Source organism: Lacerta agilis, chromosome 4, assembly GCF_009819535.1.
Source record: "Lacerta agilis isolate rLacAgi1 chromosome 4, rLacAgi1.pri, whole genome shotgun sequence".
Lineage (NCBI taxonomy): Eukaryota > Metazoa > Chordata > Lepidosauria > Squamata > Lacertidae > Lacerta > Lacerta agilis.
In genome coordinates this window covers 28,054,322-28,126,410 of record NC_046315.1, presented here as the reverse complement: position 1 = coordinate 28,126,410, position 72,089 = coordinate 28,054,322, and the positions used below count along the sequence as shown (strand labels likewise).

General features: G+C 43.0%; 1 long non-coding RNA gene across 1 annotated transcript; it reads right to left on the bottom strand.

Annotated features, from left to right (window-relative positions):
• Positions 1-46,677: 46,677 nt before the first annotated feature.
• LOC117044988 lies at positions 46,678-57,637 on the bottom strand. Its single transcript, XR_004426384.1, has 4 exons — positions 57,572-57,637; positions 52,181-52,246; positions 48,541-48,624; positions 46,678-46,828 (listed from the first exon to the last, which is right to left on the bottom strand). It is a non-coding gene; the product is annotated as an uncharacterized LOC117044988 (long non-coding RNA).
• Positions 57,638-72,089: the final 14,452 nt, after the last annotated feature.

Sequence of the window (72,089 nt, the reverse complement as noted above, 5' to 3'; positions counted from 1 at the left end):
GTTTTAGCAAATGTTTTATTCAGTGTATTCCCAATTTGTTCATTCAACCTAAAAAAATATGGATCACCGGAGTCTTTTTTGGGGACCAGTATGGACAAGTCCTCTTCCATAACTCATATTTTTGATCTTATCCATCAAAGCTCCTTTGATGGTATGTTAGAACTTGTAGCTTGTTTCTGTTGGGTTCCCTCCCTGTCCTGATTGTTTGCCTGGAACTCACAAAATTTGTTCTCTTACAGAAACATCCTACATGTATTTGGTCTTAGCCATACTTGTTTGTAAAACTACCAAACTGCTGGAATGAAAGAGAACTATTCGGTGACATTGTCTAGGCCCCCTATTTATATCTATGACAAGCCCAAAACAGGAAGGACACACAAGGCTTTTTTTTTTTTTTTTTTTTTTTTTGCTTGGAAGGAATCCACATCTATGAGCAACCACAGGGTTCTCTTTGTCTCCTTTCTCCTTCTGCTCTCTGATTCATCCTTCCTGGCCACATACAGCTCTCATCTGCGCTACCCCAATCACATGATTTGCCATCTGGGCTTTTTTCCCAGCATGGAGAGGCAATTTTGCAAGAGTCTCATTTCCCTGATTTTTTGGAGAAGCGTCTTAACAGGGAAAAGGCTACAGAAATGACTGTCCTTACAGTCATACCACACTGCCCTGTGGCGAAGGGATTAATGTTAACATCCGAAGGATTGTTTTTGACTTTTCTCTCTGTACTTCCCATCTGGAATGAAAAGATGTTAGCGACTTTTGTGACTGACAGGCTGAACAACAGTTTGCTGAATATATACACCCTGATTCAGCTGCTTTTTATTCTTCATCTGTCTCAGATTATTTAAAAAAATGGATTTTGGATTGGATTAAAATTGACTTTGGAAGTTGGCTATTTAAAAGATCTGGTTTTAGAAGACCTTGAACTTGATTAGAAATCTATTAATCTCCACTAGACAAACCATTGCTGTTCACTGGAAGTCAGTAAGAAGAACTCCTATTTCAGATTGCTATGGGTGTTTTTGGATGCTGGCCTGTTAAGGTGAACTCATGAATCATAGTAGAACTAAGGAAACACAATATGCAAATATTTTGTGGAGAAATGGAATCTGTTATTCAGTCATTGGAATAACAAATGCCACAATCATGTCTATCCATATACATTGTTTTCTCTTATTTTAAGCGTTTTTTTCTTGGCTTTTCAACAGAAAAAAGCTTGCACAGCAGCTTAGCATAATCAATAGTAAGATAGTGCCTGGCCCTAGGCTTACAGTCTAAAAATACACAACACAAAAGGAAAAGGGATTGGGAGGGAGAAAGAAAACAAAATCAGGCACAAGCTCTTATTCACAAAATTTCTATAAGTTTTCTGTTTGGCGGGGGAGGAACCTAACAATGGTCATTTGACCCCTAACCAATGACAGAAGGCAGAGTATGCTATTCTACAACTCTATAGTCCCTGGGCATCTGCTGGAGCCAAGTTCTTTCTGGTGGGAAGGTAAAAGCAAACTCTTCACAGCCCGCCCATCCCCCAAGCTGGCAGATGGGGCCTGGTTGGTCTCCCCGTGCCATTATGTTCTTAAATTAATTACATTAATCCTTTAAAAAATAATCTAATCTTTCTGAACAAATTTCCTTGTTCAGTACTTCTGCACTTGAATATTGTCACTGGTACTCATCAATGGCATTTTTACATTTGCAGTCCTCCAGGACTCATAGCCAAACTTTTCTAAGCTTGGCTAAATCTCCATGCATCTTACTAGAGTTTCAGCCAGCAGTGCTATGTCTCGCTTCATATCCTTTTTGTGGGTTAAGTAAGGTTGTGTATGTGGCGGAATAATGCCTGCTGATGATTCAGGTTCATCATGGGTTAACCTATCACTCCCATGTTAGGTAGGTGTTCCCTGGGAGGCGGAGCTAGTTGGCATTCTAAAAGGAGGGGGAAAAACCTGGAAAGGCAGTTAGGGGTTTGGCAGATGGGTGTGGAGGTTAGAAAGAGAAACTGCGAGGTTAGGCTTTGGGGAATGGGAGAAAAGGTCATTACATTGCTAAAGGGATGCAGGAAATATTATAACTGAGCTGAATTATATAAGAAGATTTGTACCAGTAATAACTCAAGACATCCATGTTTTCAAGTTACCTCAATAAACTTATTTTGTGTTTAAACGTTCGTGGACTCTGGCAGTGCATCAGTGCCTCAAGAGGTGTGACTAAGAGGAGAGAACAAAGCTTTCCTGTGGAAGAGGAAACTGTTTGCTTATTCTCCTGTCATACAGAGGGCTGGACAGTGAAGCCCAGTGAGCCACTTATTTGCCTAAAGGGAAGGCAAACTGCAGTAGTTGGGAACCCTGGTAGGGAGATCCCATAGGTGGCAAGAGGTTTTCAAACGTAGAGCCCTGAGGTACCCCAGAGACAGCTCCCATATGAACACTGAAGGATTCATCCTAGTTGTCAGTGAAACTTAGGGAGAGTCACGGTTGGGGAAGTATTGAAGGGGAGGGAATAGGATCCCTCACAGTGTACACAGAACATTCTATTCTACAATCAATGGAGATGGAGTGCTTGTTTTTTTCTTCTTCTTCAATGTTCACACACAATCTAGATCTATTGTATATCTATACCCCTAAAAAGTCCTTCCTGAGAAACTGCCCACTTGAAAACAGAGGCAGGGGGTCCTGGCAATTTGTGTCTGTGTGGAAGGGTGTATTTTCACCTGTCCAATGACATTGTGGGTGGGTGTATACAAAGGTCACAATCATCACTTACATCTTCCCTCATCTAGGCTATGTGCAGGGAGGGAAAAGTATGGACGACCTAACCAATCGGATGGTTTTCAAATGCAGATCAAATAACTACACCCATTGATGTAGACACCAGGACCTAACATTAGTCAAGATTGAGGGCAAGCATGAACAAATCCAGATTAAGGAAAACTTCATGTTTGTGCTACGAATGTGGTTAGTGTGTACACAACCTATCTTTAGCATCTAATATATCCTTGCAAAGGAAGGTACTCTTTAAGTGGGGAATTATCCTGGCTTAGATTCTTCTTTCTCATTGTCAAAGCATTGCGTATTTTTGTATCACTTCCATTTCTCTTTGACAATGTTCAGCAGTTGGAAAGAGTTTTCATTTGGCCTCCCTGGGGGATATTCATGCACAGCTGGAAGTGCCCAGAAGGGCGAAACAGAGAGACAGCCAAGATAGTTATGATGTCCAAAATAGAAAGCAATTTACATGGACAATTAAGATGGAATCACCAGGGACCTGGGAGGAGGAGAACTTGGATTAGAAAGCCAGGAAATTCTAAGTTTTAGTTTTTTAAAGTTTTTTTTTTTTTTTTTTTTTTTTTAAGGATGGTTTCACCTGAGACCAGGAAAAAAAAGAATGGAAAAATGGTAAAATGAAATTGTTTCTCTGTTTCATTCATCAGAGTATTAGCCTACTACATAGTCAAGGTGGTTACCTTAAAAACGACTCCACTTAGATCTCATAAGAGAGATAAAACTAGGTCATAACACACACCAGGTTCCCCAAAAGCACCATGGGACCCTATCCCATAGTTTACATTGTTAAAATAAGACATAATGGCTGGCTTTAAAGTGACACAATGCCCTGCCCATCACACGGCATCTTCATTTTTAAACTAAACGAACGCATTTCTTTTTCTCCACTCCTTATCCCCCCTTGTTGCTTGCCTATCAAGCTTTCCAAAGGTCTAGGAAAAAAAAAAACCTGGACCCCAAACTGAATTAATTGATTCCCCTGCATCTTCTGAGGACTATTCAGTTATATTTGATTATTTTTATTATTATTTTATTAATTTTTATTTTATTATATAAAGAGCTGAATTGTTTTAAACCGAAGTAACTGCGCCTCTGTTGGGAATCCATGTTGTAAATTACTTTTCATATCAATTTTGTAAAAGACAAAGATTAAAAATAATAAATAAGAAACAGATGGCAAAAATCACGGGAAAGGGTAAGTAAAAGTAAATAAAATATATAACATGAGCCAGTGTTTAGCCTGATAGTCCTGTCTGTGTTCAACAGTTCCTTAGTGTTCAGCATAAAGTTCCCAAGATACTGGCCATTCATATAAAGGGTTTTAGCAATTAAGAGTTCCATAAACTTAAACATAAGTTGCATAGTTATCTTGAGCATCAGTTACTACATTTATATATTTCATAAAGTCAGTTCGGACTGAATAAAAGGTGTGTTTACTTGATAACCTTCTGTGTAAGCTAACTTTTTACAGTAGTTTTTCTGACATGGGCAGAAACCAGAGTGGTATTCAACTTACTTAGTGCAGACCCATTGTCTCAGGCTAAGAACTTAAGAACCTCCTGGTCCAGCATCTCATCCTCATATTGGCCAATCAGATGCCCCATTGGAAACCCACAAGAAGGACCCAAGCACAGAGCACCGTCCCCCCTGGTTTCCAGCAACTGGTATTCAGAAACATTCTGTCTCTGAGCATGGAGGCAGAGAATAGCCATCATGGCTAGCAGCCAATGATAACCTTATCCTCTGTTAGTTTGTCTAATCATCTCCTTCCAAACTGATGGCTGTCACTGCTTCCTGTGGGAGTGAGTTCCACTGTCTAACTCTGCACTGTGTTAAAAAGTACCATTCAACTTCCTTGGATGCCCACAGGTTCTAGTGTTATGCAAGAGGGAGAGAATTTTTCTCTCTGTCCACTTCCTCCATATGATAACCTTCCATCATGTCACTTCTTACTCACCTTTTCAGTAATTTCATTGTGTCTACTCTGAGTAAAACTTAGTTGAATATCGCCCTTTGCCATCTTAAAATAGCCACACAAGCAGCACGAGCAGGAGTTCCCTCATGCAACATGGCTTCTAGTTTCTCTCCTTCCCCTTGTGCCCCCAAAATCTGCTCTTCAAAGTAGGGTACCCTGCAGAGTAGATTTTTTTTTGGGGGGGTACAAAAGTCTGGAAAACTGATATGGAGAAACCAGAGGCCCTCAAGCAGGTGGACATAATTGGATGTCGCCCAGTGTAATTAAAAATTAATTGCATTAATAAAACCTAATAACATTGTTATGATATTGCCAGTAATCCCTACTGGAAACCCTTTTGGTATATACAGTGGTTACTATTTTTATGTCTACAATAGGGCTGCATTATTTCTCCTAGCTTGATATATTTTATAATCTTAGTTTCCACAATGTTCACATTTTGAGTTTTTATAGTATAGTCACTTTTGCAAATAGGAATACAGGAAGCTGCCTTCTACCATTCTTCCATGTAGCTCAGAATTCTTTACACTGGCTGGCATGGGCTCTCCAGAATTTCAAACCAGGATAACTCACAGCCCTTCCTGAAAAAATCAGGATTTGAACCTGGAACCTGCTGCGGGCAAAACTGATGCTCTATCACCGAGCTATGGCCTTTTCCTATGTACGTTGTTGGTGAATTTTAAGCCAGTAATGGTAAGTATCCTGTTGTTAAAGTTAGTATTTTAACAGCTTTTTAATTCTAAAATAAACCCTGGGTTTATTCAGGGTGTGGGAGAGTCAAATGTGAGCAAATGCAGTTGAATTTTTCCAAGCAAATCTGAGCTGGGAAAATTGGTTGATTATGTTACCCCGTCCAAATTTCTGTGCCTTGGTTAACTGGCAGTTTATGACACGATGCATCTCCCAACCCTTCCTTAACTTCTAATGCAGATTGTAGCCCTAACCATTCTTTTATAGTGAATGTGTGCAGATTTAAAGTGGGAGGGGCACATCTCCAATGCGCTAGCTCCACTTACAACCATTGCATCTTAAGCAAAGATGCAAAGGTCTGAAGGAAGGCTGAAACTGCAACCTTCTAAACTCACTTAGAAACCTTACTTGGACGAAGGAGTTCCATTGGGCAGCAAAAACTTTCTGCATTAGCAGAACTGCTTAGCAGGATACAGCCCAATGTACATACGCTTTGGTTTATTCCTCCTCTAATTTTCAACTAAATCAATTTTGTTGCATTCCTGAGGCTCCATACAGTTCCAGACATGTACCTTTACTGTTTTTTGGCCCTCTCCACTTCCAGCCGAATCAATAGCATCACTGCTGCATGTACAGTTCACTTTTTTATGACTCCCATTTGTTTCTGTAAAGCTTGTACAGGAGACATTCTCAATGGATGCATCAGCCCTAAGTAATGTCACATTTTGTACAATAAATGCTCAAGTGTCTACCTCTCACTGCCTTCCCTGTGACACAGATGCCCAGGAGGGAACAGCCAGTTATTCATGTAAACATAAAGTTGTTCAGTTCCCTTTGTTTTAATTGTCAGCATTTGACAAAAAGCTTTTAGGTCACCTGTTTCCTGGTTATAGAAGGTGGTCTGATATGTTGTTTATAAGTTGAAGTGAGGAAAGTGAGTTAAACTGCATTAACCTTTAAAGCTTCCATTAAGGAATAGCCACTTTAAGAAGGCACAATACTGTACATTTTTTTTTATCATGACTTGTTTTTATCCTTGCTTCACAACCATAGCTCAGTGGTAGAGCTCTGGGGGTGAACAAATTGGTCCGTTTTGAATGTATTCACTTTTAAGTCAGTTCCCTTCCTGTTTCCACATTCATCTGTGTTTTTATTATTTTAAAAAATCTGAAGAAAAAGTGCGTGTAAATATGTTCTCAAGCATGATTTGTTAGTGGATTCCTCTTATAATATGAATTCCTAAACATATTTCCTCTCAAAATACTCATTTGATAAGCATGTTAATATGGTTTTGAGCAAAGCACACACACACACACACATACACACACACACCAAGTTGTGCATCGCAGCATTCAGGAAAAAAATTTTATACTGTAAATTGACCTGTGATCTTCAGGTGAAGAGCACTATATAAATTAATTAAATAAACAAATAAAAATAAAATGTGAAATCTAATGGAGACCGTATTCCCCTCATAGAGCTGTAATTCCAAGAGTTCCCTATGAAGAGGACTTGGTTGTTAAACTCTGAGATGGGAATAGCATACCTTACAACATTTCTCTGATGAAAATAGGGACGTCACATTCCATAATGCTAATTTTACTATTTATATGCTACAAGTCTTACTAGGCTGCCCCAGCCACTCTGGGATCTTCCAAAATATATAAAAACATAAGAAAACATTAAACATTTTTTAAAAAAAACAAAAAAAAAAACCTTCCCTATACAGGATTGCCTTCAGATGGCTCAGGGGTCAGATAACTTCATACCTTCCAACATTCCTACAATGAAAATAGGGACACCCTAAGGAAAAGTGGTACAGAAATTGGGACGGCTTCTCTAAATTAGTGATGTCCCTGGAAAATAGGGATACTTGCAATGTGACGTGCCTATTTTCATCACAGAAATGTTGGAAGGTATGAACTACGTATTGTTGCTAAGCTATGAGACTAAAACAGGAAGAGACTCTTGCAGACATTTCTCCATTTGTAGATATAAGCATAATTTGCTCATATATCCTCGACAGCAGTGCTGTCTGGTATGTGCTGAATAGAAACAAGCTGAGCTAATTTGGAGGCATGGCCAGTAGAAATAGGCTTCAGAATTATTCCCTTCCTTGCATGGCCCTCTGCCAACTGATTCCATTCCATATCCAGGTGCAAGCTTCTAAACAAGTTACTCTAGATTTGTCTGGGTTTCAGAGCTTTTGTGTGGGGGTGTAAGGCTTACGTTTCCAGACTCTGCTCAGGTTAAATGCCTGTAGAATGTGAACATCAGCTCCTAGAAGTACAGATTCTTGGTTGCCACATCATCATGAGATATGTCCCATAATTCAATCAACAATTTGTCCATGCATCCTCTGCATGCAAGAAAACAATGGATATTCAGAATAGAAGAAAATCTCCACAGTAGAGCCATGAATTAGGCCACATATATTAGGCACAAGATGTCTCCAACTGAACGTCAACTTCGTGTTCTTAAAGGCAATGTCTGTAGTGAATTATTGGCCAATAAAGGGGTATTTTAAAAAGATGACCTTATTGGCGTTTGCAACAAGGGTACATAATACCAAGTTGGACAAAGTGACTGGAGTGTATTTAGATAAAATCTTCCTTTGCAAAGAAATATTCAGAAGTAGGAAGGTAGCTTGGAATGCACTGCAACCCTTCCATCTGTTGAGGTGTTTCAAAACGGAAGAGATGGAAGACTGAGATCTCACAGTGGTATTTCTTTGAGGAAATGTTCAAATAATGCTGTATGTTAAGCACAGATTCAGTGCAGGTTTCAACCCGAGCTATAAAAGTGCAAACTGAAATCAAAACCCCTAGAATTTTCAAAAGGGCTGATAATTTCACCGCCTTAAGAACATTTTTAGAACATGGATACAATCATTTCACGGACAACTGCTGCTACCCTTTGCAATGATTGTACAGATACTCTTTTTTTCCTGTCATTCCATAAGTTGTATGGAAGGTTCATAACCAAAATAAAATGAATACAAAGGAGGAGGGGGCCCCACCTACAATCCCAGTTGCACCTTGGCTATGCGCATAGAGTCATTTTCCAGGGAGCCAAGCAGAGGTCAGAAACAAAAACAAAACACTTTTTTTCCTCACCATACAGCCATAGGGATAAGTTGCAGGGTCTGTGATCTCCTGAGCACAGGCACCGTGTATTTTTATAATCCAGAAATATATTTTGCCTGACTTATTTCACAGGTTTTTTTTTTCTTTGCTTGGGCCAAGTCTGCAGCTTTAGGTAAGTAAACGATTTTTAAATATATATATATTCTTACATTACAAAATTTACAGCCCATTCTCACCAAGGCATCCTGGATAATTGTAGGAAGTTTCACAGCTTTGTCCCAAGTTTCTGTGTTAATGCTGCAAAGGATGGTATGCTTTTAACTCTGCTAAACTAGTCACTGATCTTACTCGACTCAAAGGATAATAAATAAATAATACATCCCATCCCACCTTCCAAATCCACCCCAACTAATATTGCATTAGAGGCTTCTATCTGGCCATGAATGAGACCATTTCTGCTGCCATTTTTATTTTCTTCGGAATTCTCCAACATCTCTCTACCTGCCACTGAGCTGCAATCTTTCACTGGGAGCCCCCTGACCCTATAAAAGATCAATCTTCCTACCCAGGTCTACCCAATTTGGCGATCCTTCTTGGCAGCAGACTGCCCTGCCATGAACTGGCTAGCTCAGCCACAACATGGATGGGCTTCAGATGAATTATATAGGGGAAAGATAGTTTCAATTCATGTATTATCTTGTGATCTGGTAATGGAATGTGCCTGTTTTGAGGCTGGAAAGAAGTTGGTGCTTGGTTACCTTGGTGATGAGTGATAAAAGACTAGCAAGCTTTAGTTTATTTTTTTTAATGAAGTGCTGTGGAGTAAAGGTGAATGTTAATGCTGCATTTTGTGCCAAAAGCAATTATGAATTGTATAAATTGACACTGTTCTTTGGCATGAAATGTAAAATATTAGTCTAAAGGATCACACGGTATTTTTTTACAGGCTAAGTCCTAACTGTGTTACCATTTTCTTGCTCATTGAAAGCAAAAATTCCCCTGTACCTTGGAGTGTAAATATGTAGATAGTGCCGCACTTGGCTTTCCAAGAGCCTTTTTTTCCAGAGAGTCTTTCTTCCAGCTTTTTTCAGCTCTAAATGACGAAGATTCATATTTGATTTTAGGGGCGGGGAGAGGCAGGAACTCCTATCCGGAAATGTAAGATATTTTTGTTACAGTGATCAGCCTTGCAGAGACCAGTAACTGCTTCCTTAATGCCAAAAAGCTGTCAAGTCCTTGCATATCTTACACCACATGTAGGGTGTGAAAGGGAGCTCTCATTCATGCACAAGGGTATTCTGGTCCCCCCCTGTGCTACAGAAAAAGATCTCACAGAAGGACAGAGGAGTCCCTCTGAAATGGCATTTCGTGAAGCCCAAGGGGCTGTGTTCTCAAAGTTAAATTACATCATTAAGAACATAAGAAGTTCCCTTCTGGATCAGACCAAAGGGACATCTACTCCAGCACTCTGTTCTCACTGCGGTCAACCAGATGCCTCTGGGAAGACCACTAGCAGAATGTGAACTCAATGGTCTTCTCCCCACCTGACATTTGGAGCCACTGGTATTCATAGGCACGCAGCTTCTGAAATGGCTAAGGAAAAACAAACCTTGAATCCTGGAAAGATCGAGGCAATGTAGGTAAGTAGGACTGTCTTTACCCGGGGGTGCAAGGGATGCAGGGCACCCAGGCGCCAATTTCTGGGGGGCGCCAAATGTATACCGGTCCCTCTCGAACAGCAGCAGTGAAAAGCAATGGAGCAAAAGTCCATGCCCCCCCTCTGTCGCTCTGTTACTCTGTAGCATCAAATATTTCCTAACGAATCAGGAAAAAAAGCAGTTTTTTCCACTGTGTCGTTGGTACAGGTGAGCGATTCCCCCCCACACACACACATAAAAAAGCTCAACAACTTTGGCTTCCCCCCTTCCAAAAAGCTCAATAAAAGTTAATTTGGGGGCAGCTAAACTAAATTTGGAGGCACTGCGCGGATCTTTGCACCCTGGCGGCGCATATGCTAAAGATGGCCCTGTAGGTAAGCTTTATTATGTTTTTATATGTGTTGGAAGCTGCCCAGAGTAGCTGGCACAGCCCAGCCAGATGGTCGGGGTATAAATAATAAGATTATTATTATCATTATTCCCATGTCTGAGAAATTGGTCAGTTGCCTACCCTGAATGGTGTTGCACTCCTCCTCAAGGAGCAGGTTCACAGTCTGTGCATGTATCTGGATCCATTTGCGTCACTGAGGCTTAGGTAGCCTCAATGGCTAGAACTGCTTTTTTTACCAACTGCAATGGGCTCAACAGTTTTGGGCATTCCTGGACCAGTAAAGCAGTTTATGTGTGGGTTACTTCGAGACTGGATTACTGAAATCTATGTGGGGCTTCCCTCTCACTTGATCTGGAAGCGGCAGTTAGTGCAGAATACTGCAATGCAATTGCTGGCAGGAGGGAGGCCTTGCCCACATACAACACCTGTTCTCAGAGATCTGTGATGGTTGCTGAGTTGAGCTTCAGACCATATATTTTGCTCTCCTCTTTCACCCTCATTAAAAGGTTCTTTAATTCCTCCTCACTTTCTGCCATCAAGGTTGTGTCATCAGCATATCTGAGGTTGTTGATATTTCTTCCGGCAATCTTAATTCCGTTTTGGGATTCATCCAGTCCAGCCTTTCGCATGATGAATTCTGCATATAAGTTAAATAAGCAGGGAGACAATATACAGCCTTGTCGTACACCTTTCCCAATTTTGAACCAATCACTTGTTCTATATTCAGTTCTAACTGTAGCTTCTTGTCCCACAAGAATTTAGAAGGTTAATCTGTTTTACTATTTTAACTATTGTATGTTGTAAAGTAGGGCTGTGATTTTTTTATTTTATTTTACTGTTTCCTCTCTTTTTAAACTGCTTTGAATTCTATTTTGTTTTTACAATCAAGAAGTGCACAGGTTTTTTATGAAATAAATAAATAATAACTAACCTAGCCTACATACAGGTATTTGCATTAACTGCTATGCCCATTTTTCTCCCCTCCAGACCCACCCACCAGTGACAAATAGCCCCAGAAAGTTGCCCAGAAGAGGACACAGCCCTTAAGGTATCAGATTGTCAAGTTTTTGAATCAGGGAGATAGATGTGAAAATCTGTAGGGTGAAAGATAAACGGTAACTGTTGAAAATCTTCCAGTTCTGATTATAAGGATCTGTCTTGTTCTCGTCACAAAATACAAAATGGCAATAATGTACAGTCAGATAAAGTGTTGATTTTCTTTAATGATAAATGAAATGAAAGATTTTAAATTGGGATGATGAATGTAGAAAGTCAGAAATCTTCTTGCTACAACAGCCAAAGCCTCTTTTACCCTCCCATCTCATAAAAGTGTCGAGCATATTTAAAAGAGAAATATGCCAAAATTAAAATGGAGTAGAAAAAAGCCATTTCACATCCTTAATAGCATAATGAAGTCTTTTTAATGTAATTTTCTTTACTCTTCTGATTACGTATTCTAGAAGAGATTCTTAACTTCCCTTTTTATTAGGAGGACTGTTTGTAATCATAATGGACTAAGAATTTTCATAAACATTTGATGAATATTAACCATTTAAAATTAAAAATATATGTGTAGTTTATGCTCTCCCTAATGATTGCTGGGCATGGCAAAATTAATATCTAAACTGAGGCAAGATGTAAGTATATAAACTCCACTATGCAGCCAGAATAGAAGCCTGAAGGTTCCCCATGCCAGAAGGCAGCAGTGAAGTCCTGTTATTGACATCCTGTCCTTGAATCGTTGAGCTACCTATTCCTTAGTCCCAGGGGTTTTGTCAGCAGCAAAAATCATCCTCATCATCTAGATGTTTTACCATGAGACTTCATGGTGGACCACAGCAATCCAAAACTGTAATATTGACATCAATTACATCAAATTAACTGAGAAGAGAAAAGAGACAAGAGATGGCCCATTCAATGTTGCATTGTGTCTTGTTTCTGCAATAACTATACACTTTTTATATTTGTATCTAAATGTTTTTAATTTTATATCTATCTATCTATATCTAATCACAAGGTAATGTCCTTCAGAATCCAAAGTGTAATTATATTTCAATCCACATATTAGCAAATTAGGTTCCCGTAGACTGCAAACATGGCACCCATGGACACCTATGTTTCGGTAGAAGCCTTCCCAGGTGGGTCCTGCCCCCATCATTGAAATGAGGCTTGAATGGAGCCTTCTATTGCAGCTAATAGCAGGTTCAAGCCTAATTGTAATGTATGTAGTGGGGAGGGGATAATTTCTACAGCCCTGTGTTCCGCCCTGGGCAATTATAGGAATAGGAATAATTTATTATTGGCCAAGTACATTTTCCAACATACTTGGAATTTGTTTCGGCTACTTTGCAATGTAAACATACAGACACTGTTCCTCTCACAATACAAAGAAGCAAAGAAACCCCACCCATATTTTACCTCCCCTTAAGCTATACAACTATGAATTTAACAATTTAATGGCACAAGGGGAAAAACTATTCTTGTGCCTGGCCGATTTTGTATATGAAGTCCTGTAGCGACGTCCAGATGGAAGTAAATCAAGCAGATGATGACCGGGATGTAAAGGATCTGCTACAATTCTCTCTGCTCTCTTCCTAACTCGGGTAGGATCAAATAAAGGATCCATACAATAAAGGATCAAAACAATTACATAAATACAACTGTAATAAGAAGAAATGCATAATAAAGATTCTTCTTCTTCTTCTTCTTCTTCTTCTTCTTCTTCTTCTTCTTCTTCTTCTTCTTCTCTATAAAACCACAAAATAGCTAATAAAATTAAAAACAAAAACCCAATAGCCTCCCCCCCCCAAAAAAACACACACATTTTAAAAGGGCATAGAATGTAAATCGGATCAACCAAAGGCCTGGTTGAAAAGGGATGTTTGCCTGGCATCTTCATTATACCTTAAGGTATAGAAGAGCATTCTCATAACAGCAACAGCATAAAAAAGTAAGGAAGAAGAAAATCAGGAGCAGCTACATGGCTGAGTTCTATATGTTTAGGCATGAATACTTCAAAATCATCTGAACAAAGACAGGGTTTTAAAGAACTGTGTTCCTTGAGCCACGTATTGAAGGATCAACCATCTGCTAGTTCTTCGCCAAGCACAGAAAGACCATTTGCAATGTCGTCCAGTTTCATGGCAATGGTTGGGACTGGTAGGGGAGAGATGGTTTTTCATCTCTGCCTTTGAAGTTGTAAACTGGGTCACTTTAATTAAATTCTGTACAATTGAAGCCAGAGTAAGAGGGCTGAACAGCCCAAGGGCCCCATTTGAAAGACACTGGCCATATCCTGACTGGGTAGGCTTAATAACAATTAGTGTTAGTGGTTTAATTGTTATTGAATATATGGCGATTCATCACCAGGTTTGCTCCGCTTCAGTAAGCAGTTCACATGGGAGATGACATGTCTCGTCCTAGAGCTGAGGCTCCATCTGGAGGCAGCAGCCTCACAATTTGGCTACCTTCCTAAATTTCCGGCAAGGACAGGTTGAGTAAGTGGTCCCCTTGCACCAGAATTGACAATATAAATCTAAGCTGCAAGGGAAATGGCTTGCAGGACAGGGATTGCTCCTTTTCACCATTGACAATATACATCTAGGCAGCAAAGCAAACAGATTGCAGGACAGGATAGCGTTCACTCATTTTCACCAGCTTTCAAGGTGGGTACAATCCAAACCGTCTAGCAAACGTCAGCCTTCCTTTTCAAACACTATCCTTCCTGGAGAATTGTGATATTCCACTGTGGTGATAGACTCCAAATCTTGAACATGTTCTCTTGTAAGTAAGCTATGGAAGCACATTTCAAATATAAGATGCAGTAGCGGAAGAAGCCTCCGCGCTGCCCAGGGGGCAGGGCGTCGCAACGTCATGATGCACGTCGGTATGGGCTGCGCATTCATGGAAATGCCGCGCACATGCAGTCCATCGGCCCAGCACTGCTGCTCCCACAATGACTGGGCGGGCCGCCGGGCGGGCGGATTGTGGCCTGCCCCGTCCATGCTGCTTTACGGATGGGGCAGCCCCACGAGCCACCGCTCACTCGGTGGTTCACTCGGTCGCTGCGGGAACAGCAGTGCCAACTTGGATGCACTGTGCATGCCCGGAATTTCTAGGCATGCACAGTGCATCCCATCCGATGCTGCTCCTCCTGCGGTGGCTCATGGGGCTGCCCCGGCTGTCCGTGGAGCAGCACGGACGGGGTGCCAGGCAGCGGGGAGTGGCGGGAGGGGCCACCAAGTGTCACCCACTCCCCTGGAACCCAGGGTGGAGCGCCCCGCCCTTCCTACACAACTGATAAGATGGATGCCACTGTGAGATGACTTAGCACAGACAAGACAGAAAAAAGAAGCAAAGGATGGAAGGAGCGGAGCCTCAGAAGACATGTGCTTAGAAATATGAATTACCGGTAACTAAAATATACATCACACCCAACTCATGGAGAAAAGAGTTTTGACCTACCTAGAGCAGTTTCCTTGGATAATGTTCTGTTGTAGCACTGTGCATCACAATACTGCACACCATTATGGCTTTGGTAGGCACAGAGCATTTTCCCTGCCTGCATCGGCTATCTCTTAGAGGTGGTACTCATAGGAATTCAAACTCCATTCACCAGGACAAAACCTATTATGGATGCAGTTGGAGAGCAAATGGTTATTCTTTTCGGCATGGTGCAATTTGTAACATGTATGTGATGCCCTGCTCCTTTACATCTAGAGTGACTCCAGATTTTGCAGCATTCCATCTTCCATCATCCTTGGTCATTGGCCCTTCCAGTTGGGACAGGATTTCAAGTGCAATGACATCCAGTTAGCCACCCTTGTTTTCATTTTACCCTACTCTGCAGTTTTCCTGTTTGTTTCAAGTGTTCACTTCCTTTGTGTGGTTGCAATCATGTGAGGGACAGAAAGAATGCACTGCTAAGCCCCGCCCTCTCTAGTGCAATACCTTTGTCAATGTATGTGGCCTTCCTCAAGGTGGAAAGCAGTCTTCTGAACCCTAACTGTATGGAATGCTAAATTAACCACATCAGAAGACTGGACTTGAAGAGGATTGTGAAGACTGGCAAAGGTGATGTGTATTTTTTTGGAGGGAGGGTCTTGCAAGTATGCTCTTGCTCTCCCACGTGAGTAAAGTGAACACATGAAAGGACCTTCTTTTAATTAAATAAAATGATGCTTACCCTCACAGTTGGCTTCTGGTGAAGCTATTAGGGCTGGGCTGGGCAAATCTGTCAATCTGTCTATTCTCAGTTTCTCATTTTCCCAGTTTTGAGTTTGGTTCTCCACATTTCCACAGCAGTTTGCTATTAAAAGGAAAGTTCCTCCTGAGAATTATTTAGCATTTTAGAGCAAATTTCTCTTACACATTTTTTGCAAAGTAATTTGTGCATGTTGCTTGGCTGGGGAACTGCATTGCAAAACTTGGAGAAGTGTGAATTTTGAAGCATAGCTATGTTTTGGTTCATGTATTTTTTCACCAAGTTCTAATTAGGTAGGTTTGCCATTAAAGCAAAACTGAATCTAATTTCTTCTCCTTCCCTAAAGGTTACATACACAACAATGGACTCTGGTGCATAGATTTAAGGGATTCTTCCACTGAAGGAAGTATGCTTATGATTGCGGCATTTGTTATATTGTAGGGAATTCTATAATAAAGCACTGAACACTGTAGAATTATATAATTGGAAGGAATTTCAAAAAACATTGAGGCAGGACTGATGGCTATTTTCTATGTACTTCCCACCTTGTCTAACTCCCTTTTAAAGGGAAAAGTAAGGAATGAGTTCTCCAAGTTCAGAATGACTTTTTATCGTTATTATTGAACTCGGTGCATTTTTATCTGAGTTCCTCCTTGGGGTAGGGGTGGGGCACTATAAACAGAAATAATGTAAAACCACAATGCAAATCATTTGTGCAAACGAGAGTAATGAAAGCTAAAAGCAAAACTTCAAATGGCCCTGTCGCAATGTGTGTCAGTAGCAAAACAAAACAATGGAAAGGGACAACCAAATAATTTACTTTTTACTATTTTGATATGCAGTGCTTCTACATAATTACACTACCCGAATATAAATAAACAATCAAAAACTGGCTTTATGTCACCATTTTCATTGTTTTGTTCTGCTGTTGATAAAAATGCTAACAGGGCCATTTTAGGTATTGTTTTTTTACATTTCCTTTCTCCTGCGAGGCAACTACTCTTATCTGGGTCACCCATACTCCACCATGGCAGCTTCAATTATGTATTGCTGTCTGCCCAAGCTTGCCACCTGCCACTGAGAAAGGCAAAAAGCCAGCAAGACCTAAAGCGGCATGGATATTTGGAGAGGAACTGTGGCAATCAATTTTGTTGAATGAGTGCATTCAGACCATGGGGAAAACCCAAAGCTGGAATGTTCTCAGGGATTCCAGAAACGCAAAGTTCAAGAGATTAAAGGTTGAAATAATAATAAAATGAAACTTAATTCCTTTTCTCCTCCTACAGTCCTCCTTGAGCAGAGATCTAGGACTGTTTTGCCAGGAGTGGCTACCAATTCCACCCTCATTCTCTTCCTTTCTGAACTAGCAGTGGATGGTGCTGAAGGATATATTGATGCCTTCAGTGGCTTTGGTAGGGAGAAGTTCAGCAACTGGGCATTCAGCAACTGGGCATTATTCCACTGTGAGAGTGCCATCAAAAATGAAAACCATTCCAGAATCCAACTTCTGGAAGGGAACTGGGAAAAAATATGGAAAGACAGAATTGTCAGGCATAGAGAATAGAAGAACTGGTTTTAACTGTTTTAATTGTAAATTAGAGTTAATAAGATTTGAATTAAATATTAAGAAGAGGCATTAAAAAAAAACCCACCACAAGAGGTGTTCAGGAATGGAACAGAGCTAACCAGGCATATTGTCAAATTTGTGAGCTTGGAACAGAAGTTTGGACCAGAAGATTGACATAATTCCTTCCAAACTTTTGATTTTAGGGTTATAATGCTGCATTATTGTGTGCAGATTACATCTACCAGGCTTCTCAGGACCAAACACCTTATCGGTTATGGCTCATTGTAATTGTGGAAACCAAGTACCTAATGATGAGGGCTAAAAATCTAAATCCAAAGTCTTGTAAAGATATATCTTTTCGCCTAGGCTTTCCTTGACCTAGAAAATTCATTCCTCAGAATTTCTGTTTTAATTGCATTTATATGCTTTTATGTGTTTTTTAATTGCCGTTTTCCTGGTTTTAGGTTGTGTTTCTGTTTTAATGTTTTAGTGATAAGGTTTTTTGTGTTTTAGACTGTACACCACTTGCTTTAAATTTTATGTGATGTAGAAATGCATTTAAATAAATACGTGGAAAGGGTGTGCCTTTGTACTGGACTGCAAGACGTTCCCCTTTAACTCCCCCCTTTTTTTGTTCTATCTAGAGGTTTTAAAAACATGCGCAACCTCTCTATGTTTTGTCTTTTTTTTAAAACAAGCTTTCTTTCTTCTTTTAATTATAATAATTAGCCACTTGGAGCACTCCTTTATGGAGTGGAAAGATGTGGTTAAAAAATCTCAGCAAATAAGACCACAAGGTTGGTTGGTTTGTTCATTCCCCTGCAGGTCACTACAAGAAGGACAACAGTGTCATGGCTTCTGGCATCCACACCAGTCTTTTCTCTCCCTCCTTGATTGTGATATCCAGAAAACACCAGCAAATGCCCCTGGATTAGGGCAAATGGGACACTGCCACCAACCTCAACCTGCCCTCAGCCAGCCCCCACTGGTCTACCTTCTTACTTGCTACCAGCCAGGGCATGATTCTGCCTGTCATTGGCTCTAGCCCAACCTAGTGTTGGTCTTCCTGCTTTACATTCTTCCCAGGGAGCAGCATCCACCGCTACCCTGGACAGCAGTAGCAGCAGTGCCCTTCGAGGCCAGAGCCATCAGCTTAACTTCTACCTTTCAAAAGTCTACCTTTCCCCATCCATGATAGGAAGCTCTGCACTCCCACCAGCTTCAACCTAGGCAGTTGCTCACTTTCTCATCTCCCCTCTTCCCCTGAGGTAAAAGTGTTCACCTCACACACTCTCCCACTAACGGAGCAGTTTATCAGAACTCACAGCCTCATCTATCAGTCCGATTCATCTCTCCTTTCAGCTTTTGGAGAGAATAAGAGGGGAAACCATGAGCAGCCTTTCTAAAGAAACTGGTGATAGCCATGGGCATTTATATAAGCAACCAGGAAAGTGTCATTTTTCACTCCAGCTGACATTTAAGCTATTTCATAAATATGAAACCAAACCAGAGAGGCCAGATGGACTGCCACTTCTTCTTCCTTGAGGTAAGAATAGCTGGGCCATTCCTTTTGCTAGCCTCATAATGGGGAGCAATGACCAAGCTAGCTAACTCCACTCTGGAGAGAGATGGGAGGGGGAAAGGAAACAGGGTGCTTTGTATATCCAGAGTTCTGTGGAGGCATAAGGTAGATACTCCTTTGTCCTGTTCTGTAGTGTAGTGGCAAACTGCAGCATCCTTTCATGGTAGTCAAAGCCACAGCTGCTTTTGAGATTATACAACCTTCCAAGATTATATAATAGAAATAAGCCTCAATCTATTCGTGACTGCAGGCATGGAAGCTTTATCTAGTAATTCAGCACCCCAAAGGCAGTGGGCAGACAGAGTTTCATCTCATGAAGCTCAAGTTAAGGCATCTGCCTGACTGGATTCTTTCACCCAGCGAGACCCTGCACCATGTCAGGGTTCAACCAATGAGCCTCCTGGGCTTGCCGATCAGAAGGTCAGCAGTTCAAATCCCCATGATGTTGTGAACTCCAGTTGCTCTGTCCCAGCTCCTGCCAACCTAGCAGTTCAAAAGCACACTAGTGCAAGTAGATAAATAGGTGCTGCTGCGACGGGCAGGTAAACGGCATTTCTGTGCGCTCTGGTTTCCGTCACAGTGTTCTATTGCATCAGAAGCAGTTTAGTCATGCTGGCCACATGACCCGGAAAGCTGTCTGTGGAGAAACGCTGTCTCCTTCAACGTGAAAGCGAGATGAGCACCGCAACCCCATAGTCGCCTTTGACTGGACTTTACTAAACAGGGGTCCTTTACCATTTTTACCTTCATCACTGAGCAACTTCCATGGAGGGGTTTGGGGGCTTCTCTGATGGAGTGCCATTCCATCAGCAAGGGCTGAGTGGAATGGGGAAGTGATCCTTGCCCTACTGCCATGCTAACCCTCCTTGCCTCCTGATAGCCAATAAAGATTTGGCCTGATTTTCACCCAATACCTGGTGTCTTGTCTCAGTTATTGCAGTGCCTTCGTGTGCCTGCTTGGTCAACTAGGAGTGTATTGCAATGATCAATGCAGATCTCCATGTGTTGCCTTTCAGCTAGATTCTATTATGTTCTGTGCCTTTACATAGGCAAATGATTTTGAGTGCTCCAGTATCTTCTTTCAGAGTACCTAAAGTTGTGTTTTCCTTAAAATTCCATTTCACATAACAGAACTTGCACACCAGTCCTATGAAAGTGAAGCACCTTGCATTTTCCATGTTCCTAAATGCTAAGTTTTGAAGCATGCAGAACAACTTCTCCTTGATGTTCTTCTCAGGCACCTTCTCCAGAACAATCCTAGGAGCCAATCCCAGCTCAGTTACTGAGGTTTCTGAGGGAATAACTGTTAGTGCTCCTCACAAGCTCTGATGCATGGCTCATATCTACCAGCAGCCATGTGTTCAGTATTATGCACCAAATTTCATGGAACTCCTTTCCAGCAGAGGTCAGACAGGCCCTTCCCTACTGAATTTCTGGTGTGCACGGAAGACTTCTTCTTCTTCTTCTTCTTCTTCTTCTTCTTCGAATAAGCATTTTAACTGAAGTTTTGTAGTTTTTTTAACTGAAGTTTTTATTTTTATTCTTTGCATTGTGTTTTTGTAAACCACTTGGATACTATTGTAATTAAGCAGCATAAAAATTGTTGAAATAACCAACATTGTGATGTCGCCAGAGAAAAGAAGTCATAGCTTTCCTCTTTGTAGCAATTATTACCAGTGGTAGGTTATAAGGTCCAAAAGAGCCAGAAAGAACTAGGCATGGGTTATAACAGCTTTGAAGTTACTCTTGAGGTCTTGGAATAGCAATAGTTGACCCAGATTTATGAAGCTTCTGGACATATCTCTCATCTTTGGACCATGCCAGCTTAACAAGGAAGCCATAGCCAAGCACTCGAGCCTTGAGCACTAGAGAAGTCCAGAGGGCTCAGCCTGCGTGCTGGGCTCCAAGACAGCTAAGGTAGGCTGATCAGTAATTGGTAAGAATTCGTGCCTAGAAATTGGGAAGCATTTAAGTGTGGTTATAAATATGCCGATGATAAAATTAAAGGGAGACCGTTTTTCTTTCCAAAGGGCTAGTGCAATAATTTATGAAAAGTAAACGATGTTCCTAAGTCAGGAAAGCACATGAGGTCTCCACAGCTTACAGATCTGCAGCAACGTAGGACTAGTCTACAATTTGAAACAGTGGATGGGTCATACTTCTTGGCCTGGTGCCACGGAATCACTCAACTAGTTCTCTGTTCCTGACAGTGTTTGGGACTCATCTCTCTCCAACAACAGCCCTCCACTCGACCCCAATCATGCTGCAGGGCAAAAGTCTTCTGAAATCATGGAGAATCACAAAAGCAATTCATTATTTGCCATGGAGGGGTAGAGTGGGGCGACTTCAAATGAAGAAAGGTTAAAAAATCCCATCTGATGAGTACAAGCCTTTGAGGGAGCCTGAACTCTCTCCAAATCATGGCTATAATTTGGTGCTGGCGTAGGAGCAATAACCATCTAGGCATGCAACCCTCTTCAAACAACAATTGCATGTAAACTAAATATGCAGAACAGAAGTGGGGTTAGGTCTCCTGTCTTCATCCTTGACACCCGAGAGTGCAGCTAAAGGTCTGAGCTCAGCCTATGGGACCGTACATAGACCGTACATAAATGGTTGCCTTTTGGAGGGGTTCTGGTCATTTTGAAAGACCCCAGATGTGTGCATGCCGAGGTTTCAGCTGAATGCATGGCCTTAGGCCTGCAGAAAGGGGGCATGCGTCAGCTTCCCTCCTCTATGTGTGCAGTGAACATGTGAAAGAGATGCTCAAAGGAACATTCTGACAGCCCCAAGATCACAGGCGGAGAGAATGTTTTCAACTGTTTTTAGAATGCTCTTTTAAAATCGCTGTATTATTGATGTGTTTGCTGCCCTGGGCTCCTTCGGGAGGAAGGGTGGGATATAAATTGAAATGATGATGATGATGTAAAGGCGGGAAGCACAGTTCTGCCATTAGCCCAGCCTGCAATAACCACATATCATGCCCCTCCTTGGGAGCTATATGTTTGGCATCCCTGTGAAGGATGTCTTATGTTTCTAGAGATGTGAGTGATTTGTAGTCCAACAAATAGGAACCTTTCTCAGCCCACAGACCACATTCCCTTTTGAGCAACCCTTCATGGCAGTGGTGATGGCAGGGAGGCCAGAGGCAAAAGTGGGTGGAGCAATGGAAATTCTACCTTTGTTCAATAGGCTAGTTCCCACGTGCACCTCTCTATCCCCCGTGCAGGCAAGCAAGAGGCATCCTCAGAGCTCAGGGTGACATTCCAGCCAGGCAAAAATACTCAAGGTGGGCATGAAGCAGGCCTGGAGAAAGGACTCCAAAGGTGTTGAACCAAAGGTGAACTGCAAGTGCCATCTCGGCAGCGGTGAAGCGGCATGCTCTGCTACCGGGGGCGGAGAGCAGGCGGGGGCATGGCTGGCGCGTCCCCCGGGGGCGTGGTACACCACCTGTGAGGGCGTGGCGTGACACCTGCAGGGGCATGGTGCACATTCTGGGGGCGTGATGCACCACCCTGTGTGTGGCACGTGTCAGGGGGAGCCGCGATGGCACCCTACCGGAATAGTGGTGCTGGGGGCGGTCCGCTCCCTCCGCACCCCCATTCCTCTGCTGGTGCATCTCGGTAGTCAAGATAACTGTACAATTAATTGGTAGTTGTAGCAATGAGCTCATATATGTTTATATTCACTTGCTTTGATATAAGCCATTTGGCTTGCTTATCTGTGGGCTTGGGGTGTTGGGCTTTGAGCCCAGAAAGGAGAACGATTTGTAAATTTGGGTATTTGCCAATAATAATAATAATAATAATAATAATAATAATAATAATAATAATAATAAATTTATACCCCTCCCATCTGTCTGAGTTTCCCCAGCCACTCTGAGTGGCTCCCAACAGAATACTAAAAACACGATAAAACATTGAACATTAAAAACTTCCCTAAACAGGGTTGCCTTCAGATGCCTTATGCCTTCAACATGTCAAGTGGAGCGATGGGGAGTCCTGGCCAAAATGACATATGCTGCTTTGTGTATAAAGAATGTTTGTTTGGGCACAGACAAGCTATCTCTTTGCTGCGGTGTCTGATTAGCTGTCAATCCATACCTTTCTTTAATAAAGCACTAGAACTGAGCTATTCCATACCCTCCAACATTTTGGGAGGGCAAAGCAGGACACATGCACCCCGCACCATATCACCCACCCAATCACTGCACTCCCTTCTCCCACCCATCTGATCTCCATGCTCTTGCTCCAACCCACCTGTCCGATCTCTGTACTCTTTCACTCACCCATCAAGCAAACTCAGATGCCCAGAATGAAAGCCAAGCCAGGGACTCCTTCAAAGTAAACAGAGTCATCCCACTTAAAATAGGGTGTGTGGCAGGTATGTCATTCTGGTGTTTTTGACATCCTTCTTTGATATCTCTTTGAACCACTCCCACAAGCCTTCCTTTGGGCTTGCGGTTGAGAACACTGGGAAGGAGGTGTGGCGGGAGAGTCCCGAGAACCAGATAGTGAAGTCTGCAGGGCTCAAGCCTGAGGTTCCCTACCTCTGTCCCAAAACATCCTGGCTCAATATAGTTGTGTGGTTGGGGATAGGGGAAATGAAGGGATGTTTCCACTCCTCCCCCCTGCCTCCCCTCAGTGGGTAGAAAATACACCACAAAGAAGGCAACCTCTGCTCTCCACCAAAGCCATTTCATATTGCCCCGCTGAGCGAGGCGTTTCCCTGCAGAAACATACAATTAGAAACATTTGTTCTGGATGGGGGAACCAAAAGCTTGATCGGCACCCAATAGGCTTCCCAGCTTGCTGGCAATTTGGAAAGGATTCGAGACACATAGGAGTGCTGGTCCCCCATGCACTGGCTTCAGGGGACAGAAGAGAAATGGCAGCTGGGCCCGACAGAGGCAAACTGAAAAAGGACTGAGAAAGTATTGTGTTGCACATCCCAGTCCTACAGAGCTTATGAAATGAAAATCACTTGTAGGGGAAAGCCAGGGAGTCGAGGAAGAAGAATTAAAAGTGCTCTAATCTCATGCCACTGAATCGTAATTGAAAAGATGGTCCCCAGCAAGGAGCAGCAGGCACAAACCACTTAAGCTATTGGAAAAAAAAGGGGAGGGAGAGACTATCCCTGTGATTTTTACACATAATATCTATCAGGACTGAAAAACACCCCAAAGATGATGAGTTTAATTCCCCATTGCTTTTAATCATTCACACTTTTCAATAGGGCATGAAACTCCACATTCTGAACTGGTAATATACAAGGGTAACAAATGACATCTGCTTACGCTTTCACTAGTGGATATTGAAGCTGTAATTGCATTGACAGCACCACCTGCTACCACTTGGGCTTGAACTCCAAATACCCTTAGGTAGGAAGTTCTGACAGACACTTATCATTGTTCAGGGCCCCCACTAGAGGGAGCCATCATTGCAAGTACTATAAAGATGATTTGCACAAATGGTCCACGAAGAATGATGTCACTGTTATTCAGAGATGCTTCTGCTAGGAATGCAAGGGAGGGAGGGCTGGTTAGATGCTAGGGCAAAATAAGACCCAAAGTCATTCTCAATTAATCAGTCTCTGCTTCCCTCCCTCCTCCACTGTGTGTATATGCAGAACCCATTCCCCTGATGATCACACATTATTCTCCACAATGGATTTGAGGTTCAGTTCTCTTAACAAAATAGTGAATTTACTGGCAACTCTGAAAGTGGGGGAAATCAGTGTGAGATGTTCCAATCAGAGAAATCTATGAATTAAAGAATCATAGAATTGTAGAGTTGGAAGAGACCCCTGCAATGCAATAATCTCCATGACAGATGCTTCAGCTGTGTTTCAGAAACCTAATTTTTGTAGCTGTGGGTTCATGTTTGAAATTGATTGGCATCCAATTAATTCAATTTAAATTATTACAATGTTTTGACTTGTTTTCCATAGTTCGAATGCTGTGAGCTGCCTTGGACTTCCACCTCAGGGAAGAGGGGTTGGTTATAAATTTGGACTAATAATACACAGGTAGCAAGTGTGAACCCCTCCAGATGTTGTCGGACTTCAACTCGCATCATCACTTGCCATTGGCCATGCTGGCTGGAGCTGACAGGAGCTGGAGATATTTGTTTTGGCCATCCCTGGAATACTATGTATATGTAGCAGAAATGCATCAGACTGCGGGAGAAGGCAGCTGTAATATATAAAGAAGCTTCGCAGCACATTCATGACACTGAGTGCTCACCTTTCACGACCTAACTGACAGCTGAGCATACGAAGCCATTAGTTTTCCCTCCGCTTGCTTGCTCCCTCTCGCACAGCCACATCACCTTCCTGCTAGTCTACATGGGACAAGTTAACTAACCACAAGGCAGCCAGGTGCCTGAGAGAAGGACATGTTCATTGCAGGCACCCAGAGGCAGGACGCTTTGTTAAAGGAATGGAGGAAGAACACAACTGGACAGAAGAAGCCCTGTGAACGTTCACAGGTAAAGGTAAAGGGACCCCTGACCATTAGGTCCAGTCGCGGACGGCTCTGGGGTTGCGGCGCTCATCTCACTTTACTGGCCGAGGGAGCCGTCGTACAGCTTCCGGGTCATGTGGCCAGCATGACTAAGCCGCTTCTGGCGAACCAGAAACACCGTTTACCTTCCCACTGGAGCGGTACCTATTTATCTACTTGCACTTCGACGTGCTTTCAAACTGCTAGGTGGGCAGGAGCTGGGACCGAGCAACGGGAGCTCACCCCGTCACGGGGATTTGAACTGATCAACAAGCCCTAAGCTCTGTGGTTTAACCCACAGCGCTGCACTATTCACCATTTGTCGCAGAGCCCATTATCATAGCCTCACTCTGGGGCATGATGGGAAATTTGTAACTAAATAATAGATACATCCAAAACCGGACCTGGGGAACCCTGTTCAGCCTACAGGCCACATTCTCTCATGGCCTTCTGGGGGGTGATTGCAAGCAGTGCGTGGAGCCAGAGGCATCAGTGATTGGGTGTTTATCTTTGCACAGCCACAGACCGGAGACATTTTTAGGGTAGCACAACCAGTTCGGCAGCACTGGGTGCCACACTACAGGGGGCACCATAACAATGCTGTGGAACAGAGCACGAGAGGCGGGAGGGCACCAAATTTCAGCTTTGCACAGACTGCTGCTGAAATATCAGATCCCAAAGTCTGCCACTGCACAGAACAGTGGCATAGCATGGGGGGAGGGGGGCCAAAGGGTCAGTTGTCCCGAGTGCAACATTGTTGTGGGCACAAACTTTTCAACCTCTAGTGCTGCCTCAACACAGCTGTGCGCTTCTGTTGCTGGGCTCCATTGAAAACGGCTCCTCAATGCGAACCAGGAAGTGACCTCTCCAGACAATGGGATGACTCTTCTTATCTCTGCAGCTGCGATCTCCTGGGTGACGTGGATGCCATTAGTGGCTGAATGCGCATGCGTACTCTGTCCGATTCCCTCTCACGCACCCACCCCTCCGTGCGGCCCAGGCACTGGCAACCCACACTATGCCAGTGGCACCGACACACCTCTCCACCAAGAGGCATTATCACTGTTCAATGACACATTCCAGACAGGGAGAAGCATTTGAGGAAGGAGTGCACCAGGTGAGGCATGGCCTGGGCAGAGTCTCAAGGGCCAGAGAGGGAGTATTTGGCCCCTGTGCCTGAGCTAAAACACCTGCATTTGAATAGGAACATAAAAGAAGGGGAATTTCCCGTTTCTGAGCATACTAGAGCCATCGCACAACAAAAGCACCTCTGCACATGCTGAGTGACAGCTACCGTGCATAAAAAAAGTGATCATGCGAATTGGGTCTGTAAAGCCGCCTGTTCCATTAACCTCCTTGCCGCAGACGGTGCTCCCTGCATTTGGGCTTGTTAAAATGAGAGCATCTCTCTCACCAGAGTGAGCGGAAACAAAGGGGGAGGAAATTAACCCCCTCCCCACCTTCCCCTCATTCCTCCCTTTTCTTGCCACATGAAAGTAACCTAGTTAAGTAGCACCATCACTTTTCAAGTCAGAAAAGCATTATGCGGCTCCTTTCGTGCTTGCTGAATGAAGAGAATAATTATTCTTTTACTGAAACAAAAAGCTGGTTTTTTCCCCCAATGCTTTTTAGCCGATTTTTGTATTTAGCTTCCTATCTCTTAAAAGGAAACTTTAAAAAAAAATCCTAAATTGATGCAAACAAAATAATTGGCAAGGCGTGAAAATACCGACCGTATCCTGGAGACAGGCTGTGTTGTCGGTCCTTTCTTAATTTTCACTCTATTAAGGTAATTTCCTGTGACTGTAGCTTTCCTGCAGCCATTCCCACATGCTGCCATCTCTGGCTTTTTTTTGCAAAAGGGTTAAAAAAAAAATCTTAAAATTTATGCTGGGCGGGGGGGGGGGGACACACACACATCAAAATTTGAAACATATTTTATTTTCTTTCTTTCTTTTTCTTTCCTTTTTGTTCTGCATACCAATTGACAATGATATGCTGATTTCTGAGCACAACCAAAACCTGAAGGAAAGAGGTTGAGGAAAATATAGAATGCTTTTGTTGGTATTTAAGGCAGAGCCCCAAAGATACTTTGGATGTAGCTGATGTTACAGACAGAGTAATGAGCTTGGAGATGGGAATTTGGTCCCTTGAGAGGTAATGAGGGATACCAAACTGGATGACTTTAGCACACACTTGGACACATTCATGGATAATAAGGTTGCCAATGGGTAGTAGCCTGTAGCCATAATGACTATGATCTGCCTCCACTGTTGGAAGCAGTAAGCCTCTGACTACCAGATGCTGGGGGGAAGAAGAAGAAGAAGAAGAAGAAGAAGAAGAAGAAGAAGAAGAAGAAGAAGAAGAAGAAGAAGAGTTTGGATTTGATATCCCGCTTTTCACTACCCGAAGGAGTCTCAAAGCGGCTAACATTCTCCTTTCCCTTCCTCCCCCACAACAAACACTCTGTGAGGTGAGTGGGGCTGAGAGACTTCAGAGAAGTGACTAGCTCCAAGCAGCTGCATGTGGAGGAGCGGAGACGCGAACCCGGTTCCCCAGATTACGAGTCTACCACTCTTAACCACTACACCACACTGGCTCACACTGGAATCATGTGGGGAGAGTGTTGTTGCCCTCATGTCCTGTTTGCAGGCTTCTCATAGGTGTCTGGCTGGCCACTGTGAGTAAACGGTGCTGGACTAGTTAGGGCTTTGACTCTTTATGTTCCTATGATATGCCACCCAGGGGCACCTGAAGGTTCATGAGACAATCACTTTGCTTAAGGTAAAACATGTCTGTGTCTGGTCATTTCCTGGATGGGCGACCACCTGCGAACCATAGGTTCCTGTGTTTCATGATGGAAGACAGATGGACTATAAATGTAAGAATTCCCTGTATATTGCCACAACTGTCAGGTGAATAATGTCAGGAGAATGTGGCAAGGTTGCCTCAGCGGTGAACCATGAATTACCAAAACATGTGTTTACAAGTTAGAGTGGGGAGGAGCCACAGGAGTCCTCACCAAAACTGAAACACAACTAAGAGTCGTCCACCTTCTCAAGCAACTGAGGACCAATCTTCTTTCCAGAGACTGAAGCTCTCGTCTGAAACGTTCCTTCCACAGATGAGTTTATGCGATGGATTATGGCTAATCTACTACATATGCTGGAAAGTAGTCTGTTCAGTCTGCGTACGGACAGCTCTTAAAAATTATCATAACCAAATTTTACATGGTGGTTCCTGAGATCAAGGAGCAGGTTTCCCTCTAGGTTTGGATACAATTGGTTACCATTCTGAATCATGGGGGTAGACCAAACCTTTAAAAACTACCCTGATTTTCACAACTGTACTGATTTCTTTTAGGGGGGGGGGCTTCTCATAATTCCGGGATATGAGGTCGTAAGTGTAAAAATAAACTGAACTAAACCACAGAGCCTAGGGTTTGCCATTCAGAAGGTCAGTGGTTCGAATCCCCGTGATGGGGTGTTTCTGTGTGCTGCTCTGGTTCACCAGAAGCAGCTTTGTCATGCTGGCCACATGACCCGGAAGCTGTACACCGGCTCCCTCGGCCAGTAATGCGAGATGAGCGCTGCAACCCCAGAGTCGGACATGACTGGACCTAATGGTCAGGGGTCCCTTTACAATATTTGTTGCAATAATACTACTACTAATAATAATAATACATTGCACAGGCTGCAGCCTAGGCTGTGAGAGGAAAGGGCTACAAGCAACCCAAAGCAACCTCTGCTGCTTCACTACTGCCACCAAGTGCATATCTTTGTTTCCCCCTCCCCCTCTCTGGCTGCCTCCATGTATTAACCCTTTTTGTTTATGGACTTTACTTGGCCCAGCCTACTCCCTATAGTGGATAGAATGACATGGCACATCTATGGGTTGAATAACAAGGGCTCATGCCACTGCCCCCCCCCAAACAAACAATACTTTCACTAACAAGTTAAATAGTCTTTGAGAAAATGAATTCAGAAAAGCAAACTAAATTTAGTCTGAGTAGTTGCTCAGAAAAGCAGATCAAAAATAATCAGAGTTAAATACAAAATGTGCTCTTTAACACTTTCCAGTGTTGCAGCCCTTTCTCTCTCTTTCTGCTCTTCCATTCCAGCTCTTTAAATTTCCAACTTCACAGCTGATTAACTCACCTATTTTCTAGCTTAACTTAGACAATATTTCCTCTCCCCTTATCAGCCTTTTAGCCAATCAGGAAGAGAGCAGAGTGTAAGTGGAGTTAATGTTTCCCCTTAATCACCAGGTTCCTTGGAAGAACTTTAACCCTGCTAAGCAAAATTTCCCCTTGTACTTTTAACCTTCCTGTGAAGCTTTGACCCTTCTATGTGGGAGAGCCTTTAAAAACCAAAAAGCAACCACTTTACAAGCCAAACCCCAACACAAAATAACTGAAAGTTCACACTTGCTTCTCCAACCCTTGGTAACTATCCTTACAAGGCTAGTAAGGATCTTTCAATGCTTATTCTTATGCATATTATATCCCCACCAGTCCTGGCCCCTGCCCCCAAACATGCAAGCAGAAGCTCTTTTACTGGTAAATAATAAAGAGACCTATATTCAGGAAAATAATGGTACAGGCTCTGCCACAGGCACAAGGTTCAAGAGTTATAGTTCAGGAGTGTTAAAAGCTGACCAAGAAGTCCAGAACTAGACAGAAGCAATGAAGATGTCCCAACAAGTGTCCATGCCCCAGTCGCCCAAGTTTTAAATATGAGATGTAGTGCAGACTTGCTTGTCTTGCTGGAAAGTTGGGACTGCAAACAAACACTCTTCCTGGGTAGGTGGGTCTGTCCCATCTGTGAAGTTGGCTACTCCTTTACAGTTGCTCCTGCCTCTGGTTTCACCTCCCCACTCAGCTGCTTTAAGCCCTCTGCAGCCTCTACTAGGCTCTTCGCTCCACAAGAAAGTCAGGAGGGAGAGCTGGCATCCTCCTCCTGAAGTATCAGTGTTGGGGAGGAAAGAGGAGATCCTCTTCCTCCAACCCAGGTTCCCACCGTTCAGGCCCTGCTCTGTTTACTTCCACCTCGTTCAGCAGAGCTGCTGATGCTAGCCCCAACCACCAACACCTGCCAGACTCATGACCCCACCCATGATCCCAATTCCTACACTCTATCCACCTCAGCTGACCATAGGTCTTCTGCCCTCTTAAACAACCCTCCTCCTTTTCTGCATGATCTTTTGCCATGCACACTGATTGCATAGTGGTGATGATGTTGATGATGACTGGGAGTTGAATGCAAAATTTACTGAACTGAAAAGGTACTGCACCTGATGATATTTGGTGCTGGCAGATTTCTGACAGCATGCCATCACTCTATGCTTGTAAGCCATCACTTGACATGGTGGTTGTTGTGTGATGGGCATGCATATGTGAAAGAGTGGCTTCTCACAGTACATTTCGTATTTGGGGCAAGGTTCCAAATACTTGAGGACAGCATTTGTCACAATATATACACATATTGATGCAGGTAGCAGTGGGGAAAAGTCAGGTATCAATTTCCACATATTTAAAGGGGGTCATAGGGATGTGCACATGCATGTCCTGATCAAAACAGACACAACACTTATATATACATTATACTTTGGGCACCTAGGGTCTGTGAAGCCAAAAGGTGGTGTAAGACACAACCCTCGGAAATGCTGGGATTTGTACTCCACTGTGCTACTCAATGACATGGAAACAATGATTGAGCTCTCTATGCCTTTCTCTCTGGCTTGGGAACATGGGGAAATGAGAGCTATCCATCTTCAAACATTGCTTTTGAGATTTATAGATGAAAGGCACTAAATATTAACATGTTTGCATGGCTATATCTGTTGTTTACTCTTCTCCTTATGGCCTGCTGTCCCCCTAAGGCTGGTCTCCTTCCCTGTGCTTTCATCAGAATAAATTAATTGTTCTTGGTCTTCAAGCTCTGCCCCTCCCTCGTGTGAACCACATGGTGGCTGCATATACACCATACATTTAAAGCACACGGTTTCCCTCAAAGAATCCTGAGAACTGTGGTTTGTCAATGGTGCTGGGAATTGTAGCTCTGTGGTGGATATCCTACAGTTTCCAGGATTCTTTGGAATGGAAGTCATGTGCTTTAAATGTGCTTTAAATGTATGCAGTTAGTATCTGAGTTTCTCTGTGGCATGCTGTTATCTTGCTCAGGTCTGCCCTGAAGCTTTTACCCTTTACCCAGTGGCATAGCTAGCCGCTCGGGTGCCGGGTGCGGCACACGTGTCCTGCAGCTGGGGGTGGGGTGTGCTGCATGGAGCCTCTCTGCTGCCTCTCCCTCAGCTTTAGGGAGGTGGAGGGAGAGGCGGACCAGATGCAGTGCACGGAAACGCCATTTACCTTCCTGCTGGAGCGGCACCTATTTATCTACTTGCACTGCGTGCTTTTGAACAGCTAGGTTGGCAGGAGCAGGGACCGAGCAACGGGAGCTCACCCCGTCGTGGGGATTCGAACTGCCGACCTTCTGATCAGCAAGCCCTAGGCTCTGTGGTTTAGACCACAGCGCCACCCGCATCCCAGGTAATCGACATATAGAAGCATTGGAATCCATGTTTCCTACATCCTAGCAACTGTTTGAGATCTCCTCAAGGAATGACTACTTTAATGAACTCTACAATAGGGCTGGCATTGGAGACCATTCAAAAGCTGTAATCAGTGCTCCCCCCCCCCCAAAAAAAGTGCCGGTACTCACCAAGAAGTTATTACAATCAGTGTCACACTTTTTAACAACAACAGGGGGGAGGTGCCGGTGCTGCGTACCCTTGAGTACCCCCTGCGTACCCTTGAGTACCCCCTGAGAAGACAAGGCATGGCTGTAATCAAACTCATCTTTGAACACTACGGCTCCTCTAGTATAGATGCAGCAAGAATATTTGTGCATGTCCATAATGCCTACACTTTGGGAAGTTCCTACATTCATCCTGGTTTCCATTGAACCACTTCCACCAGTGTTTTTTTTCAGAAATTTCTACGTAAGTGGAACCCAAAACATTGTGCTTTCCGACTTTCTATTGTGTATAAAGTGGTGTGATGGGTCAGTGTGGTCTGTCTGGCTGCTAACCAGAATGTTGGTAGCTCAAGCCCACCCAGGGATGGCTGTGGGCAGGAGTCCTGCACTGCAGGAGTTGGTGATCCCTTCCAACTCTACAATTCTATGATTCTATGAAAATAAATAGTTAAAATAGCTGCATGTTGGGATAGTTTATCTTAACCACTCATTTCTAGGAGAGCAGTAATAATACATTGGGTGCATTTGTGCTGGTCTAATTTGAAGCCATGCCAGTTTTTTTTCTCATCTGAACATTATTTTTCTCTCTGAGGCAGGTGTAGCAAAATGTCAACTGGTTGTTAAAAATTGCTACACTTCATGGTCTCATAAGTGTACCATTTGTTCATCCCCATTCCAAAGAACTAGATAAGGTGTACTTTTGCCAGGAGGGCTGGTAGATGAAATTAGTTCCATATCAGTATCTTTTACCTGGAACGCTACCTCCCTCTGAAGACTACGTTTAGCAAATATGTCAACAGCTTGCGAACAACGGATATGCCCAGATATCTCCTAACTGAACCACTAGCTCCTTCTCCATTCGTGCAAAACTAGATACCATGTGTAAATGTGCAGACCAGAATGAATGCTTCATGTCATGATCAGCAGCCTTGGGGTATTACCGTAGCTCTCTTTCTGGTCCAGGTATAGCAAACCATGTTGACTGGTTATCAAAAGTTGCTATGCTTCAGCATCTCTTAACTCATGGGTAGGCAAACTGAGGCCCGGGGGCAGGATCTGGCCCAATCACCTTCTAAATCCAGCCCGCGGACAGTCCAGGAATCTGCATGTTTTTACATGAGTAGAATGTGTCCTTTCATTTAAAATGCATCTCTGGGTAATTTGTGGGGCCTGCCTGTTGTTTTTACATGAGTAGAATGTGTGCTTTTATTTAAAATGCATCTCTAGGTTATTTGTGGGACATAGGAATTTGTTCATTTCCCCCCCAAAAAATATAGTCCGCTCCCCCGCACAAGGTCTGAGGGACAGTGGACCAGACCCCTGCAGAAAAAGTTTGCTGACCTCTGCCTTAACTCCTACCCTACTATATGGAGAACACCAAAACGTGGTGTGCATTTACATCATGTGGGGATAGCCAGCAGATGGGACGACCAGTAATCCTGGAGTTCCTGCTCCCGCTGGCCGTGAAAGGGTCCGCTGGCTATGATCTGAAGGTAGTTGTCGTGAGTTCTGGAGGTTACTGAAGATTTCCGAAAGTTAGTTGTTGTGAGTTCTGAAGGTACCGGAGATTCCGGGGGTTTCCGGATAGGAAAGATAGGCTAAACTAAGTAGTGGCCAAAACTTAGAAGGCCAAATAAACATTTTTGAAATAAAAGAAATAAAGACTAAGAGACTGCAGTCAATGCTGAAGAAGCACTCAACTGCTCTGTGCAGCTTGGTTTCACTTTCAGTTTCTCTCTGGCTTGTCTCGCACTGATGTTCTCTCTAGCTTGTCTCGCGCGTTCTCCACACACTACAGAGAACAGAGGCTATTTATTAGGAAGTCAAACATCGTCATAACATTAACAACAACCAATCACAACGTTGTTTCTATGCTAGTTTCTGGGTGGGAAACTTTTAACTGACCATTAATGAAACTTAATTGGTGCACTCTGCTAACAGCGCGGAGGGATCCAGGCAGCAAACCTCTGCCGGATCTTCTTATCTTCCTTGCAATGCGTGGAAGATTACCTTAAGGAAAACAAGTGCAGGAGCACTTTAAAACATATTCCCACAACATCAGACTTACTAGTCGCCAAAAATCACTGAATGCCTGAATCTCCTGCCTAAAACATTATTTTATTTTTATTTCATGTATGTAGGACCCTTGGTGTTCCTATTGATGTGCTAATGGTATTTCTGATCCAGGTACAGTTGAAACTCTATGTGTTGTCCTGTGATGACTCACTCTGTCATGAGGGGGTGGACTCCTCTCTCTCATCAGCTTACTGAAGGTTAAGGGACGACACTAAAAAAAACACACCAAAACCTTAGTCACTGATTGCTTTTTTTCTGCCATGGGAGATTACTCAGTGTGGGTGCCTTGAGTTATCGGAACCAAGCCAAGGAAAATTAAATGAGTCTGGCATTAATTCACCTGTGTAGAGTCAAGTGACAATAGGGCAGAAAGGAGATGTCCTTTTTGCCGTATGATTGAAATTCAAATTAGTTTTGAGAACATCCCATTTACAATGTGGCAAAACATCATCAGCAAACCAGTGCCTGACATATCCCGGGCAGATAACCTTTAGTTTAGAGGCAAGACTAGGGAGTCAGGATAAGTGCTGAACAAAAGCAACTTGGTGAGCTAATATAAAGAGTTAATTACTGGTGTCAGGAAATAGATCACACAGCATGAAAAGTGTCTAATTGACAAATTTTGATTTTTCTGGAAAACTTGCACATTTATACAGCTGTGCAGAATCTGATCAGGCTGAGGGCAGAACTGTCCCTACAGTTTTTCAGTGAAATGAATTTTGTTAGACCTTGTACAATCCTGCAATTTTATTTTTATTTTTCAACTCCTTTTGTTTGAAATGTGCTCAGCAGACATAGCCAGGAGAATTCATAGACAGTGGTTTCCCCACCACCACCAGTTATTGTTAGCAAGATTCAATATAAGATCCAGCCTCTGTGCCTCTAATAGCAATATAAAAGGGGGAAATGTTCCCATCGCACTGCTGTTACACCAATCAGATTACTTTTTCCTGTATAACTATTGAAACCAAAAAAATATGTGCTATAGTCATGGTTGTAAGATAGTTAGTTTGTTTTTAACTCCTTATTTTGTACGTGTACCAAACAGTCCTAGATTTCTGAAAACTTATATACATGCATCTGTTGCCCAGTTGAAATCTTAAGTGGGCCAGCAAGGATAGTCATGTGTGGAAAAGCCATACTGATGAATATCACCTGCAACACTGGAATACAGAGGCTCTCCAACCTGCAACACTGGAATACAGAGGCTCTCCAACACACATTCAAAGCCAGCTCTACCACTAGACTTTGTGTATCATCAACCCAAAATGTTTGGTTGATGGGAATATGGGACAAACATTTTTCTGTGACCACATCCTGTGTACTTGCTCTGATGGATTTGAGGAGGGAAGTAAAATAATACCTTTTTTCTGACTGAAAAATTGATTGCCCCTTTTCATCTAGTTTTAAGTCTTTGGATTTTTAACAGCAATCCACCACCACCCTCACACCGAGTTGGAATGAGGGACGGTGTCCACACCCCAATTCTCTAGCTAAAACAGCCTCCTGCTGGCCATCAGGTGTGTGGGTATGAAGGAAGGCCACTGGTGGAATCCCTGCCCATGGGAAGACCCAAAATTGGATGTTCCAAAGGCAAAGAAGGGGCTTGAGCCAGTCTCATTTCTGTCAAGTGACAGGCATCAGGTCCAGATCAGGCACAACCACCCTGTCCCCCACCTTCCTGCATCAACACCATGATACCACATCTGTAGGTGCCGCAGTGGCCCTGCCGCTAAGGAAAGCCCACAGTGGGTGGCTGCAAGGTATTGGACAACAGAGCTGTGTGTGTCACAGCACCTGCCATGTGTCCCTAAACTAGCCTCCTGCCCCACGTGCAATCCAGGATGCTGTCCTGTCACCCATTGCTAGAGTGAGAATCACCTGCCAGTCGGGCTGACTTTTGCAATTGGAATGGAGGGGAGGACCGCCCCTCATTTCAAGCAGCAAAATGTCTTGGGCCAACCGTAGTGATCTGCATTTTTTATCTGAGTGAGAAGAATGAAAGTCATGAGAATCAGGGATCTGAGCAGTTGAGTGTCCACAAGAAGACCCATGTCACACTTGACATCACCTGTATGACTCCATATGAGATGCAGTTTGCCACCTGCATGCCAACCATACAAACACACCATGCAAATATCTAGAGATGGACAAAATTCACCAGTTTCACTTTCTCTTGCTTTCTCATTTTTCTAGTGTTAAGATCAGTTTGGGGGAAAATTTTTGATTTATTTTTTTTTAATGAAAATCTGCATGAGAATTCATATGCATTTTGCATGCATTTCTCCTAATATACACATTTTCCCAAGCAATCTACCCCAGCATAATACATCTTTGCATGTTGTTATCGCTGATATGCACATTTGCCAGATATATGCTTTTCAATGCATTTTTAGGAAGGAGCACTGCATCACAGTGTTCGGTTTGGTTCATGTATTGGTCAGAGGAGAAGTGCTCTACAGAGGTAGCTTTGCATTCATATGTGAGCTGAGTTAATTTCTCCCCCATTTATTGGCCCATCAAATAAACACCTTAACCAAACCCCAGTCTTTCTGAAATCCACTGCCATCCTGTTGCTACTTCTTTCCCCCTCATGGCACTCAAGGAAAAAAATTTAACATATTCAGAGTATATATGACAGCAGCATTCACCGGGGGGGGGATGTTGAGGATAATTTTGATATGATTCATGTGCCCTGTGATCCTACACTAGGCAGGCTGATGTATGGTAAGCTGCAATAGAAAGAAGCCCTCAGAGGCTGTTGGCAAGTCCAGTCACTTCTAGAGGCACCCCTGCTCTGAAGATTATTTTTAAATGTCAATATATACATTTCCCTGTATTAGTCCAGAACATTTGACTCTGTACATCTTTGAAGTTAGCCCAGTCATGAGCAAGAATATTCAGATGTCCCAAAACAGAGAGAAATATATATACTTAGGAGTCATAGGCTCTGGGGCTTAGAGTGTTTCTGCTTCAGCTGATATATGTTTAAATCTAAAACTTATTTAAAAACCTGTCTGAATGCGACGGCTTTAATTAATCTTCTCTTAGTTTTTATACCATATAGTACCTTGAAGATGCAAGATCAATCACAGCTGTATTGTAACATGGAGTTGGGAGACAGAAGATAAATGAGCTATCAGGTTTAGCATTTTGATAGCTAGTTTAATTTTAACTACTCATGAACATACTGTAGATCTGAGGATAAAGTCATGAAGCAGAACATTCATCTCTGCAGTCATTCATAAAGAAGGGCCAGCTCCTGCATAGGGACTCCAGTGATGGGGGAGAGAGAGAGAGAGAGAGAGAGAGAGAGCGAGAGAGAGAGAGCGAGAGAGAGAGAGAAATGTGGGGGTCTAGAAGCAAGGCTACGCCCTCCATCCATAGAAATGAATTTGGGGAAGGGCAAAAAAGATGCGAGAACCACATGCCTACAGGGAGAAAAGCAGCTCGGGAAAGACAAAATTGAACAGGCAAAAGGTCAGCAGGAAGAATGGTCAACCAATCCACTCTCTCCTTGGGATAGATATATCAGTCTATTTTGGTCTCTGTTTGTTCTGACTACGCGTCCTTAGGAGTATATACCTCATGAAAAGCATGGGTCCTAAACACATATTTTACAAAATGACAGTACATCCGAGAATGACATGGGAGAAATGTGAATTATAAAGTGTTGCATATTCTATATCACACTTTCATCCAGAATATGCAGACTCTGGACAGTTTCATTCTAGATTTGCAAAGAACTAATTCCTCAAGCATTGTGACCCTTTGCTGATATTCCTTCACAGAATCTGGAAGTCATCGATGCTGCTTTTGGGGCTTGGTTTGGTTTTTAAGTGTTGGAGGACTGTCTATACATCTCTTGCATTGCTGCCTAATGTAACCCTCAGCCTCATCTCTCCCCATAAGATGAGGATAATAATACTATCCTACCTTGCAAGGATAATTGAACTGTTTTAAACCAAATGCTTTGGGAGAGAGGGGAGTACACTATGAACTAAGTACTGTTGCTATTAGGATTACATTACTGATTAGATTAGGGAATCAAATGTTCGTGGTAATTCTTCCTGATGCTCTATTACTGCAGATGTGTGCAGGCTTGGAGTTATGCTGAACTCTCACCACCGCATGAAAAGCTACTGAATTACATGCTAAGCAAAGAACAAGGTTATATGCCGGTGTAAATAGTTTAGTCACTTCCAATATATAGTGGCCTAAATAGAATAAAAGTTTTAGCACTTCAACACTTGCAATACAAACAAAGTTAATGGAAAGTAATTTCAGGCAACAGCTGAGAACCATTTATTATGAAACTAAATTAGTGCCTGGCAGAAGTAATTAACAAAGGCTTACTCATTCAGGCAGCAGTTTGAACACGGAGCCACTTTGGTGACCAATTTTACAGCAGGAACTTTGAATAGCCAATAATCATGATTCAAAGGAGCATTTAGCATCCAGGCATTTTCAAATTTGGCATAGTAGGCCCAAGTCAAGAAAGAGAAAGCAGATTTTTAAATAACGAACTGGAGAGAGAGAGAGAGAGAGAGAGAGAGAGAGAACACCAAGTATATATCCGACATTTGTCAGAGCTGATTCGCACATGCATATATCACTCAATGTCTCATCAACTTAAAACTGTCACTTGATGATTTACAACTGGGTGTGTGAATTACCTCCACTGGAAAGGATTGTGTTTGAACTGATGAGAAGCCATTTGATACCTCTGCTTGTGGCGTCTCTCCAGTAATGGCTTTTTGACTCTGGCAAGTCATCATACGATACTGCAGCTGTGATCTGATGAACAAGCATGTGTGAATCGCCCTGAGACACCTGATGAATCAATCTTAGGCAGCTGGGGAGGGGTGAGAGGCCACAGGATTGCCTTGTATTGAGTCATCATATTGCTCCTTCTAGCTCAGGATTGTCAGCGCCAGAGGTGTAATATATGCATCACCAACTAAGTATCTGGCACACAGCCCCTACAAGAGAAACAGCTATGACCCAGGAGGCCAGCTCCCGGAGAGCTGATTCAGATGGGTGGCTTGGTTGGAGAAGTTTTTGAATACACTGTGCCTAATCCATCCACACCCTCCAACATTCCTCCAGTGAAAATAGGGGCATTTCTCACAAACACACCCCGCCCAACTGACCCTCCTTGAGCTCCCCACCCCCCACCCACCCCCCACAGAGCCGCCACCACTGCACCAATGAGACACAGAAGAAGAAGAAGAGTTTGGATTTGATATCCCAGTTTATCACTACCCGAAGGAGCCTCAAAGTGGCTAACATTCTCCTTCCCTTCCTCCCCCACAACAAACACTCTGTTAGGTGAGTGGGGCTGAGAGACTTCAAAGAAGTGTGATTAGCCCAAGGTCACCCAGCAGCTGCATGTGGAGGAGCGGAGACACGAACCCGGTTCCCCAGATTACAAGTCTACCACTCTTAACCACTACACCACACTGGCTCTCAGACACAGCACACATGCCCTCCACTGTCTTGAGAAAACCTCTTAATCCTTATTTTATTTTATTTTATTTCATTCTTTGGTAGATATACAAAAAAGAAAAACACACACCAATAAATAAATTTCAGAAAGGGGTAAGATTACACATAGGTGAACAAAGCATTGTTATTACAGTGGTGCCCCGCTAGACGAAAATAATTCGTTCTACAAGTTTTTTCGTAGAGTGAATTTTTCGTCTAGCGAAGCGGCAATGGAGCGCGGAGGTTTTCGCGCTAAAAAAAAAAATTGTCTTGCCAAGCAGCCCCATTGACTTTTTCGTCTTGCGGGGCAGCTTCCGCTAGATGAATGCCGTTCGTCTAGCGAGTTTTTCGTCTAGCGAGGCATTCGTCTAGCGGGGCACCACTGTATTATTATTATTATTATTTAAAAAACAAGACTCCTTGCGCTCCACTCCCCCTTTCTTCCCACCCATGGCAGCCCTGCCTTCTGTCTGCCTTTCAGAGCCAGCGCATCATGTGTGTTTGGACCTCGGCGGCAGCAGCCTCTCTTCTTCCTCACCAGCTCTCCAGCAGCTGCCACAAGGTACCCAAGGGTGAGGAGGCCAGCAGCAGCGGCCATGAAAAGGTCATGGGATGCTCCCTCACTTCCACCTCTCAGGACAAGAAATGGCTTATCCTCCTCCCCAAGCTTGGTGGCAGCAACACTGGCAGGGGAAATAGGGATCAAATCACAGAAGCTGGGGCAGCTTTTGTCATTCCGGGACCATTCCTGGAAAATCAGGACACTTGGAGGATATGCTAATCAAGAATAAAAGCTTTGATTACCATTGTCTCATCCAAGTGATAAGGAATCTCAGGCCCAGGGCTTCTCGGGGCTGAACCCAGCCAATATCCCTGCTCCAAGGAACACCCCTGATTTCCAGGCATCTCCCCACAGGGTCCCTGCTCCACATCCTTCTTCTCTTCTTGTGTCTTCCTGGAAGCTTCCTTGAACAGGCTATAAAAGGTTCCCCACCGATGGTCAAACTGACAGGCATTGGTTCAGTCTTCCCTAGGCCTATTTGGTGATTGAACCGGGGACTTTTTGCATGCAGCTCATGTGCTCTACCGCCGTAACAGTTAAATAGCGGCATTGTAAATGAATAACTCGCAAACAGCAGTTAAGTGCTATATTTACCATTCATTGCATGCCTCACCTCAAGTGTAGCACAATGAACGGAACCTGAAGGGTGGAAAGAAACAGCAGGCATAAGATTGAATAAAAGCTGTGAGGGAGATAAGAATGTTAAAAATATGCAGCCCAATAGCCCAATACTTTAAGTATGTCAAAGAGAAGGGATTTCTCGCCTTATAATTCAGGAGTAAGAAGCCAAATGCAGGAGCCCTACTGCTTGCTAGAGCAGGATGATGGCAACATGTTATCCCTCTGCTGATGCAGGTGCTCTAGCTGCCAGTTTGCACAAGGTTAGTTCACAAAACCCTAAGCGAATTGGGTCCCAAGTATCTTAAGGACCACATAGTTCCTTAGGCTTCACCTTGTCCATGCGGATCCTCTGATGGGGCACTTGTAATGGTCCCCCGTGCCCCTGAGGTTTGGTTGGTCATTACCAGGGACTGTGTCTTCAAGATGGCAGACCGTGCCCTATGGAACTCCTAGCTGGGAGAAATCCAGCAGGAATCATCCCTGCCTCCTCTTAGACCTCTTTTCAAAACTGTAGTATTCAAAAGAGGCTTTGAAATGTGGATTTCTTTTTAAAGGTAAAGGTAAAGGGACCCCTGACAATTAAGTCCAGTCGCGGATGACTCTGGGGTTGCGGCACTCATCTCACTTTACAGGCCAAGGGAGCCGCCGTTTGTCCACTTCCACAGACAGTTTTTCCAGGTCATGTGGCCAGCAATGGAACACCGAAACCAGAGCAGCGCACGGAAACGCTGTTTACCTTCCTGCCAGAGCGGTACCTATTTATCTACTTGCACTGTGTGCTTTCAAACTGCTAGGTTGGCAGGAGCTGGGACCAAGCAACGGGAGCTCACCCCGTCGCGGGGATTCAAACCGCCGACCTTCCAAACGGCAAGCCCAAGCAGCACAGTGGTTTAACCCACAGCGCCACCTGCGTCCCTCCAATTTCTTTTTACCAACCAGTGTTTTTTGTTGTTTATATGGGTCCTTTTATTGTTCTTGGTCAGCATGGCCAAAGGTCAGGGGTGATGGAAGTTGAATTCCAGCAACAACTGGGGGCAACAGCTTCTGCATCCTGGGACTAGGCCAGATTGTGACATCTGCATGATCTGATAGATGAGGTTAAGGACCAGATGCCTCCAGGAAGCCAAGTTGTGGAGCTGGCAATTGACTTCCTCCCCCCTCCTTCATCTAATGCAGTGGTTCCCAAAAAAAAATTCCTCATGGACCACGTGACAATGACAATTGTTGTAGTCTTGGCGGACCACTTAATGTTGTTTTCCTGATTGTAGTATAGATGCTATATGATTTTTTAACTGTCTTTATATTGCTTCTTTTATTTCTTATATTTGTATTACAATTTGAATCCCAAATTCTATTACATTAAAAAATAATCTAAGAAATAAAAACCAATAATAATAATAATACTTTTATTTATACCCTGTCCATCTGGCTGGGTTTCCAGCAGAGTGAATGCTAGATAGTGAATGTGATTGAAGTGCCATCTCTTATCTTCAGCCACAAATCCACAAGTATGCTGTATTCTTCCAGGAACCACAGAATGGGGGTCCTTGTCCTAGTGTGTTTTCAACTATTTCCATTGCAACTTGTGGCCAGACATAGGTACTTGGGTTATTTGAATGAGCCTCCCAAAGTATAGCAGAGATAATACACTGAGCTTCTTTCACTTCAGAACGGAAGGAGGGCAAAATCACTACTGACTGTTACCAAGCAATTCCTGATAGATTAGATTAAGCATTAAGGGCAAAAATGAAGTGGGAAATAGCCATGTTGTCATCCTACTGTTATGCATCACGACAGGAAGGTCAGTAGCGGAGGCAGAAATAGGAGGAAGAGCATGAGATTGCCATAGAATATAGTAATTTACATACTGGATCAAAGCAATAATCTATCTAGAGCAATAACCCATCTCTGACAGTAGCGTCTAGCAGATGCATCAGTGGAAGACATAAAACACCCATAACAGACAATTATGTGCTAATAAGCTTGCAGTGGAAGTTTCTATCCAACTTCAGTCAGTCAGCGCTTAGATTTATGCTCTCAGACACACGGGCTGCTATAGTTTATACATTTTTAAACCCGCTTAATGAATGTTTGGAAGTGCCACACAACTGCCCAGAATTTCTTAAAGCTGTGATAAGTATTTGGCCTCCACATTTGGCTTTACCCTGCATTGAAGAGCTCCATAAGTTTAACTAATGACCCTGCAGCCTGGAAGACTCCCAGCTCCAACTTTGAAACTCTGCTCCCTAATTTGTATGCAATATATTGTGGTTATTGAGTAGTCTGAGACAGGCACTCTGTACATGCTCATTGACTTCCAGACAAGAGCCACTTGGGGCACAGCCACAATATTAACTTCTCAGCAGCAGCATCAATGCCACTTACCAGGAGGGAGAGGTTGAGGACCAAGGTGGCAGGGAGCTCAGACCTGTGCAAGTATCAGGGACTGGGCACAGGAGGAATGGTGGAGACCACCTCCCCATGCTGACCCTTCCAGGGAGGAGGAAGAGGAAGACAGTTTAGATTTACAACAGGGGTTTGAGGGAGGTCACAGCTCAGAGGCAGATGAGGGAAAAAGTTGGGAAATCATGAGAGAGCCAGAGCAACACCTGGCTGACACGTTATCATTAGACAGTATTCCAAACCTGACATCTCCCAGAACCCAGCGAGCCTTAAAAGTAGGAGAGCAAAGAGCTCAAAGACAGAGGGCATTTAGCGGCACCCATAGAGGAGGCAATGAGAATGATGAATGAGAAAGTGGGAGAGACCGGGGGTGGAGATTCACTTGGGACAATGCCATTATCCAAGAGGCTGGGTTCTATAGCCTCTCTCTGTAAAGGCTGAAATAAAAAAGCACTGTAAGAAACTTTCCCTTGTCTTATACTTTCCTGGGCAACCAGCTGGGAGCCGCTAACAGCATCCTAACAGCAGGTGCACCAGTGGATCCAATCCAGTGCTCCCAACATTTAGACTAGGCAGCCATGATCTCCCCATCACCTGACCATTTACCCTCTCCCTCCCAGTAAGCAACAGTGATAGGCAGTTCTTTTTTATAAAAAAAAATGATTTTTTTATTCATTTTATAAGAAAATACAAAACAAAACAAATACAAAACAGACAAACAACACACAAACTTCTTATATATTCTTTACATTATTCCACTATCATTTTAGGGTGACTTCCCCCGATCTCCTCCCTCTGAAATTCATTTTCAGTCTTCATTGGTAGTTACATACTGTTAGCAATCACCCAGAACCATTTCTCTATAACCTATATATCTTATAAAATCCATCTCCAACTTCATTACCGCAAACCTCTAACCACTTCCCTAAGGAATATAAAATTTAAACTTTACACTATTTTTTTTTTATTAAAAAAAAACCACTCTAAATTTCTTCCAATCTTCCTGCACTGTTTCCTCTCCTTGGTCGCGTAGACTTGCTGTCAGTTGGTATCTCTTGATTCTTCCAATTCTTGGTGATTAGTATTCTTGCTGCTGTTGTGGCATACAAAAAGAAAGTAATGTCCTTTTGGGGGATTTCTTCCCCTATAATTCCCAATAGAAAGGCTTTAGGTTTCTTTATAAAGGTGTCTTTTAACACCTTTTTTCATTTCATTATAAATCCTTTCCCAGAAGTCCTTAATCTTGGGGCACATCCACCACATGTGATAAAAAGTTCCTTCTTTCTCTTCACATTTCCAAAATTTATTATCTGATGTGTGATACATCTTTGCGAGTTTTACAGGGGTTAAGTACCAGACAGTTCTGGTAAAAGAGCATATTGTAGAGTTGGAAAAGACCAGAAGAGGGCAACCAAAATGGTCAAGGGGATAGATCAGCATCCCTATGTGGAAAAGGTTACAGCACTTGGACTTTTTAGTTTAGAGGAAAAAGCGAGTCAGAGTGACATAATGGAAGCTAATGCATGGTATGGAGAAAGCAGACAGAGAAAGGTTTTTCTCCCTCCCTCATAACACTAGAACTCATCGATATCCAACAAAGGGGAATGTTGAAAGATTCAGGACAGATAAAAGAAGCTACTTCTTCAGGCAACACATGGTTAAACTTGGGAACTCCCTCCCATAGGAGGTAGCAATGGCCACCAACTTGGATGGCTTTAAAAGAAGATTGGACAAATCCATGGAGAACAGAAGCACCATCTTCTCAAGTTGATTGAGGGGGCCCAACGCAACACCGTGAGGAGCCAGGGGGTAGAGCCAAATGCCTTCTGAACATTGAGGGGGCCTGGTGCCCTAAAAAAAACCCCGTCACGGTGGCCAAAACTGCCTCAGCCCCTAGGAGCTGGCACATATGTTGGAGAGCAAGGCGGTCAATGGCTGCTAGCCATAATGACAACGGTCAGGGGTCGTATGCCTCTGAATACCAGCTGCTGGGAATCATCATGGGTAATCAGGATCCATTGAGGTGTGTGAGTGTCTCAGCCTTGTTAGGTTTAGTGTATGAACATGTTAATGTTGATGAAGTCAGTCCCTTGAAGAAACTATACTAGTGAAACAGAGATAACATAAGCTAGCCACCCGTCAGAGGACAGACAAGGACGCCTGAGAGACTTTAGCACTTTATTACATTGGACCCTTTGCACATTGTATGTTGCACTTTTTGAGCCTTATCCAGCTCTTCAGAGACATTTGTATTTGCTATGTATTTAATCCCCTTCGGTTGCACATATATACATGATTAAATGCTTTCACGGTTCGTGTTATTTCTATACATCCAGGAATCATGGGTAGGCAGAGTGCTCTTGCCCTCATGTCCTGCTTGCCGGTTCCCCACAGGCATCTCCTTGGTCACTGTGAGAACAGGATGCTGAACTAGAGGGACCATTGTCCTGATCAAGCAGACTTATACCTGTATTACATCATGTCCTCAGACTTCCAACACCCTAATGAAGACTTTGTTATTAGCCACTTAATTCTGACCCACCTGGTTTCTGGTAGCAGTTTGCTTCCCTGTGAACATGAGCAAATGGCAGGAAAAAAATTCTAGACTCCTACTTCTCCTCTGTTTCCATTGAATGCTACAGCACAAAGTTATTGTGTGTGTGTGTGTGTGTGTGTGTGTGTTGTGCAAAGTTGTTTTTTTTTTTTAAATGCACAGGTCTAGTACTTCTGGTGTTCCTTCTGTCTCTCGTAAAAGCTCTGATCTTCTTGTCTTCATGCATGTTAGCCCTATTGGGATTGTAATTCAAATAGCAACACACACACACACACACACACACACACGACACAGTGCCTACCTCTTAGTGAGTGGATGTTTTAAAACCTTTCAAGCTATTTCATAAATGCTGCCTTGTAATCTCCTCATTAACTTTAATGTCCTGATTGAGTTAATTTCTATAGCTGTTATAAAATGACAACCACGGGAAGAAAAGAATGACTAGCTCTTTGGGGTGAATTATCTGGACGGCACACCTGTGTTTGGTCCATGGGTATCACCAACGTGGAAGATATATGGGTTATGTTGGGTGACAAATGCTAAACTATTCCAGTTGCTATAACATCCTATCTGGACAAGAGATTAGCTCAGTTAACAAAAAAAGAAAAATAAATACAAAACCGAATTGCAGAATAATGCAGAGAAAGGCTTCATTTTATTGCTGCAGGTGTGTCATCTTCAGGTATTTCTGAATTAGCAGGGGGAAACCATGAGCTGTTTTGTTGAAGCCATCATGTGCTGCACAACATCTTAATTCATCTGCTGTTGGTGGAGGGCGTGTGTGCGTTGGTTGTTGTTCTGTTTTTTATGGCATGTGCGGGTAGTTGTTTTTTAATCCAGTCAGCCATTTGCTGGATCTTCAATTCCCCGGCGTACACGTTTCTTCTTTGCAACGCTATCTCCTGCTTTCCACAGATAAACACCTCACACCTAGGAGACAGGAGCTTCTAATTAGTATTAAAACCTGAAGTTTTCCTGTCTTGCTTTGAAGCTTTCCAGGGTGCTTTTTTGTGAATAATAATGTCCTCAACTCTACATTATACAATGTTCAATCAAACGTTGGTTTAGACTTAGGGAAGGGGGAGTGCTGTGGTCTTCCAGGTACTGTTTGACCTATCACCCCCAGCCAGCATGGCCCATAGCCAGGGACGGTGGTAGATGCAGCCCAACAACATTCGAACGCCTTGGGGTTCTCCAATCTCAGTCTAGAACATGAATTCCTGCAAGAGAATCCGTTACTCTTCTGCTCTGTGTTGGATTGAGGGAAGCGCACCAGAGAGGACTTGATCCATCAGAAGAATCTCCTACACATGTTCTATTTAAGTGAACAAAAGGTTTACAAAAGCACAGGTTCTATTCTTAGGGTTGCAAGAGTTACTAAGCCCTATGCAAGATTCACTCCCATACTGCATTTCCCCCTGAAAGGTCACATGCTGCATGATGCTAAAACCTCTCTATCATTTAAGAATATAGCGAAAGGGATGCAGCTCAGTTACAGAGCATCTGCTTTCCATGCAAATGACCCAGCACATCCTCAACCCTCTAGAGAAGATTTGGAGGATGCAGGGAGGAACAAGGAGAGGAGAGGATGGGGGAGTTACATTACACAGCTGAAGCTAACTGTACTAATTGCTCCGGGGCAAAAAAGAGCGCTTGGGCACAAATGGTTGGGGCTGGGCAGCCACATTGGCAGAAATGATATGGCATTCCTCCAGTGCATCAATGCCTCCCACCCTCATTGTCACCTTGTCTGCCCCAGCCACCATCAAGTGGGCCATAGCAATCCCGGTGTCAGGAAGATGGCTCTGTCACACCACTACTGCTGTTCACCCAAGCCCCCACTTTCCTGCCCATTTTTATCCTTACTTATTATTTACAATATGTATATACTGCCCTTAACAGGGCAGTTCTAGGATTTCCCCTGTGTTGAATTTTACATGATAAACATTTCAAGGACCTGTTGGAAATGATGGTAATGACGTGGGTGCTCAATTCCAACATTTCCTTCTACCACATGAATCAGATCGCTGGTTTAGTGAGTGTGTGAGCTAGGAATAAGGGTGTGTGGATTTTCATTCCACATAGTGGGCCATAGTCACAAATACTGGAGTGTGTGTGTGTGTAGGCATGCATGTTAAGATGGTCATGCTTATTCAGAGTGGTGGGATGGTGGCAAAGGGTGGAGTGGAGCAATTTCTTTAAAAGCCCTTTCATCAATTGAGAGCAGGTGTATATGGAAGCATTGCTATCTCAAGTTGGGTTGGACAGGGTCCTGATATGCTACAGAGCCATCATTTATCCAAGCACAATACTGGAGCCTCCTCCAGAGGCCGCTCATTCCTACGACTGCAATATGTCTCTGAGCATACTTTGATGATATACATATTGCTGTTGATTTTGTCAAGGCAAATTAATGGCTGTATTTGCATTATACATTGAGTATTCTGCTCAAATGTTTAACTCCAGAGTAACGATTGTATTGCAATTAAGAATGATAAACATTTCCTTCAGCTCCACATAATCAATATTCATACACTTGTTTAAATAGCCATTCTCCAAACGGGACTGACCAGCGGCCTCTTTCAGCAATTAAATTAACATTTATTTTATAGGATGCATATGCTGTGTTGGATCCCACATACCTCTCTCTCTCTCTCCACTCAGTAACTACTATCCTCAGAGGTAGAAATATCCCAAGGAGATAGAAGTCTTCATTCTAATTTTCCCTGTAATATATCAGCATACTTGAGGATATTTTTCAAATGTGTCACTGAACATGCCAACTACTAATGAATTTAAAGCAATCAATAATATGGATTATCACATCCAGACTCTTTCTCTGAACAATAAAAAAATAGAAATCTCAAGGGACTGCTCTATACATTATGGATGCCAAATGAAGGTCATGTTAAATCATTCCCTGGTTGCTGTTGCCATGCAGCCAAGAGTACCTGAGCAAACTATCTGGATGACACTGCCTCTATCTCTTTTGGGTGGAGGGAAAATGGATGGAATGATGAAAATTGCAGAAGATTGCACACCATTCAGTAGTTACTCCAAAGTATAGCACTGGTGAAGTTAAGGAATTCGATGTCTGCGTCTGGTCAGTTCCTGGTTGGATGATCACTTGGGAACAACCACATGTTTGCTGCCTTGGTTCTGTGATGGAAGAAAGTTGGAATATAAATGTAATAACACCAATATCATGTTAGAGGTAGGTAGCCATGTTTGTCTGCCATAGTCAAAACAAAATAAAAAATCCTTCCAGTAGCACCTTAGAGACCAACTAAGTTTGTTCTTAGTGATGTAGAAGGAACTGTTGAAGTGGGTCTCTTTGATAAGTTGACGACTCTAGTCTGTTATGTTTCTCTTTACTTGACTAAGGAGTCCAGGTGACCAATCACAACAGAAAATACTAGCTAGTGATGCTTCTAGAAGAGGGCAGGCATTGCAGAGCTGGGTCATTTCCAGCTCTACAATTCTATTATTCCCTGTTCCCGGGGCTGGAGGTGATGTCACTGGAGTATGAGGAGAAAAAATGGACAAGAGGCAGAATTCTCTGGAGCTGGGAAAACACAGAAGCCTGATCTTCTCTCTGTGCTGCGTCCATGGCTATAGCTTTTGAAAAAGACTCCTAGAAACCCAATGCAGGAGCAAGATCTTCTGGAGTGTTGTGCTGTAACCCTTCTATCTTATGCTGAATCTGTACACTGTGGGAAAATGCAACATTCCTTATTTCCCTAGAGTGGGCACAGGCAGGAGGACATCCAGTCAGTGTAACTTCCCATTCCACTGATTGGATCATCCTCCCCTTGCATGTGACCTGGGAGATGGGCGTGGCCCTGGCTCACTCCATAAAAGAGCGGAGTCATGCAGCCATTTTCTCAGTCTATTTTAGTCTTGCAGTCTTGTCTTGTTCTATCTTTTGCAGCCATGCTGCTCTCCTGTAGCCATTTTGTTATCTTCATGTAATTTCTCTGTCTGCTGCCTCTCAGCCAGCAGCACACGAGTTCAATCTGCCTATGAGATGAACTCACAGTTTATTATGTAACCACTAAGTAAAGCCTGCCTTTCAGGGATCAAATCATGAACTGAAATGTGAGTAAACCTTTTGTTACTTTACACAGGAAGACTCTTGTGTCTTTATTCTTTTATGAGTGATCAAAAGGGGATACCAGGAATAAACTTAACTAAGAGATTCATACGAATCTGCAAACTAGCTTCCAGCTATATTGTGGGGAATCTGCTCTGCTACATCACTTACTAGTGTGGGTGAAGAAAATATAATACTTATTCAATATATCCTTTCCTACTATCCTTAACATTCCCACATATACATGTGTAACATAAAACCATATATCACGAAGAAGCCAATGTATGCAGTGACCTTCTTTCCAAGGGAACCAAACCTGAGGTATGTGCTGGCATCCCTGAAATCACTTACTGCTAGGAAACTGGAGTGTGTATAAACATATCTCTTACTTTGGTCACCTGCATATGATTACCTGTATATTATTAATTGCTTAGCACATTGTGGCATTCTGCTAAGTTTGGTCAGGGGCCTATGACATCTGTGCTGGTGGAACTCAAGTTGGACAATTTTAAGTTAGTTGTAGCCAAATTGCTACCATCAGTGCTGCTGTATTTCTGACTGTGTTTCACTCTCTGTCTTAGACTTGCAGCTTAAAAAAAAAGTTTGATTTTCTTCCTTCTTATTTTTCATCTTATTATAAATGTGTAAATCCATACTTAAGGCTAGAATGAGTTTTCACCTACAGAAGGATTAAAATCCCTCTGTTTTGTAATTTAATGACTGACTGACATTTCTAAATTTAGTCTGATAATTCTTCCAAGGACAATTGGATTTCCTATGCAATTGTTTCCCTGTGATATGCAGCCCTCTGCTATTACTGTTTCTGAATAGCAACAAAAATTGCAATATGATCTGCTTTGGAATGCAAACATGTTTACTTTTTAACATTTGCTAGGAAAAGTTCAGTTTAAATTTGAGGATTGCGGAAGTAGGCTTCAAATGTCAGTAAGTAGCTTGGGTTTACATTATTACAAATTGAGGACATGACTTGGGAGTGAAACAGCTCAGAGCAGAGGTTGCAGGTGGGGCACAGTTCAGGGCTGAGGAACTCATCAAGAATCCCAGGTATGTCTTAAACCTAGAAAATAAAGCATGTGGCAGTAATGCAAAGTAGCCGGGTATGGCTTAGGGGGAGCCGGATTCAGAAATGGACCTGAGTCTCCTAGCACGATCGGTGTTCTGAATGGACTCTGATGCATCAACAGCAATTTTCAAGGGATGAACCTGGAAGCATCTAGTACAATCCATATTACTGCCTTGTTACTGCCACCTCTGCCATGTGGCTCAAAATCCTGCAGTACCAAGAGCTCTGGAGAACCAACAAGTCAGAGATCAGGTTGATCAGGATAACAAGGAAGCCAACCTCCAGCAAGGAACACCTCAGTAGCAAGGTCTTGACTCTGTAGCAAGGCTGTTTTCTAGCCATTTCTTGCCTGTCACCAGGGCCTTGATCCAGGGCATGCTGGACACATGTCAGACTCTGAGATGATTGACCTCCTGCTAGCAGTGGACATGCCACTGCCTCTGCTCCTGGAGTGATCTTGGTGGGTCTGGAGCAGAGGAGATGCATTGATTTGTCCAAACCTATGGCATCTTTGACTAGACCAGGCTTCCTCAACCTCTGCCCTCCAGATGTTTTGAGACTACAATTCCCATCATCCCTGACCACTGGTCCTGCTAGCTAGGGATCATGGGAGTTGTAGGCCAAAAACATCTGGAGGGCCGAGGTTGAGGAAGCCTGGACTAAGCTATCTTCAAGGGTTGTGGTCCTTGTCACCTAGATTATCATGGCAGTCACAGACAACTGCAAGGTTCATGTGCAAAGAGAACAATTCTGGTCGTGACTAGCCAATATATGACATATGATGCAATATGATATAGAAGTCAATGTCATAAGTGTGTTTTGGGAGAGTCTGAGGCTCCATGGGAGTAGCAAAGAAAAGAAAAATCACAAAATCTGAAATGTAATTGATAAACATAAAGGTGCACATTGGCAGCTGAGAGGACGTTCACGGAAGGATAAGCACCAGTCAGCCGATTGCAGAATGAGTGAAACCCCAATCAAGAAGTGCTGTTGGGAAGATAAAATGCTGACCAGGGCATGTTCTTTGGGACTATAGTTAGACAGCTTGAACACATGGCTGTACAGCTGAAATAGTAATAATTAATAATAAGGAAATGATACTTACCCCGTGCTGGTCACCTTATTAAAAGAAGGATATTGGGGAAATGGAAAAATCACAGCTGGACTCTACCTGGAATGATAGATGGATGAGATGCAATTAAAAAGAGCTCACTGCATTTCAGAAGACAGATTTTTTTGAAAGGAGGAGCTGTCAAAATATCCCCAAGATCCATGAGACATAAACTATATGTGTAATTTTTTCTGTCTCTCCAGCGTTTTCATTCTTTTTCTTCTAACTTAAAATATAGAGGCAGTATCCAGGGCAGAGGAGACAGGATTCTTAACCCTTTGGCATCTAGTGTTTTCTGCTTCTCAAACTCCGCACCAATACTGCCTTACGCTCCTCTTCCCTACCCTTGTCTTTTGCTCCAGATGGCAAGTGTATGTTTTAGGTTTTTAACAAGGGAATATAGTACAGATATATACCATACTTTTCCTTGTATAAGACTAGGGGTTTTTTTTTTTTACCTTAAAAGAAGGTTAAAATATGGGGGCATCTTCTACACGGTCCCCAAAAGCAGGGGGCATGTTATACATGGGGGCGACTTATACACAGAAAAATACGGTATATAACTGAGTGACATATGGAATATGGAATATGGGCCTCAGCCACTACAAATTATTCCACATGATATTCAGCATTGTCTCAGCGGCTTATTAACTCCAGGCTAGCCAAAGATAATTCTACCTCACAAGGTGCCACATGCAGTTCCCAAAATCTCCTCTGAGGAGGATATTTACTCCATCAATTGGATTCTGAGGGAAGATTTACAGGTCCAGCCAACAAGCTTTGGAAATTTCCAGTGAAAGGGCCACCCCCACCCCAAAGTTCCGCTGGTGTCACATGGCCCTGGGCTCCCCTCAATCATGGTGCGATATATGCTGACAGGGTCTCACTCCTGCAGCATGGTGTGCAGCTTCCAGGTCAAGCAGAAGTGAAGCCCCACATAGTGTGCATTGTAGTAAGCCAATCTCGAACCAACCAATGAAATGACAAATATAAATATGATGAGAGAGGCCCGGGGGCTGTGCAACTTTCCTAACTCAGCACAGGCAAGTTAGCAGAGGAGCTGGAGCTGCCATTTCCACCAGCATCACCACCACCACTACCAATAAGCTGTGGTAGTGGAGAGGCATTTCAAATTCAGGGGAGCGGGAGGCTGATCAGCTCTGGCAGAAGGAGGGAGGTCAGTCGTAATGAGCAACTGTGAAGAAGAATGCAAATTGCACAAGGATTTATGAAGCCGTTTCTGCTCTGTGAGCATATTCCAGATAAGTCGAGTGTTAATAAGGCAGGCAAGTTTTTCAGCTGTGCCAGCTGTTATGAAGATGCTGGCACACTTTCCGAGTGGTACTTAGCGAAGGTTAGGCTTACCATGTCATAGCGCATAAATGAGCGTAGGCATGTCCTGCCTCGATACACACGCATGCAGCCAGTTACAGAGCATGCTCAAATCACCATGCCATGTGAAGACAGGCAGACAGATCTCACACTTAAACATTTCAAAGCAAATCAGAGGGAAACAAGAGGTACTAGGGAAAATGATGGGTGGCAAGATAGAGAGAAGGGGTGGGAACAGGAAAAAAATAAATAAATCATCCCTAGGACATTTTGCTGCCTACAGCAGAATCCAGTTGCTGCCTGGGATGTGAGGGCGATCTGGCTGCGACATCTGTCACCCCATTGATCGCCAGGGTTGATTCGGCTGATCTGGCTGGCTAGGCGGGTGTCCCCTTCCTCCCTCACCGCTCCATGTGCGTCCCTCCCGAAGCTGCGCGCTCGGTGGAAGAGGACGACCATCCCAGATAGAAGGAGTGTACCGTTCTTCGGTCAAGGGTATACGATAGCTGCGCTCCCCTGCTAGAACCTCCAAACAAGCTCAAGGTTGCTGCCTGAGACACTAATGCTTTTTTTAAAAGTATTGCTAGACCAATCAGACACACAACTTTTTAAATCTCTCCTCATGGTCATGGTGCCCCCTGAGGCAGGTTCCTTCAGGACATGGCAGTTCCAGGTCCTGAAAAATGCATTCCATAGCAACTATTAGTCAATGTGGTGCCCTCTAGAGGCTACACATGTAACCACTGAGCTTTGCACAATTCTGGTGGTCCATAAGAGGGATGGTTTCCATTACGGTTTGGAGTGAGACATCAAACTGCTTTCAGTTGCTACAAGAGAAATTGGAGACTACAAGGGAGTTGCTGACAATATATTCACACATGGTTCTTATCCCCCCCCCAAAAAAAATCAGTTGCATAATATAAATCGCTTTAATATATATTTTTGTGTTGTATTTTAATGTTGGAACCCTCCCTAGGATGTTAGGGTGGAGGGCAGGTGATTAATGTTAACAGCAATACAAACAAACAACAACAACAACAACAACAACAACAACATTAATCACTTTCCATTCCAGCTTTAATAACAGATCTCCAACTTATCCCTTGTGTTCAAACACACAAACTATTTCAAGTGCAGTAACTTGCAGGTATCTTCTTCTACCAGTAAGAAGTGGTGATTTCATTTGCCCTTTCAATGAGAAAAGGCTTGCTTATTAGTTACACTGAATGGGTTGTATGGGCAGATCAGGAATTGCATGAAGAGTCTGTGTCAATAGCTATTAAGCCAGTTACCAGCACCAAATACAATGATCTCTTCACACTAGCAGCTTGAATTTAGTTCTGAAGATAATTGGCAGCCAATGTGGTTTGACAATTACAAGGTAATGTTCCGTCTCTCTGCTTCATTCAGAGATTGGGCTGCAGAAATGCAGCTGCAACCCTTGCAGTCTCTGGGCGCTGTCTAAAAATCACCACCACTGCCATTTTTGAACCATTAACACTGTAGTGTAACAATACAGTGGACGCTCGGGTCACGAACGCGATCTGTGCGGGAGGCGCGTTTGCAACCCACAGCGTTCATAACCTGCAGCACCGTGTCTGCGCACGCGTGGGTTGTGATTCAGTGCTTCTGTGCATGCGCGAGTGCTGAACCCGGAAGTATCCCGTTCCGGTACTTCCGGGTTCAGCGTGGTGCGCAACCTGAAGCAGCCGTAACCCAAGGTATGACTGTAGTGCTAAAGCTGAAAGGGCTGATTGCAGGATGGTTTTGCACATTGTATACCCCAAAGCACAAGCAGATCGACATTGTGTCCCAGTTACCTAAATATGCATGATTGGATCTGGATCAGAGATTATGTTAACATGTTCCCTCTTCACTTTATTCGAACAATTCTGAACTCATTTACAAAGGAGTATTCAGTAATCACTGGGTGGGGTGGTTGTTTATGAAACTTATCTCCAGTCCTGATTTATATTAAATGTGTGCAGCAAACACAAGATTCACCTTGTATCTCTGGCATTTGAAAACAACCCACTCTGTTTCAGACCTTTCTGTGTTGTTCCAATTCAATTCATTTTTTGTGTCTGCAATCTGAGCTGGTAAATCTGAAGGCCTGTTTTGCTTCCATTTAGTATAAAGGAGTATAAAAACTTTTCCCACATAAATCCCTTTTTCACATAAATGGATGAAATTTGCAGGCAAAGGAGTGGCTTAAACTCCTTAAAGGAGTGGTTTAAACTTGCTAAATTTCAGGCAGATTCATCAATGGGTTTCTGTGCACTTTTTTTGTTTTCTGTGATGAAAAAATAGAGATGTATGGTTAAAAACAACAACATCCTTTTCTTGCCAGCCCTCTGGGCATTTCCCCTGTCAGCTTGGTTTTGTTTCTCAGAAAAGAAGGGGGGGGATTTGTGTATCTAACTTTTTTGGAAAAACCAAGGCCGAAAATCAACTCAGACCTTGACTACAAAGTGACTCAAATATGCCTTGAGGCACCTTGCTTGCTAACAGTGTGATCCAATTTAGGAATGTGAGGTCGTGATCTGAATCACTTCCAATATACCCTTGTTGTTTGGGTATGCAAAGAACTAATGCACACTCATATTCAAAATTATTGCATAGCATTTTTGTACTGCTTTTGATTCGCCTGTGTAAAAATCACCCATATTATACAGCAGGGGTCAGCAAACTTTTTCAGCAGGGGGCTGGTCCACTGTCCCTCAGAGCTTGTGGGGGGGGCAGACTATATTTGGGGGGGGGGGGATGAACAAATTCCTATGCCCCACAAATAACCCAGAGATGCATTTTAAATAAAAGCACACATTCTACTCACGCCGATTCCTGGACTGTACGCGGGCCATATTTAGAAGGCAATTGGGCTGGATCTGGCCCCTGGGCCTTAGTTTGCCTACCCATGTTATACAGGTATAGAGAGAGATACTGGAACCTCAATTTGCATCTCTTTTCTTATTTCTTTTATCTGATCCCTTTCTCTTATTTCTGCTGCCATTCTTCCTTTCAGCAGATGAGAACATACTGAGTTCTCAGCATGTGCCAGTTTGATGGGCCCATCTCCATGTTCATTGGAATATTACAATGAAATGATGTGCTTGGGGGTGGTGTGGGGGGAGTCTCCAGGTTCATTCAGTCCTTCTTTGGAGTAACTCAGCAAATGCCTGTGGAATAATAGCAGGTTCTGGAACTGATCCAATAAATTGTCCTAACAAACCAACCAATTAATTAGAAACTATCTATCCAGGAGATCTCGGCAGCCAAGCGTGTGAGAAACATGCAGATTCAAAGGATGGGGTTTCTAAGACTGTCACCGTCATTATATGCTAAAAGATAGCGTCTAATTATAATGAAGGCAAACATTAGATCCAAATTCCTCTACATGCTGTGTACATAGCACAAAACTGACAAAATGAATCAGAGCTCTGTGTCATCCTAATCCATGAACTTCAGAGATTTAAGCAGATGCAGTCTAATCACAGGCTCAATGTAGTCATACTTATAATGCACACTGAGTTGTGCCATTCTCAAAGGAAGAGTATGCCCTCGTATGCACACACGTGAGGTAGGAGGGGCTGTTGCCCAGTGGTAGAGCTTTGAATGCAAAAGATCCCTGGCAACTCTGGCTGAAAGGATTGAATGATTGGGGAAGGGGATGCTTGAGTCTCTGAAAAACACAGGTACTCAGAATGGATAATACTGGGCTAGATAGGCAATTCTCACCAAGAATCGGAGGCCCCTTCCTTTGTTTGTATGAATAAAGCAGTATAATGGGTTGAAATCACTTCAAGTGAGGGAATCGATTTTTAAATCCACCATATGTATGCATAACAAGTTGAAAACTAGTACAGTGGGGAACAGGCTGGATTAAAGCCTTTCTCTAAGGCTTGTTCAGGTTTCTTGCCATTGCTGTGATATAAAAGGTCATCTGTCCTACTTCAAGGGGGTTGTCAGAAACAATCCTCAATTTGAAGGAGCCCTCTGTTTGAAAGCCAAGTTCTAGCGTTCTATCTGTGCCATACATTTAAAACAGTTTCATACCACTTTAACTGCCATGGCTTCCCCCAAAAGAATCATGGGAAGTGCTGAATTGTTAGCAGGCCCCTAGTTCCCTAACAGAATGGTGTAACTGTCAATCCCTCTTCCCAGAGGACTCTGGGAACTGTGGCTTTGTGAGGGGAGCAGGTGTGTTCTCACAACTCTCAGCAGCCTTAACAAATTACATTTCCCAGGATTCTTTGGGGGAAGCCATGACTTTTTAAAGTGGTATCATACTGCTTTCAATATAGAACACAGATGGGACCTGATTTGAAGATACAAAACTGAGAGTAGAAGTTTTGGAATTGCCTATCAGTCACACGGGTCATCTTATCATTCTTCATGGTGCGATGCATCATATTTTTATTTAAATGGTAACTATTTAAAATATTTTTCAGCTGTACATATGAATTACCAAATAGAAATATGTGACTTTTTTGCAATACGTTGTCTTTGTGGGGGTGAGACTATGTGACCACCCTATTTTTACTACTTGATGGGGGAGCAGTCAAAGTAGCACTTCCAAGCTGCAGCCTTCCTAAAACATTGAGTCTATCATGTCCATTCAGAAATCTACTGCCAAGCCCTTGTTTATGCAGTGGGGCAGAGCTGCCCCCAACCCCATCATTGGTGTTGCTGGAGTACAGGATTAGGGCATGACAAGGTGACAGTGAGGTTAAGGTTGCATGGGTGCCCCAGAAGGAATGCTGGATTGGCTCTGCTGCTACACCTGAACAACCTGATCTCACCAACATCCCACCCCTCCCCAGACCTGTCCATGTAAATGGCAGTGATGCTGATCAAGAAGATAGCCCTGGAGTTCCACCCCACCACATGGCCTGATACTGCCCCTTTCTTCTGCATGGACCAGGCCTCTCCTGTGGGATGTAGAGTCAGGCAAGAATAGGACATCACATTTCTGAAGAGTTATGGGGAATCATTCAACATAGTGCTAAGGAGATCAGTCCATCAGTATTTCAGCTTGCCGGATGGAATGATCTCCCCTCTTCTGCTCCTGCATGCTGTTCTGGGGTCCTCCCAACACCCCCAGGATCAATTTGGGGGTTGTGGGGAGGACATGGGGGAAGAGGGGGGCAAAAAGCCCCACTGCCCTAGCAGAAGACATTACACTGGCTTCCCCTAGTGGGACTCCTTAGTTAAATCTTGGACTCTACCATCAAGCAGTCCTCCAGTTTGGAACCTCTTTGCCTTTGTGTTTATTTATTGATTAGAAACAATTATTGGAATCCCTTCGTAGCCCAGCGAATCCATTCAACTTAATTTAGGATTCAAAAGATTGGATTTTGTTCCGTCAATGTACTTTTCTCTACATACATTCTTATTGGTTTAAGGACTTGCTCAATACTTGACGCTTCCTCCAGAGCTGCAGCCCTGCCACTCACCTTACTTGAAGGATGAATATGGCCCTTCTATTTAAAGCTCCTGCTATTTAAATATAACTGAACACAGGCTTCATGTCAGGGGAAGAAGAGAAATGCAGGTGCCCTCCAAATGCAGAAATAGGAAGAATATGGCTGGGAGTTTGCACTCATCACAGACATAATAAGTCTGAGTGAACATGTAGCCTTTGAAATGCACAGTGCCCACTTTTGCACAATGTGCTTTTTCACAAAGTGGATTGCAATTGTGCACACGTTCAGGTAATAGCATCATCTGAAGTGGCAGTTACTATCTGTGCTGTCTGTACACATAGGTGGGCATGTTTTCAAACTAGTGCACAATGGTGTTTTCTATTCCTCTCTCTTCAATTAGCGTTTTCACTGTATATATTTATCACAGACTTTCAAAGAAGAGGGGCTGGAAACTGGTTTGTCAACGTACTGTAGGATACAGAGGCAGCTAAGTTACTGTACTACTCCTGATTTTGCCTATTTCATTCATTTACAAGTTAAACATGGTGAGGGGTGTATGGCACAGCTCTGCTGATAGGTCTCCCCCAAAAGGAGGCGACCCTATAAAGCTCCTTTTGTGTGTGATTGCAGCAAGCGTTGGAGAAGTGCATTATTGGCACAAAGCAGATTACCACTGTTCCAGCAGAAGGCACTTTAGGTGGACAAATAGCATACCCTGCAAGTGTCCCAGAAAAAAAGGGTCATCCCGTTTTTTTCACGCAAGAGCACAGAAGCCATTTGGGGCCACGTGCTCTCACGTGATTTTGTGCTGAGATCTCACAACAAAGCAAGCCCTTTTTTGGCAGGGTGTGATCTCACGCAGCACCCCAAACACATGATTTTGGGCACCGTGAGAGCATGGCCCCAAAAAAGCACGTCTTTTGGGTTCTGTGATCTTGCACGTGTCACATGACTCGTGCAGGAGCACAGGTGGGAAGACACACTCTGGTTTGGGGACTCAACATGTGGCACAGGGACGACATGGGGATGACATGCGTGCAGCGCTCCAAAATGGCGGTTGTGCACACTCTAAAGCTACAGTCGTACCTTGGAAGTCGAACAGAATCCATTCTGGAAGTCCGTTCGGCTTCCAAAGTGCAGCTTCTGATTGGCTGCAGGAAGCTCCTGCAGCCAATCGGAAGCCCCGTCGGACATTTGGCTTCCAAAAATAGTTCGCAAACCAGAACAGTCACTTCTGGGTTTGCGGTGTTCTGGAGCCAAAACCTTCGAGAACTAAGCTGTTTGAAAACCAAGATACAACTGTACAGTGGTACCTCGGGTTACGAACTTAATTCATTCCGTTCTTAACATGAGGCGCGCTTTCACTAATACCAGTTCCTCAAGTAACCGTAGGTGCAGGGGGGCTGGCGGGGAGGGGTGCCACCATGGACGTGGCTTTTCAGCAGCAGCATCACTTTCAAATACCAGGACAGTGGGGCAGTGAGGTCTCAAGGCCAAGGAAGCTACATCTGCAGTGCTGCTCCTCCCTGCCACCATTCCTTCGTGGTGCTGGGAGGTGAGCATTGGCTTTCTTTCCTGTTGATGAGCTCCCCAGAGGCACCTGGTTGGCCCCTGCAAGAAAGAGGATAACTGGACTCGTTACACCTTAGATCCAGCCCATTAAGGCTCTTCTTCTGCTTTTCCATAGTTTCTCTTCTTCATTCTTTTTTTTTCTTTTTTCTTTTTTAAATACATTATTGAATTTATTTGGGGAGGTTAAATACGGAGGTCACCATTTGCCTTGCAGAAATAGCTACCTTGGCAAGATGACAAAGCAACCAGAATGACAATTCAATCTGAGGTTTTATTTTTAGCTGTAATGTGCCTTCAGCTTGGATCCACAGTTTTAAATCTATAGTGTATTTTCATTTTGAAAAGCACTTTTAAGTGATAGATTGTTGTTAGGAATGAATAACATTTCCTGTTAATCAAACTGCTTTGAAACTTAAGTCATTTTAAAATGCATATTTATTTATTATCCTTAAATTATGATCTGCCTATGAAAAAGCCCAAGGTGCTTTGAAAAGAGTTCCCAGTGGTCTGCTACAAGTGTGGTTCCCACTATCCAAATGCTCGTTATATGAAAATATCCAAAGGTGAGGAGAGATTGGACAAACAAGTGACAATTTCTCCTTTTGCAAGGTTTCAGGGGGTTTTCCGGGGTTTTCTCATCATTTTGGTGTCAAAATTCCATGGTTGAGAATGCATTAGAACTTTCCCCATAGGAATCAATGAAAAACGGCATGCAAATGCTCACCTAACAAATTATTTCCTGAGAACTCATTGTGTTTGGATAGCAAGACACTCATGTAGTTCAACAGAGCAGGCATCCTTAACATTTGAAGGCAAACCTGTATAGGGAGGTTTTTAATGTTTGATGTTTTATTGTGTTTTTATATTCTGTTGGGAGCCTCCCAGAGTGGCTGGGGAAACCCAGCCAGATGGGTGGGGTATTAATTAATTACTATATTATTATTATTGTTGTTGCTGTTATTGTTGTTGTTGTTGTTGTTGTTGTTACACACAGAGAGAGAATTCTATAACCTCATTCAAGTACATTTAACTTCCCAAAAGTATGGGTATTAAGAGTCTGGGTCTGAGGATGAGGATGCAACTGGAAGACATGATAGAAGTGTGCCTGATATGTACTGTATTTGGATACTATTAGTGACATTGTAACCAAATTTTGCATGGTGGTTCCTGAGATCAAGGAGCAGGTTTTTGTCTATGTCAGGGTACAATCGGATGCCATTTTGAGTCAAGATGGTGGACTGGACTCTTCAAAATTGCACTTTTTTACCACTAATTTCAAAACTGCACTGAGGACAAATCTTCTAGTTCCCTATGAAGCAGGATGAAGATAATATCTTAAAACATACTATGGGTGTGGTTTTGAGCATGGAGCTGATGTCTCTCCCTGCCTCACACTTTCCCACAATATATATGATTGAATCCAGCCAAAGTTAGTTGAATCTGGTTCCCACTGAAATCAATGGCGAAAGCAATCCAGGGGATTGGACTAGATGACTATTGGTTCCTTTCCGACTCTAAGATTATATGATTCTATGATTTCAATAAGAACCAAGTTCTACTAACTTATTCTGGATCCAGCCTATTTCCGACCCCACCTCCCGAGGGCGATTACTTTCAGTCACAAAGTCCCAACTTTCAAAAAAACAAAAACAACAAGGGACTTGAGTGGGCCATATTGCAACTCAGCCCCATTCTGTCCCCTGTCAGGAGTTCAGCAGGACACCACCACTGCAGCACCAGTAAGTTGCTGTCATGCCTAGTTTACTATTTTTATTACCTTACAGAGTATAAGAGGACATACCTTTGTGCCAAGGAGCTCACAATCTAAAATTCAATGTGGGAAAAACAATCAAAGAAAGATAGAGAAGTGGGGGCGGTTTGGGAAGTTATATGGTATTGTTTACATTACATGTGCTGAGGGCTTAGTTACAGGCTGAGTTACAGTAGGCCAGCTGTTCTCAACCTGGTACCCTCCAAATATTTCAAACTACAGCTCCCATCAGCCCCAGACAGCTTAGCTAATGGTCAGGGATGATGAAAGTGATAGTTCAAAACACGTAAAGTGCATTAGCATGAAGAAGGGTTGCAGTAAGACATGGGCACTAGTGGAGGTGACCTGCCTTAGATGCATCTCTGTAGAAAAGCAAGGTGGGTGGAGGGAATAAAGAGATGGGGACCTGCTAAGGTATAATTTGGATCTGTTCACAAATAAGCAGGGTTGTTTTTTTCAGTGGGAAAAGTGTGAAAAGCAGAAGAAATCAGGGAAACTAATAGTTGATTTAACAGACATCAGTTAGGCAGCATGCACAGTTCATATCTAATACAAATACAGTGGTACCTCTCGTTAAGTACTTAATTTGTTCTGGAGGTCCATTCTTAACCTGAAACTGTTCTTAACCTGAAGCGCCACTTTAGCTAATGGGACCTCCCGCTGCTGCTGCGCCGCCAGAGCACAGTTTCTGTTCTTATCCTGAAGCAAAGTTCTTAACCTGAAGCGTTATTTCTGGCTTAGCGGAGTTTGTAACCTGAAGCGTATGTAACCTGAAGCGTATGTAACCCAAGGTACCACTGTAATCTTATTGTCAAGATGTGCTGAAGAGGTCCCCATATAATTCAGGGCATGTGATAAGTCCACAAGATACGAAGAAACACTCTATTGCCCATTTCCAGCAAAGCAACAGTAACATTGCTTTGCCAATAAAGAAGACTTAGAAAACTCATTTTCCTCAAGTGGCAACTAGAATGATCAGAGGTATATTTGTTGAAAGCATGACTTGGATAGATATTTGGCCATATGCCTGAGCTGCCCCAGGGATCAATCCAAATTTCTTGTCTCTGTGTTCAGAGGTTAATGGTGATGCAACTGAAAAATGAGATATGGTGCCAAACCTGTGAGCGGTTCAGGATTAGATTGCTGGCACGGGGATAATGCTGCTGAACTGCATCTTCCAAGAACATCTACTCCTGGTAAAATAGGCACATAATTTTTGCATATGAATCTACAAATGGGGTGGGTAGGGGAGTACTGAACCAAACCAAGAGCTCTCCCTGAATGAGAGTATGAGTTTATGCATAGGCATTTCATTACAGTGGTACCTCTGGTTAAGTACTTAATTCATTCCGGAGGTCCGTTCTTAACCTGAAACTGTTCTTAACCTGAAGCACCACTTTAGCTAATGGGGCCTCCTGCTGCCGCTGTGCCGCCAGAGCACGATTTCTGTTCTTATCCTGAAGCAAAGGTCTTAACCTGAAGTGTTATTTCTGGGTTAGCGGAGTTTGTAACCTGAAGCGTATGTAACCCGAGGTACCACTGTACAGTCGTACCTTGGATCCCAAAAGCCTTGCAAGTCGAAAGTTTTTGCTCCCGAACGTCGCAAACCCAGAAGTGAGTGTTCCAGTTTGCAAACATTCTTTGGAACCCGAACATCCAATGGGGCTTCCGATTGACTGCAGAAGCTTCCACAGATGCAGCAAATATACATTGCAACTGTGTAATAAAGGATACAGGAATCAAGGTGCAGTAATGGCAGATTTACGCATGGTTTTGTCCCTCTAGTGCAGAAAGCAACTGCAGCACATGCATTTCCTTTAGCTTAATGTGTAAAACAGAGCTAAGGAAATGGGACGGAGAATGGGCAAGCAGAATGTCCCTATATTGCCTCAAATTGCTAGGCAGGGGTAGAAGTAAAAGGCAAGGAAAGCTCTTAACAGGCTCTGCGATACACACACCAAGATCTGTGGCATGGAAGGTTTTCAAAATGTAAATGTGTGTTTTCAAAATGAATTTGAGGCTGTTCTTTAAGTAGCTTCCGATACAGGCTACAAAACACTTGGCTTTGCGGCTTCCTGAGGAAGGAGTGCTTAACCAGAGAGAACTCCAAGAGACTGGGCCTGGCCAAGCGTGGGGCAGAATCTGCTCTTTCCAATTATCCGCCAGCCTAATCATAAAAACATCAAGCTGCATGCTCCGTATGTCATTTTTTAAATATTGAATTCATTCAGGAGTTTCTTGATTAATCCTTTATTATTCCTCTCCAAATCCCAAGATTCCCCTAACCCTGTGCGTGTGCTTGATTATCTGAAGCAATTCTAATACAGAAGCAACTGCTGGAATCGTTTTAGAACTGACTCCCTCGTTCCCCCCCACACCCTCCACACACATACTAATACCCAACAGAACACAAGTACAGCACAGCCTACAGTGCCTCTGGCAGGGACAAGATGGAGCCAAAAACTCCCAAAACCACATGTCTTTGCATTCTTCCCTCACACCCAACCTGAGACTCATGCTGATAAGGACTTAAAGGACTTTTTATATATTCAAAGGTTCAAAAAAGGCAGATAATACAATTCACCCTGTGCAATGAACCAGGAAGAGCTCTTGAGGCAAATGTGTCCTTTAATAATTGGCCATTGCCACAGCCTCATATTTTTTTCCTGGCTGTGAAGCTGGAGGCACTTCAGACTTATGGGATTCCCAGTGAGTAAGGGAATAATGCTGCACAAACCTATTGGTTACTGCAGCTGATTTAACCATACTATTCCCACACACCCTTCCTTGCAAGTTTATTGCATGGTATATGCTGAGTAAGGCCACAGTCACACCATACATTTAAAGCACTGTGATGCCACTTGGGCAGTCATGGCTTCCCCCAAAGAATTCTGGGAGCTGTAGTTTGTTAAGGTGCTGGGAGTTGTTAGGAAGTCCCTGTTACCTCTCAGAAAGCTACAATTCCCAGTGTTCCCTGTGAGGAGGGCTTGATTGTTAAACCACTAAGACAATTAGACCCTCTTTGGAGACTCTCTTAATGGTGGCTGATCTCACAGGTAGAAGACATCTAGAACCTTCTGTCCACACATTATGTCATGGATAGCAACCCCAGGAGAGATGTCCAGCTGATTAAGGTGAAACGCTTTCGTGGCTGCTGAGCACACATGGAGCAGCAACCCAAGCAGGTGGAAGAATTTAGATGATCTCTTTGCATGTTGCATTCAGCTGTCCATGTGGACAGTAGGCTCCAGATGTTTTCTTCCTGGAAACATTCTTAGAAGAGGAAGCAGTCAAGCTAGCAAAAGAACACCAGAGGGTTGACTTCAGCCCTTTTCAGGCATTCGCCTAAAAGCATGTGGGCTAAAGGTAGGAAGTGAGCGGGGGCATGCACACAAGCCCAAGAATCACCATATGTGCTGGCATCTGAATAGGGCTTTATTCAAACATCAGAGTGAATGTAAGACTGTGTTGCATTGTGAGAGACTTCAGGTCACTAGCTGGTCCTGCAGTCACCTCTCCACATGGCAACCAGTGTGGTGTAGTGGTTAGAGTGTTGGACTAGGACCTGGAAGACCAGGGTTCAAATCCCCACTCAGCCATGAAACTTACTGGGTGAGCTTGGGCCCAGTCTCACTCTCAGCCTAACCTACCTCACAGGGTTGTTGTGAGGATAAAATTGGAAGGAGTGGGACTATGTATGTCGCCTTGAGCTCCTTGGAGGAAAGATGGATATAAATGTAATGAACAAACAAATAATAAACAGCTGCCACAGGGTTGCCAGATTCCACCTTGAGTGTCAGTGATTGTGTCATTCTCTTAAAATGCCACAGTAATTTTTGGAGTGATTCTCTATGTAGATAGACCAACAAAGCTGCTACACCAGCCCTGTTTCCTTCAATCAACATACCTTTAGCAGGTGGCGAGGCTGTAACATATATCCAGATATAGGGAAAGTATCATGAGTCCATTTCCCAAGGCACTGATCTTTGTGGTACAAAAAAAATTAAAAAAATAAAAGAGAAACACAATATATCTAAGAGGAAGACAATATATTATCTCCCAGAGAGGCTTGTCCTGCCCCAGTAACCCCTTTGGCATCTTCCTCTGTGTAATGTCTTCACCTCATTAAAGCTTTAGTTGATGAATTAAATATTTAATGCATTAAATGGGCTTCCTTTGTACAGGAGAGCTCCGTTCTTGTTCCCGGTGTGTGTGATGCTGTGTATCCTCATGGGAAGCTCCAATTTGCCACACTAATTGTGCGCAGATTCTTCACAACCTGCCTAATTTCCTTAGCAGCCAAAGGAAAGCAAGCAGAAAGGCAGCCTGGCTGATTAAAGGCAATTGGCTCCACTGAATGTCACCCAGTCAGCTAAAGAGCCATCCATTCCTGTTAAGGTTGCAACCCAGCACTATACATCTCAGGGCAGTGATTTGAAGCTGCTCTGGCTCACCCGCTCAGCACAGGGGCATCGTCAGGTACACAGCAGATAACATAGCACAGCAAGCTTGGAGTAAAACCAAAAATAAAATAATGGAAATTTAATGATGTTAATTCATACTGGAACAGTTTCCCCCTATTTGTAAAGTAGGTGTTTTGTGCATGAGTGTCCCATGCATCAATATGGAGAAAGAGGTGAAAGGGGTCTTGCAATGCTAGATGAAATTCCTTCGGGAGATAATTCCAGAAGATGGTATTCAATGAGACAATTTCCACTTGTGCAGTCAAACTTATCATGCCTCTCTTCTCACATTCAATTCCCCCCAAAAAGGTCTGCTCTGGAGAGTTGGGAGAACCCCCTCAGAACAGATTTAGGGGGTGTGCAGGGGGGGGCACAGAGAGAGGAGAGGAAGGATAAGTTCTGTTGTGCAGCCAGAACAAAATTATTTCACCAGATTATAGGAGCCAACTCCTAGGGACTGAGGTTCCTTCAGCCCCCAATAACATATTTGAGGGGTCCACCTCCCCTAAAGTTGATGGGCATTGCAATGCAAATGGTGATCAGTTCTGTGGGGTGAGCCTTAATTCCTCCCCCCCCCACACACATATTTTATTTAAGTTGTCACCCCTGCACCAGATACTGACAAAAGTTAGGATGTCACTAACAAAAAGATCATCTCTCTCTGGTCCCCACCTGTCTTACTTCTGAGGCATATTCTTAATGCAAGTCGATGTGGTTGAAGGGAGTCCATGAGGTATCTGTGTTCAAAGGAGTTTAGGGCTTCAAAGATTGACACCAGCTCTTTGAGTTATGTTTGGAATTGATCCCAAAGCGGAATCTATCCAAAGTTAGTGAAGTACATAGGTGTTGTATACCTGGTCCCAGTCAGTAATCTAGCTTCTGTTTCATAGCAACTGTAGTAAGGATGGGGCACTAGTTTGAAGGTGTTTTAACAAACAACCCCCCCCCCATTCTAATTATGCTGGTCCCCATTTGAGGTAGACACAGTCACCCTTCATTATGCCCACCTCAAATGATATTCACTCCTTGGAGAAGGCAGATATGATGGCAAGAGAACTCCACTGAACCCAGAAGAGATCTGTCAGCTCCAGGGCTGAAGGTCCCAACAGGAATGTGACTGGTAGGCCTCTGGTTGCTGGAGTTGTGGCTGCCATTTTAGTTTTCCTAAAATTCAATGCCCCCAAAAAAAGTTCTGCCCTTTATTAGCATTGTTGGCTCGTTGTATGCTATAGAAAAGCAGCTGCTGGATTCAGCTGTTTTCTGTATGTTGCATATTCTGTAGAGATTTGGTTTTATCTGTTATACGGAATTCTTTTTGTATTTTAAAGTTTTATTATGTCAGCCACTCTGGAATTCTTGTGAAAAAATGCAGTATGTAAGTTGAAAGAATGATGGATGCATAAATGAATGAATAACATGCTCTTAGTGTTTTTCATGAGGATCAACTGCAGTACTCAGGAATCATGGCAAGTATCTGCTGGGAACTTAGGGAGGGGCTGTAGCAAAATCTCCCTCAAATTTGCCACCCCATGTGTGTGGAGGTGGGGGAGAGATGGACAACAAACTGATTTAAACTATCTTGGTGCAGCAATGTTCCCGGGGAAGACTAATGGCCACCAGCCACTGCAATCCTCTAATGTCCATGCTGCCAGCTTTCCAAAGGAAGGAAGGAAGGAAGGAAGGAACCGTAAAGGAAGCAGCGAAGAATGATACCCAAATGGTTTGCAAAATTCACACCTTTTCAAAAATCTTCATCCCAGTTTAAGGCTGCATATAGACGAATCCTGGGAACCGATATTTACGCCTCAGAAAGCTACATTTCCCAGCACCCTTCACAAACTTACAGCTTCCAGGATTTGGCAGAACCAAATCTGGTCTCTTCCAACTCCCTGCAATGCAGGAATCTTTTGCCCAACATGGGACTCAAACCCACAACCCTGAGATTAAAAGCCTCATGCTCTACTGACTGAGCTATCTTGCTGAGTTTGTGCTTTAAATGTATAGTATGTACGCAGACCCTTAAATTCTTAAACGGAGGTCAAAAGTGCAGCCATGATCCTTTTTTAAAGCTCCGTCCTATTCCACAAATTAATAAAGAAACAAACAAAATATATAACTACACTAAAGTGTCCTGTGAAAGGTCAAGTAGGATTTGGTCTGTAATTTTCAGACCAACCCCTTGAGTTCCCACCACCACCATACCATTCCATCCAAAGCCAGAAACGCAGAGCTAGAAGCTGGATTCCAAACCAAGCCTGGTCAGCAGGAATGGCTGAAAGTCAGTGCTAGAGCATCTGCTTGACATGCAGAAGCTTCCAGGTTCTATCCCCAGCATCTCCAGGTAAAGCTGGGAGTGACAACAGTCTGAATCACTGGAGAGCCACAGTCGGTGTAGTGACAGCTCTGAGCTAGCTGGGCCAATGGGTTGGATCAGTGTAAGGTATCTTCCTGTGTTCCTGCTGAAGCAAATGTGTGAATCTGGACCAACTCAGGGGAAGTTCGATTGTGAAGGGAAATCAACTGCTTTGGATTTGGAGAGGGGTGGGGACTCGCATGCTCTTCCTTGACCATTTCATTCCATCACACTGTACTTTATTTCCTGACTGAATGAAAGAAGTATATATAAAATAAAATGGCAAGAGATAGGTAAAATATTAGAAGCTGCTCAAGCGGCAAAGGAGGAGCTCATTCTCTGCTGGGACCAGGAAGCCACCGAGCGGAACTCTATTTTACTTTAACCAGGAGGAAAGGACAGAGGGTCGCTATCCGGGACTGAAAGCTGCATTGTCACCGTATAAGTAATGAACGCATTCCAGGAGCAGGTCTTGTATCTTTCATGCCTAGAAATTAGGAGGAAAACAAGGCCCTCAAACAAGATTTCATTGCTGGTAGTACAAAAGACGCGAGAGGTTGTTACAGCCATTTGCTATAGAGTTTTCAGACTGAGGTTCACATTCCATTCTATTTTTTTTTCCTTAATAATTTTTATTAAGTTTTCTCGTAATTCTTCTTTAAACAAAAATTGTACAGCATTTATAGATTACATATATATACAGAGATTATATCTCACACACATAAATAATACTCTTATGCTATTATCCTGTAGAAAACTTGTACAATTTGTTATATAGAAAAAGAAAGAAAGAAAAGAAAAAAGGAAAAAAAAAAACCCTTCCCCCCTTCTGCTTCCCCCTGTTCTTCTTCTGTTTTCCTTTGCCACCTGTATCCACGGATATATGCTTCTTTATTATGATTATCATCTGTCACATATTTTCAATCTGTTCCCATATTGTAAAGCCACTCCTTCAAATTTATCTTATATTATTAATAAAACATTAACTTATATTGTCCAGAAAAAAACAGCTTTGTTATAAATATAAAAGAACTAAATCATGTATTCATATTCCATTTGTATCTTTTCTCTCTTAATATTGTTTTATAACTTCTTTGATTTCCCAATAAAGAATTTTTTTGAATAACTATGAGACTTGCATTTCCCTTTCATTTTCTATATTCCATATAACTTATTCAAATACACCCTAAATTTGTCCCATTCTTTTCCAAAAGTTTCACCTCCTTGTTGCCTAATCTTTGATGTTAATTTTGCTATATCCATGTATTCGACCATCTTTTGCCTCCATTCCTCTATGGTAGGAATCTGTTGCTGTCTCCAAACTTGGGCCAGCAAAATTCTCGCTCCTGTTGTTGCATAAAGAAATGTTCTCACATCATTTTTCTCGATGTCTTCTCCTACCATTCCTAACAGGAATGCTTCAGGTATTTTTTTAAAGTTATATTTGTAGATCTTTTTTAGTTCATTGTATACTTTTTCCCAGTATTGTTTTATTTTGTCACAGAGCCACCACATATGTATAAAATTACCTTCTTTGGCTCCGCATTTCCAACATTTCTTATCCCCAGACTTATACATTTTAAACAGTTTTGTTGGTGTGAGGTACCACCTGTACATCATTTTATATAGATTTTCCTTGAGCTGTACACATGCCGTGAACTTGATTGTTACATTCCATAGCTTATACCACTTTTCATAATCAATATTATACCCTAAGTCGATTGCCCACTTGATCATAGAGCTCTTAATTTCCTCGTCTTTGGTATGCCATTCTAGTAGAAAATTGTAGATATTCGATAGATTTTTAGTGTTATCACATATGACTGTTTTCTCCAGTATTGTTTTTGTTTGTTCAAACCCTTTCTCTTTTTTATCTTTCAAGAACAAACTATGAATCTGTCGATATTCTAGCCATCCTTGCAATCTATCTTTTATGTCCTCATAAGGTTTCATTACATATTCATTGTCTTTCTCTACTAGAATGTCTCTATAGGAAAGCCACTGTTGTTCCGAGTTTTGTTTTTTGACAGAGAGTGCTTCTTGAGGGGATATCCAACCTGGAGTTTTCCTTTCAAACCATTCTTTATATTTAGCCCACACCAAATATAATGATTTCCTTATTGAATGGTTCAAAAAGGCCTTGTTGACTTTGACCTTGTCGTACCACAGGTACGCATGCCAGCCGTATCTGTTTGTAAATCCTTCTAAGTCCAGAAGTTCTACATTTTCTAATTTGAACCACTCCCTTAACCATACTACACAGGCCGACTCGTAATAAATCTGTAGGTCAGGTACACCAAAACCCCCTCTTTCTTTCTTGTCTGTTAAGATCTTAAATTTGATTCTAGGCTTCTTTCTTTGCCATATAAACCTGGATATTGTCCTCTGCCATTCTTTAAATTGGCTTTGTCCCATCACAATTGGAATCGTTTGGAAAAGAAAGAGCATCTTAGGTAACACCATCATTTTTACCGTGGCTATTCTCCCCCACCAAGACAGCTTTAATTTATCCCATATGTCTAGACTTTGTTTAACCTCCTTCCACATAGGTATATAGTTGTTTTTGTATAAGTCGGAGTTTTTAGATGTAAGCCATATACCCAAATATTTCACTTTTTTCACAGCTTCAATCCCTGTTTCCTGCTCTAACTGTTGTTTCTGTTCCACACTCAAGTTTTTTACCATCATTTTAGTCTTGGTCCTATTTAATTTTAGACCTGCCAGTTCTCCAAATTCTTCAATCACCTTTAGTGCTTCTGTCATTGATTTATGCGGGTCTTGCAATGTGAGAACTATGTCGTCCGCAAAAGCTTTTACCTTGTGTTCTCTGAGCCCCTGTTTTATTCCTATGATGTTTTCTGATCTTCTTATCTCTTGTAATAGCACTTCCAATGTTATTATAAATAACAAAGGCGAGAGTGGGCAGCCCTGTCTTGTTCCTTTTGAAATACTTAAGCTCTGTGTAAGATCGTTGTTTATAATAATTCTT